This window comes from Vigna angularis, chromosome 6 (genome assembly GCF_016808095.1).
Source record: "Vigna angularis cultivar LongXiaoDou No.4 chromosome 6, ASM1680809v1, whole genome shotgun sequence".
Taxonomy (NCBI): Eukaryota; Viridiplantae; Streptophyta; class Magnoliopsida; order Fabales; family Fabaceae; genus Vigna; species Vigna angularis.
This window is the reverse complement of record NC_068975.1, coordinates 16,294,139-16,366,227: the sequence shown is the minus strand read 5'-3', so window position 1 is coordinate 16,366,227 and position 72,089 is coordinate 16,294,139. Positions and strand designations below refer to the sequence as shown.

Sequence of the window (72,089 nt, the reverse complement as noted above, 5' to 3'; positions counted from 1 at the left end):
AGAGCCTTTGGAAGCTAGCTTGGAATTGAGGTAAGGGGTTTAACTTGGGATATAACATAGTGTATGACGGGTAGAAGGTAACCTTATAATGTTGTTGCATGCTTTCTTTCTTGTGTGTTGGAATTAAATTTAACATGTTGATGCATGCACTTTTCTTTTGGGTTTAAGTTTCATGTGTTGTTACACGGAGAATGGGTATTCACATGTTCATTTTCGTTTTTCTACTATATGGGGTATTTAATGGATTATACATGTTTATATTTTATGAAAAAGTGGTGTTGTTGTAATGGGTATACATGTTGGATGTATTGGGGTGTTGTTTGTGTATGAAAAAGTGTCATGGGTACACTTTAAAATCATGTATGTTTTGTATATCTTGGTTCTTATTACCTTGCAAGAATTATATATTGTTGGGAGCACTTATCTACACTCTTTAACCAAGAGTGTGGGTAGGAGGGTATTGAGAATTCTCTTCCATTGTTGGAAGAGAAAAGAATGAGTTATGAGAATGAAAAGAGTGAAAGTGATATTTTGGTGAGTTGGGTACATGGGATAGATGAAAACAGTGAAGATGAATGGAGTCAGTGTCATGGGGGAAGAAGAACATGAAAAGAGAAGAATGGAAGTGGAAGGTGGAGATGGGCACACGGAAAGTTACGTGACAAAGGAGAAGAATTGGAAGTTGGTTTGGGTTGAAAGGTCAAAGAAAAGAGAGGATGATGAGTGATTGAGTAAAAAAAGAGAGAGAAGAGAGAAGTGGTAAGAGAGGGCTCGGTTTCGTGAAAAGCAAAGAGAAGTGAGAAAAAAAGTACAAAAAAACAAATTCACAAGAAAGGGTGGGATCCCACACTACATAGTCATTCATGGCAATTAGCTTCCTTCAAAAGTTTCAAATTTATATAGAAAAAAAGTATAATGCGATTAATATTAACCTAAGTACAAAAAAAAAGGAAATCTCAATAATCAATAAGACAATTAACAAAATAAAAAGACTTTGTTCATTAAAATATGTAACATGAATCATTTAAGAAAAAATAAAAATAAAAATTAAGAATTTTAGATTTTTGAGTGTCTATGGTGAGCGTATATGCAAAACTTATAAAAGGATCCATAGGGGGTAAGGGCAAACCACGAAACAACAAGTGCTCTAGCATCTAAGAGTGGCCGAGAGAGTAAGGATGCGAGTTGAGCGTGGGAGAGTGAAGCGAGTTTGACAAAGCATAGGGAGAAGACGAATTCAGTAAAGAAGGAACGACCAAGGTACGAAAAGCTATATTGTTCTTGTTTTGATCGGCGATGATTGTTTGCGAAATGGGTGTTCTTGTTTTAGGTTCTTGTTTCTTCATTTTGAGTTGTTGTAAAATCATGCACATGTTTAATTATGATAAAAGGTGTTTTTGGTTTGGATATTGTAATGTTTGGTAATTTGGGTTTTGTAAGAACTTGAAATGATTTTGAAAGGGATGATGGGAAAACATGAGGTGTTCTGTTTTGGAGTTAAGTAGTGGTTTTATTCAAATACTAATTACTTTGTAGGTTTGTTTAAAAGTAGTAGAACATATATTTTAGGTCTAAGAGAATTAGTTGAGAATGGTTAAATCTATTTTAGATTATAAGAAAATGAGTTTTAAAGAGTTATGAGTCACCTAACTTAATTCATTAAGTCTGAACATATATTTCTTTTATAAAACATGTAGAAGTCTAACTTGGTGGGTAATTGGATATTGTAACATTGTTTGCATGCTGCCTTGGTAGTAACATGAATGTAGTGTTGTCAAAATGGGTTGTAACCCGTGAGCTAACCTGGCTCATCACCGGTTTGAGCCAAGTTGGTTTGAAAAAAATGTAATTTTTTTATGCGGGCTAGTTTTCAACTCGGGTTGAACCCGTGGTGAACCAATCTGGCTTACTAACTCACCTAATTTAATTTAATTATTTATTATTTTGTGTTATAATATTATTAATTAGCATTTTTGTATTATATTGTAGATGGTGATAAAGAAAAAGATGTTTCAAAAGAGAAAAATATTATAGATTTATCTATTCAAGACTCTAATATAATAAATGAATAAGTGATTCAAAAATTATCAATATTAAAAACTTAATTGTTCCTCTTTTGTACATGTTTTTGGATTAGGTTTGGATTGCATGATACCTTTTTTTTTCTTTTTGAATTATCTTTGGAGTTTAACATCATTTTAGTGTAACATTTATCTAGATTTGAATTAAAAAAATTTGTATTTTTTTTATTTTAAAAAAACTTATAACTAAATGAGCGAGTGAGCCAACCTGTTTAACCCACCAACCTATGGTGGATCGGGTTGGGTTGACTCACTAAGTGACCAACCTGTAGTGAGCTGAGCCAGATCGAGTCAGGTTATCCGTTTTGACAACTCTACTTGAATGCATCCAGGTGCTCTGTTTAGTTATATCTGATATGTTTTAAGGTGCTTGGCACATTTTGTAATTCCTATACAGTTATATGCACTGGAAACATATGTGTTAGTTGGTCACTCCACCATTAAATCCAAGGCAACTTTTTGTAGTACCAAAGAGTGATTAACGTTTATAATTAATGGATAATTTCTTTTATACAAATATTATAATAATAACAATAGATAATGGAGTGTTAACTAGTTATATAATATTCGTACTTAATAATAATATATTATATTAGGACGCTAAAGATTAGAGTTGTCAAAACGGATAACCCGGCTCGACTCGGTCGGGCTCACCATGGATTGGTCACTTAGTGAGTCAATCCAACCCGACTCACTTATTAACGAGCTGAAAAAATTCGAATCCGACCCGATCCACCACGGGTTGGTGGGTTAAGCAGGTTGGGTCATTGGCTCATTTAATTATAAGTTTTTTAAAAATAAAAAAATTACAATTTTTTTAATTCAAATCTAAATAAATGTCACACTAAAATGATGTTAAACTCCAAAGACAATTCAAAATAATAATAAAAAGTATCATACAATCCAAGAGTAATCCAAAAAATGTACAAAAGACGAACAAATAAGTTTTTAATATTGATAATTTATGTATCACTTGTCCATTTATAATATTAGAGTCTTGAATAGATAAATCTATAATATTTTTCTCTTGAAACATCTTCTTATTTATCACCATCTACAATAAAATAGAAAAAATGCTAACTAATAATATTGAAACACGAAATTATAAATAATTAAATTAAATTAGGTGGGTTGGTGAGCCAACCTAGCTCGCCACGGGTTTAACCCAGTGAGTCGGGTTCTAAATGAGCCGAGTTGAAAACTAGCCCGCATAAAAAAATTACATTTTTTTCAAACTCAATCTGACTCAAACTCGCGATGAACTGGATTGGCTTGCGGATTACAACCCATTTTCACATCATTATTAATAATACATAAATGTAACTACATATTGGTGAATTAATTCGTTGTATTTATAGATGGTTTCAATTCACGTGAACTCTGACTCGTATGTTAAAGTGGCTAGTGTTATAATTGTAATGATTACGCTATGTGAGTATGCAAACAACGTGGTTATGACATTTTATGTTGTGTGGTATTTTACAATGGGTGTTTTATGTGAGTATGTTTTGTGTGATGAGGAAACCGTATTTGTGTATGTTCATTGTTGTTTTGAATAACTCTAGTTCATCTATAGTTTTGTTTGTGTGTGCTTGTGTAATGATAGTATAACGTTTGTTATACGGAAGCACAAATAGAAATGCAGAGCAATGTTTAATGAGAAGAGGGATTTACAAATGAGAAATTTCACAAGAGTTTTATTTGTTTTATACAAAGAATTAAAGAATTATATTAATTTTTTTTGTATTGAATTGGTCAAGGACATTATAAGTTTTACATATTAATGTATTTGTAAACAGTGTAAAAGAGCTCTCAAAACGGGTAACCCGGCTCGATCCTGCCCGGCCTACCATGGGTTAATCACTTAGTGAGTCAACCCAATCCGACTCACTTATTAGCGAGCTGAAAAAATTCGAACCCGACTCGACCCACCACGGGTTGGTGGGTTAAATAGGTTGGCTCACTGACTCGTTTAATTATAAGTTTTTTTAAAATAAAAAAATTAATTTTTTTAATTCAAATATAAATAAATATCACTATAAAACAATGTTAAACTCCAAAGACAATTCAAAATAAAAAAAATCATACAATCCAAGTGTAATTCAAAAACATGTACAAAATGCGAACAAATAAGTTTTTAATATCGTTAATTTGTGTCTCATTTTCCATTTATAATATTAGAGTCTTAAATAGATAAATATATAATATTTTTCTCTCTTTTCTTCTTTATCACATCTACAATGTAATAAAAAAAAAATGCTAACTAATAATATAGAAACACAAAATAATAAATAATTAAATTAAATTAGGTGGGTTGGTGAGCCAACTCGGCTCACCACGGATTCAACCCGGTGAGCCGGGTTCTAAGTGAACCGGGTTGAAAACTAGCTTGTATAAAAAAATTACATTTTTTTCAAACTCAACTCGGTTCAATCCGGTGGTGAACTGGATTGACTCGCGAGTTATAACCCATTTCGATAGTACTTGTGTAATATAAATAATAAAATTATAATAATTAATTGGATTCAATTTAAGGAATTAATTATGGATGTGAAAATTTTAAATTGTTACACATTTTTCATGCCTTCCAGAATTGGAACGTCATATATATAGAGTTGAGAAGATCTGAGTGGATTAATGTTAATTTCAATTTAATTCTTTAGTGGTACTTTGTTATTATTATTATTGTAAAATTATTATTATTAGAAAATAATTAAAAGAGATAACATATTATTTCTATAATTTTAAATATCTTAAATTGGTCGGTTTTGAGAATTGTGACCTTGAAATTCAACAAACTTGGCGCTTCTTCCAGCGGAAGGTATCAAACACAACAGTGAAGTGACTGAAAACGACACCGTATTGGTAGATGGTGAAGGGCTTGCACGGCCAGAACCTCCCTGCCGACGTGGCGCAGGTGGTTGATCAGCTGGAGCGCCACTGCTTCGCTCCCGATGGATCTCTCATCTCCAAGCCTCTCTTCAACGATCTCCAACTCGTATCTCTCTCACCCCATTCTGATCTCTCTGTGTTTGTGAAATGTCCCACTACAGTTGCCATATGGCTCCTCCATTCTTCTTTTCAAAATTTTTACTTTTTTACCCGTTTTTGTCAAATTTCCCAGAAGTTGAATAAAATTTTGTTGGGTATTAATCTTTTCGTTATTTTGCAGGCCAGAGAGGAAATGTGCAGGGAAAGACTGCGTTACCTGGAAGCCATGGTAAAGCTTTATTTATATAATGAGTGAATAGTATGTGTTTGTTGAAAGGATAAAACTTATATACAATACTTTTTAGGTGCTGCTTGTGTTGTTATTTAATCAGAATTAGGATTGTACTTCGGTAATCAGTGGAATATGGCTTGTTTAAAAGATTACGCGGACTACTAAGATGAAATTTCAATTCTGATTGTATAATATTGTAAACGCCATACTGCATCTAAGTTTAAAATAGAGATTTGCTAAAATGGTATGTATATTTGAACTAAGAATTGTGATATTTTGGGGGTAAGATTGCAGTTTTCGGTATCACTAGATCGTGTTGGTTAAGTGTAGTGTGATTGTTTTCTTGCAACAACAATAACAATTTTATTTTATCACGCTTGGTGAGATTTGCTACTTGTTTGTATGACATGATGTTATTCAGTTTGGTTAAAGACCAAAACTCCAAAAATATTATTTGCCATAAGATACTTCCTATCAACTTCCAATTTTTTCCTTGGTCTTCACACTCTTTGAAGGACTGAAAATCATGCTCTCCTTACTAATACTTTTAAGAAATTTGTGCTTCGTGATTTGTATTTCTCATATGGGGATCTGGTTGCGCAGGCGATATATTCTGAAGCAATTGCAATGGTGGAAGAGTATCAACAAGCCATTTCTGTATCTAACCTTGGCGGAATTAGAGATACCGGCAACCTTTACCCACAGCTGGGGTTGAGGAACACTCCTCAGGTTTTGAATTGTTGTTTCTGAAAAGTTAGTTTGATTTATGAACAAATACATGGCCTCTGTGAGAATGTTGTTGATTTTTGGTCTTGGATACATTGAGTCTTCGGCATTTTTTATTTATATGTTTTTAATTTTTTGGCACATTGGTCTTTATTGATTTAAACAAAGTTTAGATGTATATATGTTGTCAGGTTTATCAGACTCTAGAGCATCAAATGGTTGTTGCTGAAGCAGCTCAACGATTGAGACTACCTCTTATCTCCAAAGATGGGGAAGTTCATGATGAGGACATTGAAAAGCTAAGTGTAGTGTCTCGAAGCTCCCTTGACAGTACTGTTAGTGGGGCCAACTCTTCTAATTATAACACTCCAAACAGCTCTGTTAGTGGGACTAATTCTGCTCTTGTTGCTTCGGATCCAGTGGAGCCTGGTGTTGGTGGTGTTCCAAATCGGTTTTTGGGAATTACGCCTGCTTATTTGTGGCAAACTCAACGCCAGAAAACACCGTTATCTGTGGTATACTAAGTAATTACATGTGAAAGTCAGCTGAGAATGCTCTTTTTTTGGTAGATTTATGTTTTTATTTTATGTGATTAAGTGTTATGCTTTTCATTATTGACATGTTAACAATATCCTTAGGATATGACTGAATATCGCTTGTCTGTTTCACGGGAGGTAGATGCTCGCTTGAAAATGAAATGTGAAAAGTTATCAGACGCATTTTTATTGGATGATAATGGTAACTGTGAACTACTTATTACTTTCGTACAGAGTTGTGGTTGAGAATTGCTGATTTTCCTTGGTTACCGTTTTGATTTTATGTGCTGGCTGATTCCTCATTTCCTCATTTCTTGTTTTAGATTCTTCATCGTCTGCAAGTCAAAGTTCAAGTTCTCGACTTCCAGAAAGGTTTATGTTCATTTGAGTAGTCTAACTCTTTTCTTTTTTTGGCAATGTATTCACTTACATGAGAAGTTATGGCCTATATGGCTAGCCAGTTTTAGTCTTGCCTCAACTCTCAGATGAGACTTGTGAGTTTTATTACATATAGTGTTAGGGGCTGGAAAGTATATGAGAGAAGGAGGTATAGGGGAGAGAGAGAAGGGGACCTAACAGTAGACAAGGGGGAGCGACCACGCCGAACAGGGCGGGAAACTAACTAGAGTAATAAGAGAGATATTCTGAGAGGATATTCTGAGAGGATATTCAGCAAAAGATAATTATAGTAAACAAAGCCATATCTTAGTATAATATTCGGTATAAGTTAAATATAGTAAATAAGGCTAAATATATTCATATAAGATAATTATTGCTAGTAGGATTATTTTCTAATATTCAGTACAAGTTGGGAGGGAAATAATTAGTATAGGGTTAAAGATATACTTTTGATTTGTGAGTTTTGTAAGAGAGGTTATACTCTCAAGTGACTGAAGGAGATTGTGCTCCTAGTTATTTTTTGTTTTCTTTGATTCAGTTATTCTTATCAATAAAAGAGGTTTATTCATCCATTTTCTTTATCCATTTTCTTTATCTATTTATCTGTGAGAGTGAGTGAAAGGTCGTTCTGGTTACGTTTCCTACTCAGATACGTAACAATTGGTCCAACCTGCCAGATCAAAGGAGAGGAGTGTGTGGCCAGCCGGAGTGACAGAGAGGAGTGAAAGACATCATGGAGGGAAGGATGAGTGCAGTCGAAATCAAACTGGAGCACGTAGGGTTGAGTCAGGAGAGCATGCAATTGTCCATAGGAGGAGTGGAGACGAAGGTGGAGGCGATCTGCAAGGATTTACAAGAGCTGATGAGAATGATGGGAGGATGAACCCATCAACTAGATGGGAAGTCCGACGGAAGTTAGGAATCTGTTAATGGAAAAATGAATGAAGAGGAGGGCGAAAAAGATGGTGGAGCGAACGATGGTGTGCCGAACGGTAGTGGAGAGGGCAGACCGAACGGTTAGAGAGGTAGTGAACCGAACGGTGTTGAACGTCAGGAGGAACATCTGAATTGGAGAAGAAGGGTAGAGTTACCCATTTTCGAAGGGAGTGATCCGCTGAATTGGATCAATAGAGTGAATAAATTCTGAGTTACAGGGGGTGTCTGAGGAAGAAAAGTTGCGTCTGGCCTACATCAACATGGAAGGTAGTGCCAGATTCTGGTTCAGATTCTGGAGGGAGCAAACCGATAATCGAACGTGGACAGGATTGAAGTAGGCAATAGTGGTACGGTTTGGAGGAAGAAATCAGGGACCAATCTTTGAAAGACTGGTGGCTATTAAGCAATAAGGCTCAGTGGAAGAATACATCCAAGATTTTGAAATCTTGGTGGGGCAGACAAAAGGAGTGGCCAAGGAACAACTGGTGGGATACTTCATGGAAGGATTACAGGATGGGATTCGGAATCAAGTACGACTTCTTGATCCACGAGAATTGATGATAGCTATGAGGATGGCGAGGGACGTGGAGGAGATCCAAGGGGGCGTGAAGGCTAGGAGTGGAAGTATGAGCAGGAATCAACCCTGGGGAAGACCGAACGGTTCTGGAACGCGATTGGAGACCAGTCGACCCAACCAAAACCGAATGGGAGTTGCTGTAGGAAACCGAGCGAGGGCCACAGAGAACGGGGGTGCGGGAGGAAGAGAAGGAGCACACAAGGGCGGGATAGGCCGATCGACAGCCAACAACAGGGACATAAACACAAGGAATTTACCTTATGCGGAATTTCTGAAACGAAGGGAAGAAGGGAGATGCTTCAAGTGTGGGGGATCGTTCGGTCCAGGTCACCAATGCCTAGAAAGTAGCCTGCGGATGACGATATTGTCAGAGGATGAGGAAGAAAGCGAAGAGGAAGTGGAGACTGAACTTGACCAGATGTAGATGGAGCTGTCAGCCTTCTCGGCTGGAGGTCTAACCCAGCCCAGAACAATGAAATTGCATGGACAAATAGGAGGAAAACAGGTATTGATTCTGATTGATAGTGGCGCTAGCCACAACTTCATAAGCAACGAATTGGTGAAAGAGCTGGGATTACCCGTGGAGGATACTCCACCTTATTTGGTGAGCCTGGGAGATGGATAGAGGAAGAAGAGAAGGGGATGCTGTGAAGAGGTAGTAATCCACCTGGGAGAAACTGAGGTTACCGAACGGTTCCATCTGTTTGAACTGGGCGGAGTTGATGTGATACTAGGGGTAGAATGGCTCACCAAGTTGGGAGAGGTAACATTGAATTGGAGGGAATTAACCATGGTGTTCGATCAAGGAGGGAAGAAAAGGACCATAAAAGGGGACCCTACTTTAGCTCGAAGGTTGGTTGAACCGGGAGCTTTGTTCAAAATGAAGGAAGTGGAAGCCTGGATGTTAGTGTGGGAGCTCGGGTGGAAAAGGAAGAGCGAGGAAGAAGGACCATTTAGGCATAAACTGACAGAGAGACAGAATCAGGAAATGGATCAGATTCTAGTTCGGTATGCGAGGGTATTTCACGAGCCCCGAGGGCTAAACCCGGATAGAGGCATGGTTCATCAGATCCACTAAAAGAGGGCACAAATCAAGTGAATGTAAGGCCATACCGTTACCCCCATGTGATGAAGGACGAGATAGAGAAGCAGGTGACCGAGATGCTGAAGACAAGGGTCATAAGGCCAAGCACCAGTCCATACTCGAGTCCGGTGATACTAGTGAAGAAGAAGGATGGCAGCTGGAGATTTTGTGTGGATTATAGAGCCCTCAACCGGGCTATGGTACCTGACAAATTTCCTATCCCACTAATAGAAGAGTTGTTAGATGAATTGAGAGGAGCCAAGTATTTTAAGAAGGTGGATTTGAAGTCCGGCTACCACCAAATTCGGATGGGAGAAGGGGATATACAGAAAACGGCTTTTCGGATGCACCAGGGGCATTGCGAATTCATGGTGATGCCGTTTGGTCTCACCAACGCACCAACAACCTTCTAGAGTGCGATGAACAGCCTGATGCAGCCTTACTTGAGGAAATTCGTACTCGTGTTCTTTGATGATATATTGGTGTATAGTCGATCATGAGAGGAGCACTTGGAGCATGTCAGTTTAGTGCTAAGGAAGCTAGAGGAGAGCAGTTGGGTGGCCAATAGAAAAAAATGTGAGTTTGGCAGAATCCAGATAGGATATCTGGGTCATCGGATATCGGAGAAGGGTGTTGAGATGGACTAGGATAAGGTGAGGGCCGTGGTGGATTGGAAACAGCCCAAGACGGTGAAGGCTTTGAGGGGATTTCTGGGTCTGACAGGATACTATAGGCGGTTTGTGAAGGATTATGGGAAAATTGCCAAACCGTTGACCGATCTACTTAAAAAGGGGCAGTTTACATGGATCGAGCAAGCGGAGGAAGCCATGTCTAGATTGAAGAAGGTCGTTACCACTGCACCAGTATTGATTCTGCCTGACTTTGACCAGCCTTTCCATATTGAGTGTGATGCATCAGGAGGAGGAATATGAGCGGTTCTCACACGAGGAAGAAGACCCATTACTTTCTTTAGCAAGGCGTTATCAGAGGGATCGTTGAGTAAGTCGATATACGAGAAGGAACTGATGGCTTTGGTCATGGCCATACAGCACTGGAGACCTTATCTATTGGGTCAAACATTTGTGGTTCACATTGATCAAAGGAGCCTTAGATACCTTTTGGAGCAGCGCATCACCACTCAGAATTAACAGAATTGGATTGCAAAACTCATAGGGTATGATTTTGAAATTGTGTACAAGTCGGGGGTCACCAACAAGGTCGCAAACGCCAGATTGGCAAGATTTTGGAGAGATTCTGGAGGAGGCTGAGGCGGACGAAGCATTGAAGAAGGTGATAGGAGACCTGAAAAAGGACCCCAACTCGTATCCATCTTTTACCATGGAGCATGACCGACTACACTATAAAGGAAGGCTTGCGATTTCAGCTCACTTGGCCTGGGTACCTAAGCTGATAGCAGAGTTCCACACGACTCAGACAGGAGGGCATTCAGGGGTTTATCGGACGTATCGCAAGGTGACACAATCACTTTATTGGATAGAAATGAAGAAAGCAGTAACTAACTTTGTTGCGAGCTGCCTGGTGTGCCAACAACATAAATATTTGTCATCTTCTCCGAGGGGTTGCTGCAGCCTTTGCCCATACCCAACGCCATTTGGGAGGAAATAAGTATGGATTTTATAGTGAAGTTGCGTAAATCCCACGGGTATGATGTTGTCCTAGTAGTAGTAGACTGCCTCAGTAATATGGGCATTTCTTACCACTAAAACACCCTTATTCTGCCCGTACCATAGCTGAAGTGTTTGTTAAGGAGATTGTCCGGTTGCATGAGGTACCAATATCTATAGTGAGTGATAGGGATCCACTGTTTCTAAGTATCTTCTGGAAGGAGCTATTTAAACTGCAGGGGACTCAACTGAAGATGAGCACAACCTATCATCGTGAAACAGATAGGCAGACCGAGGTATTGAACAGGGTGTTGGAGGGTTACCTGAGATGTTTTTGCTCAGAACAACCAAAGGGATGGAGTTTAGTATTACCATGGGCGGAGTATTGGTACAATACTAGCTACCAAGAAGCGGCGGGGTGTACTCCGTTTGAAACAGTGTATGGGAGATCTCCCCCTTCTTTGCACAGGTTCATACCAGGGGAGACCTCAGTGGAAGCAGTCGGCCAAGAATTGCAGACAAAGGACGAAGCACTAAAACAGCTAAAGTTTCATTTAGCAAGGGCTCAGGAACTGATGGTGAAGCAGGCCGACAAAGCAAGGAGACCAACAGATGTGGAGGTAGGAGATTGGGTGTACTTGAAGATCAGACCACACCGGCAGTCCTTGATGCCATCTAGACTGCATCCTAAACTAGCCGCTCGGTATTTTGGACCCTTCCAAGTTACACAGAAGATCAGAGAAGTGGCTTTTAAGCTTCAACTACCAGATACCGCACAGATACATCCAGTTTTCCATGTATCCCAGTTGAAGAAAGCAGTGGGAGAAAGAAGTGTGGAGAAGGAATTGCCAACAGATTTGCAAGTGGAGGGACCGCCCTTTTGGCCGATCGGAATTTTGGATAGAAGACAGGTACAACAAGGGGAGGACGAGGTGCAACAAGTGTTAATAGAATGGCAAGAGGGGGGACCGGATGGAGCAACGTGGGAAGATGACATGACCATCAGAGACCAATATCCAGATTTCAAGCTTGAGGACAAGGTTGATCATCAGGCGGGGGGTAATGCTAGGGGCTGGAAAGTATATGAGAGAAGGAAGTATAGGGGAGAGAGAGAAGGGGACCGAATGGTAGACAAGGGGGAGCGACCAGGCTGAACAGGCGGGGAGCGAGGTGGCCAAACTGTAGACGACAGAAAACGACCAGGCCGAATAGGCGGGGAGTGAATTGGCCGAGCGGTAGACGAGGGGGAACAACCAGACTGAAGCGGAGAGCGAGGTGGCCGAACGGTAGACGAGGGGGAGCAACCAGACCGAGCGGTTGGAAGCAACGAGGAAGCATCCTAACTGCCACAGCTGTTAGGATGGGCGGGAAACTAATTGTTGAGATTTGAGGAAAGAAGAGTTTTTATTAATTGAGGACTTATTCCTCTCTAACCTTAAGCTTACATTTATAGGAAAATAACTCTAACTAACCACACTCCTTTCCAACTCACACACAACTCATACACACTCACACAGAGCTCATACACAACTCACACACACTAACCAATAATTCTAACACTCCCCCTCAAGCTGGATCATACATATTGTATGAGCCAAGCTTGGAATCAACATACTCAAATGGAAATAACATCAATCAACCAAATTGCAAATACAAGCACTAAGAAAAATACAAGCACTAAGAAACTTCAACTTGGAAAGTCTTCAAACACAAGAGATTTCCTTTGCAGTGTTGTCTTGGAACGATACTCCCCCTCACTGTAGGGACTAAATTGTCATCACTTTCTGATGGGGCCTGTAGTGACTAGAAGCGACAAATCTACAGGGACTGCCATCACTAACTGACGAGATGATGGGGACTTACAAGGACGACCATCTAGCACTGACTGATGGGGCCTGCATGCCATCACTAACTAAGGTGATGGGGACTTACAGGGACGGCCATCTAGCACTGACTGATGGGGCCTGTATGCCATCACTTGACTGATGAGGTGATGAGGGCCTACAGTGGTTGGAAGCATACTCCCCCTCACGACTGAACAACATGAACGTGAAGGTGGAGGAATGGGTGAGAACCGATCCGTACGAGGGTTTGGACAAATCTGAAACCCATAACTTCGGAAGATTCAATTCAGCGGGCGGTCTCAAAGAACAACTCCACATGAGCTCACATGAGCTGTTACAATAAGGCATCTGCGGTCCAAAGACATGTTGGAGGTCCAAAATTCTTTGTTGGACAACTCCCAAGTAGTGATACTTAGCAGTGTATCACAAGACGATCAGGTTAAACTCTAGCACCGAACAACGGCAAACAATGCCGAACTGAGGCAAACTACGCCTGGAAAACAGCAAAACGGCGCCGGACAGCAGAAACGGCGCCTAGATAGCGGTCAATAGTGGCTGGACAGCGGAAAACGGTGCGGGACAGCGACAAACGACGCGGACATCAGCAAACGGTGAATAAGCTGGACACAGTCCAGCAGAGGGCTGGAAATTCACGGTCCAGGTGCTGGAAAAAAGAAGGAAATACACAGTATGGAAGGTCACGGTTTTGAGAGGCATGGCAGCAGCTGCACACAACATTGATGGCTGGAAGGAAAGAGATGAATCACGTCCATCAATAACATTTCACGTTCCCAGCTGCTAAGGAAAAGAGAAAACAGCAGCAAGTGGTAAGCATCCAGCAAGCACAAGCCCAGCAAAGAGTGTGGACTTGAGAGAAGGCCGTGAGATAGCTGCTGGTCCAGGTGGAGAAGTGCAGCTCATGTAAGACATATCATCTGGAAATTAGGTTAAATGGAAATTGATATCTTTATTACAAAGAGATCATACAAGATATATACGGGAGACCTAAGCTATTTTAGGAAATATAATAACTATATTCTATTCTAGAATCCCTTGATTTATGGGATTGTCCCTATTTATTCAAATCTGTACCGATTACAATAAAATATATACTTGTTATGAAATACACAAATTTCCTAATTTATTCTTTCCTAAAATACTATTTGATTTCCCACACTCCCCCTCAAGCTGGTGAATAGATGTTTTCCATTCCCAACTTGGATACAATCTTCTCAAAATTGTGGCAGCCCAGCCCCTTGGTAAGAATGTCTGCAATTTGATCTTGAGAGGACACATATGGAGTGCATATCAAGCCACTATCAAGCTTTTCTTTGATGAAGTGTCTGTCTACTTCAATATGCTTTGTTCTATCATGCTGCACTGGGTTGTGGGCTATGCTGATTGCTGACTTATTATCACAATAGAGCTTCATAGGTTCTTCCCATTTTATCCTCAAGTCTTCTAAGATGATTTTAAGCCATAGCAACTCACATATACCTTGTGCCATGGCTCAGAATTCCGCTTCAGCACTGGACCGAGCCACTACACCCTGCTTTTTGCTTCTCCAAGTCACAAGATTTCCTCCAAGAAAGGTGCAATATCCTGTAGTTGACCTCCTATCCACAATTGACCCTGCATAATCAGCATCAGTATAGGCTTCAAGCTTCACATTACCATTCCTTTTGAATAGAATCCCTCTTCCTGGAGTTCCTTTAAGGTACGGTAAAATTCTGTGGGCAGCTTGTAAATGGGTCTCCTTTGGGCTATGCATAAATTGGCTAATTAAACTCACTGCATAGGCAATATCTGGCCTGGTATGAGACAAATATATAAGTCTGCCCACTAATCGCTGGTACATCTCTTTTTCAACGGCAACGTCTTCTGCATTTCCAAGCTTTATGTTTGGTTCTAATGGGGTACTAGCAGGTTTGCACGCTGCCTTGCCAGTTTCCTTGAGCAAATCAGTGATATACTTCTGCTGGGATATAAATATCCCTTTCTTGGAGTGGGCAACTTCAATTCCCAAAAAATATTTTAGTTTTCCCAAGGTCTTGATCTCAAATTCCTTGCCCAAGCATTGGCTCAACAATCGCTGCTCTTCTTTATCATCTCCAGTTAATATTATGTCATCCACATACACCAATAATATTGTTACTCCCCCTGACTTGGAATGTTTAAAGAACAAAGTATGGTCCCCTTGGCTTTGTTTGTAACCTAGACCTGTCATAACTTTAGTAAACCTGCCAAACCATGCACGGGGGGACTGTTTTAGCCCATATAATGCCTTTTTCAGCTTGCAAATAGTGTTGGTAACAACGTCTCTACCGTATCCCGGAGGTATCTCCATATAAATTTCTTCTTCAAGGTCTCCATGTAGGAAAGCATTCTTAACATCAAATTGTTCCAAGTTCCAGCCATAATTGGCAGCAAGAGACAATATCACCCTAACTGTGTTCATTTTGGCAACCGGAGCAAAGGTCTCCAAATAATCAACTCCATAGGTTTGGGTGAACCCTTTGGCAACTAGTCTTGCCTTATATCTCTCAATTGATCCATCAGCCTTGTATTTCACTGTATAAACCCACTTACATCCAACTGGCCTCTTTCCTATTGGTAAAGTGACTAACTCCCAGGTGTTGTTCTTCTCTAATGCCTCCATCTCTACATCCATGGCTTGCCTCCATTTTCTGTCAGACAATGCCTCAGATAGGGTATTAGGTAGGAGTGTAGTCTTTAGGTTTACTAGGAAGGCTTTATGGGTAGGAGAGAAATTTTCAAAGGACAGGTAATTTGAGAGAGGGTAGAGTGGCTGTTTGGTGCATTTTCTTGGGCCTTTTCTAATGGCAATTGGGAGGTCAAGATCATTTTGGGTTTCAATTTCAAGATCATTTTGGGTTTCAATTTCAGCCTGCACAGCTGGAGAAAAAATTGTTACCTCTTTTTGTGGATTTGAGTTGGATTCTTGAACATTGCTTGATCCTGGAATGGCCTTAGTCTTCCTTGAGTATACCAGCTTCTTACCAAATTTTCCAGCTTCAACATCTCCTTGATCAGCTTCACAATTAATTTCACTTTCTTGACCTATTTCACTTGGTACAGCTTCAATTTGATCTAGTTTAGGTTCAAATATCAGGTCTGGAAGAATGGGAAAACCAGAATTACTACTTTCCTTATCTTCCCTGAAACTCTCCCCCGGAAGATAAGGTTGATGGAAATAGCCCTCTTGTTCATTGAAGGTAACATCCCTAGACACAGAATTTTTTGGATGGGGGGTGGTAGCATTTATACCCTTTCTGAGTGAGTGAGTAACCAACAAAGACACACTTTAAGGCTCTAGGATCAAGTTTCTCCCTGTCTGTATTATGAATATGGACATATGAGATGCACCCAAAAACTCTTGGTTTAAGATTATTTGTAGCGGATAGGTTTGGATAGAAAGACGACAAAGCTTCCATAGGGCTTTTTGATCCTAAGACTCTAGAGGGTAGTCTATTGATAAGGTGTGTTGCTGTAAGAACAGCTTCCCCCCAGAGATTTTTTGGAACACTATTTTGGAACAACAATGCCCGAGTCTGATTTAATAGATGCCCATTTTTTCTTTCTGCGACCCCATTCTGCTGTGGTGTTTTGACACAAGAGGACTCATGAATTATACCTTCTTTTTGACAAAAAGAATTAAGGACATGATTGAAGTAATCTTTGGCATTATCTGACCTAAGCCTCTTAATATTAATACCAAACTGACCTTTTATCAGGGAGTGGAAGTTTAGGAAGACAGAACTGACTTCTGATTTTTGTTTAAGTAGGAAAACCCAAGTGACCCTTGTACAATCATCTATAAAGGTGACAAACCATCGAGCACCAGACACATTTGAAACATTAGAAGGTCCCCATACATCAGTATGAACAAGATAAAAGGGGAAATTGCTAATTTTATTACTTATTGGAAAAGATACACGCTTGTGCTTAGCAAGTTCACACACCTCACAATGAAGACTCTCAACATCTAACTTTGTAAACAGAGAGGGAAACATAATTTTGATCACTCCAAAGGAGGGATGTCCCAACCGACAATGATAAAGCATGATTTTTTCTCTGTTGGTCATCAAAGATTCAGATATGAAGGAATGAGAGATTCTGTTTTTGTTGGACAGATTTGGATCTTCAAGATAATAAAGGCCATTCCATTCTCTAGCATGTCCAATCATCCTCCCCAAATCCTTGTCCTGAAATACACAATGATCGTTGTAAAAAACAACCTTACATGACAAATCCTTTATAAGTTTTCGTATAGAGACTAGGTTGGTGGACAACTTTGGGACATGGAGAACATCTTTTAAGGTTATTAAAGAATTGATTTGGATATTTCCTTGACCAGCTGCAGTAATAAGGGTTCCATCTGCTGTGGCAATTTTCTTGTTGCTGGGACATGGGGAATATGTGGAGAAGTGTTTGGCTAATGGTGTCATGTGGTCTGTGGCTCCAGAGTCCAATATCCAGTAATTGTTAAAGGGTGTATCTGAGACATTTAATCCAAAAGAAAGTGGAAACTTACCTGAATATGCTAAAGAACACACACCTGTAGGTTTTTCCAGCTTACTAAGAAAGGTTCTCACCCTTTCTATCTCCTCTTGATTAAGATGGGCAGCAGCTTCTGGATTATTTCCTTCATTTGTTCCAGCAGCAACGTAAACTTGTCCTCCTTTCCTTGAGGGGCCTCCTCTGTGTCCCCCTTCTCGATCTCGATTTAAAGGCTTCCCATGCAACTTCCAGCACTTCTCTCGGGTATGACGAGGCTTATTGCAGTAGGTACACCAGAGACCATCACCTTTCTTCTCCACATTTGCTGATCCTCCTTTCTTCTGTTCGGCTACCATGGCCAACGTCTGTTCTCCTTTATGGTCAGCCACCATTGCTGAGTTCTCTACTACTGCTGGACTCTCCAACATGAGACCCCTTCTGCTTTCTTCACTTCTCACAATAGCCACCACTTCATTGAAGCATGGTACCTTTTGCTTCCCCAATATTTGAATCCTAACTTGATCAAATTCAGGATTCAAACCAACAAGGAAATCATAAACTCTGTCTTGTTCGATATATTCCTTGAGAAGTGCTGAATCTTCAGTACATTTGGCTTTTATGACTCTATAATGGTCTAGCTCCATCCATAATGATTTCAACTGATTGGCATATTCTGTAACAGTCTTGTTCCCTTGTTTTGCTGCCAAAGTTTTCACCTTTACGTCATATACTTGAGCAGCATCTTTGGCTTTAGAGTAGGTTTGCTCTACAGCATCCCAAATCTCTTTTGCCGAATTAAGGAACATGCATGTGTCGCTGATTTCTGGAATCATTGAATTCCACAGCCACGCCATGATCATTGAATCTTCCTCATCCCATGTAGTAAACTTGGGATCCTCCTGTTTGGGTCCAAACTCCATCAGGTGACTCAACTTCCCCTTTCCCTTCAGCACTGTACGAACAAGTTGGGCCCACTTCAAATAATTTCTTCCATTGAGTCGATATGCAGAATGGATATTCTGCAGTTCTCCAGGAAGCTGGGAATGGGAATTCCCTGTTTCTGGAGTTGGGTTCACAACTTCCTCTTCCCTTGACATCATAGCAAGAAGATGGCTGAGCGGAAAAAAGGAAAGGCTGTGCAATTAAGGCACAGAGAAGACAGCAGCAACAGAAGAATGAGCGATAGAGAAGGTTGCAATAGCAAGGGAAAAAAATGTAATGAATATAGGAAAAGATGCAGCAGCAATGCAGGCTGCCGTCTTAGGGTTAAGAGAGATGCAGCAGCAATGCAGGCTGCCGTCTTAGGGTTTACAATGCGCAGACAGAGCTTCCTAGATCGGAAGCTCTGATACCATATGGAAATTAGGTTAAATGGAAATTGATATCTTTATTACAAAGAGATCATACAAGATATATACGGGAGACCTAAGCTATTTTAGGAAATATAATAACTATATTCTATTCTAGAATCCCTTGATTTATGGGATTGTCCCTATTTATTCAAATCTGTACCGATTACAATAAAATATATACTTGTTATGAAATACACAAATTTCCTAATTTATTCTTTCCTAAAATACTATTTGATTTCCCACATATCACGTCCAGCAGAGAAAGCACACAAAGAGAGGATGATAGAGACAAGAAGCCCTTCACATTAGTGAAGGCAGAGAGCCCTTCTCAATGGAGAAGGAGATGATGGAAGCTGGAGATGATGAAGACGGTAGCAATGGCTGCTTTGGAGGGTCATACTGGAGAGAGGAAGCTCAGGCGAGACGACCGGCATCGGCGCAGTGTGATTCCGACAGCGGGACAGCGGCGCATGAACAGTACGCGTTTGTTCGCAGCACACAAAGAGGCGGCGCGTGACGGAGCGTGGAGGAGAATCAGGCGAACCCACCGCCGGGGTTGGCTGTCGCGTGAAGAGGCGAACCAGATCCAGTGGTCCTGGACGAAACAGTGACAGCGAAAATCGATAAGGCGGCGCGTGGAACCACGCGTCCGAGATCCACCGAAAAGAAGAAGAGCGTGGAGGCGCGTGAAGAGGTGTTAGAGACGGCGACCACCGGGGTTAGGTCGTGCTCAAAGAGGCGATCCAGATCCGCTGGTCACCGGTCGAATCTGCGACGGTGGCCGGCGGCGGACGGTGGTCGACGGCGGACTTATTTGGCGCTCGTGGCGGCAGGGTTGTCCGTCGCTCAAGGAGACGGTCCAGATCCGCTGTTCATCGGACGAAACTGAGATGGTCGCCGGCGGCGGACGGTCGCCGGCGACGTACGGAAACAAGCGGCATTAGCGGCGGTGCACGGCGAAGTAAGCAGCGACAGTGGCTTTCTTGGGTTCTTCGAAGAAGAGACTACCGGTCTCTTAGATTCAATGTGAAACCTCAAATGGATGAAGGGAATGCCAAAATTATTTGACTTCTAACACATGTAAAGTACCAGTTTCAGCTACTGGTCCAAAAGGGAAAGGGAATGGGTTCAAACCCCATTCTGAGACAAATTCTAGAAGAGCCTAAATTCTGAAGAAGAGACTTTTAGGAGGGGCTATCGGCGGCCGAGCCGGCGGCCATGGTGGCCGGTGACGGCGACGGCAGCGGCGGCGACGGTGGCCGGCCGCAGACAGAGGCTGGCGGCGGACAGTGGCTGGCGATGATCGACAGCAGAGACGACTGGCTGCACTAGTGCTTACTGTGGCACTAATTTAAGAAGAAGAGAAAGAGTTGTCCTCTAGAATTTTAGGGGCTGCCGGCGGCCATGGCGGCCGGCCGCCGGCAGACGGCAAAGACCACAGAGAAGGATCAGAGAACCTGCTCTGATACCATGTTGAGATTTGAGGAAAGAAGAGTTTTTATTAATTGAGGACTTATTCCTCTCTAACCTTAAGCTTACATTTATAGGAAAATAACTCTAACTAACCACACTCCTTTCCAACTCACACAGAACTCATACACACTCACACACAGCTCATACACAACTCACACACACTAACCAATAATTCTAACACTAATTAGAGTAATAAGAGAGATATTCTGAGAGGATATTCAGCAAAAGATAATTAGAGTAAACAAAGCCATATCTTAGTATAATATTCAGTATAAGTTAAATATAGTAAATAAGGCTGAATATATTCATATAAGATAATTATTGCAAGTAGGATTATTTTCTAATATTCCGTACAAGTTGGGAGAGAAATAATTAGTATAAATAAAGGGGAAGTCTAGGGTTAAAGATATACTTTTGATTTGTGAGTTTTGTAAGAGAGGTTATGCTCTCAGGTGACTGAAGGAGATTATGCTCCCCTCATGCCATGAGGAACTTTCAACCTATGACTTTGGTTTTGAAATTCCTTGTGTTAACAAGCTAATAGCACTGACTCTCCTTGGAGACTTGTAAATAAATGACACAAGCCATCAGAAACATCACAACTGCTACAATATGCAAAGCTAAACACATTATGAAAGAGGCTAAGGAACAATGCTGAAACAAGAGTACATGATAATTAGGGTAACCTTAGACACAATATAATCATGATAAATAAAGTAACCCTATACACAATATAATCATGATAAATAGGGTAACTCTAGATACAATATCATCATGATAAATAGGGTAACCCTAGACACAATATAATCATGATAAATAGGGTAAATATTCTAACACAGTTATTGTTTGTTTTCTTTGATTCAGTTATTCTTATCAATAAAAGAGGTTTATTCATCCATTTTTTTATCTATTTATATGTGAGAGTGAGTGAAAGGTCATTCTGGTTACGTTTCCTACTCGGATACGTAACATATAGTCAACTATAATTTACTAGCCCACAAAATCACGTTCGTATTTATGTTAAAGTTGTTGGATGAGGTTAGATCGGTATTCATCCAGTTTTAGATTATTATAATGATGAAAGAGCCTGATAAGAGTTTGCTTTAATTTTAGTGATTGTAGCAACAAAGTTTTATTTGATTTTGGTTTCTTTTCTCAGCAGGATGGAGATTTTTTCTTTTCTTTCAAAAAATGTCATTTTATTTTGAATTCTAGGTGAAGGATCTATCTCATTTGCTGTTGCATGTATATGCTACGCTAACAGGAAATATTTGAAATGGTGCTTGTGAGTCCCATCCTAGAAAATTGACTGTAAACTAAACTTTCTTGCTTTTATTTCTCCCGTTAATTTACCAGGGTGAAATTGTTGATTGAGGAGATTGAAAGAGAGGAAACAGCACTGCGTGATGACCTATATTCTGCAGATAGAAAGTTTGCCGAATATTACAATGTATGTGCACAAACATTTAGTACAAGAAACATTGTCTGAAACTCCCATATTAAATCTGTGTGCCTGTCAGAGAGATAAAGAATTTACTTGTGTGGTGTATTATGCATTATAAGTTGTATTTCATTTTTTGTAACATGTTTATGGTGGCATGTAGATTCTGAATGTCATTATGCTTAAATAGGTCTTGGAGCAGATACTTGCAGTGCTTATTAAACTTGTCAAAGATTTGAAGTTGGAGCATCAACACAAATACGTCAGTATTCATTTAATGAATTCCACTGTATTGATTGCTAAACACATATCTTGACTAATCCTCTGTACTTGTAGGATGACTTGCAAAAGACTTGGCTCTGTAAAAGATGTGAGACCATGAGTGCTAAATTGAGGTTAGTTTCTTATCTGATACCTATGTATTTTCATTGTTCTTCACCAGAAATATACTGTAATTTGAAGTAACTAGAAATGAGATGATAAATCTAATAATTGATAATAGAAAGTCTCGTATGAGATCATTTGGTAAAAATATTTTTCCTTTTGTGTGTAATAGACCGTGTTTTAAATTCCAAAGAGGGTGTTTCTTGTACACCAGTTAGATGCAAAACTTTGCTTCTATTTATGGGTCAAGGTAATTAAAAAAAAGAAATTAAACTTTTTATATATTAACATCTAGACAATGTAAGATAGATGGGTTCATCTAGAGAATGTCTTCTATTGTATATAATTTTTCTGTTAGCAGGAAGGTTGGTTGCAAAAATACATCACAGTAGATTTGTTGAATGTACAATGGTTATATTTTAGTGAGGACAAAGGGAAAAAAGTGCAAAAAGAATTGGAGGCAGTTGAGCCTAAACGATAGGATGTTGAGTCTGAAACTCAAGGCATAATTCTTGAAATTAATTCGTTTTAAATTGAGATAATAGTATTTCTATTATTAACTCTTAAGTTCCTTTAGTTTTTTTATATTACTATTTTCATACGATATTTGTAACATTTTTCTACCTCCACCCTGAATCAGAGAGAAACATGATTTGTCTAAGTTTGTTCAAAATGGTAGTCTGATTTAAGTCCAGATATTAGCAACGATATGTTAATTTTGTCAGGCTATGTTATAATTATGATATTACCAATTTCTTGTCAGGGTTCTAGAACACGTTCTCCTGCTTGAAACTTACACTAAGGAATCCATACCTGCCCTTCATAAGATAAGGTATGAATAAAATCTTTACAAGTCTATGAGCACTCTTTATTGTTAATACACCATTTTTTGTTTTTCAATGTTAGGAAATATCTTGTTGAGGCAACTGAAGAAGCTTCTATTGCATATAACAAAGCGGTATGTTCCTGTGTCCTTGTGCTTATTTTAGTTAGAACTAACCTAATTTAGCAGGTATTGACTTTAGTTCTATGTAGTTTCTTACCATGAATTGAGTTCACCAGAAAAAAAAATGTTAATGTGATGAAGTGAGGTAAATTTGTCAAATTAGCTCAGAAAATGTCATCCGTGTTGAGAGCATCTTGTGATTTCTTATGCATTGAAAATAATGTATTGATGCCTTTTCAGTCTAGTTATTTTCTTTTCTAGTGTTCACCCACATATGGATGATCAGAGAACTTTTAACGGGAAAATTATAGCACATATGTTCAAATTCAAATCTTAAATACCTTATCATTTTTTATACAATATTCTCAAGTCTCCTCATTGCTGTGACTGTTTTAATTGAACAAGAAATATATGTTACTTATTATAATATGAATGAGATTAAAGTATTTTGATGGATGTTGCAACTCCAGAACAGAATAAGAGAATGGGGAATTGAAACATGCATTTGAAGGAGATTGAAACATGCACTTGAAGGAGCAAATTGTGAAGTAATACCATCATCTACATCATAAAAGTGTGAATTCTTTGTTACAGAAACCTAAGAAAATTATAGTAGAGTGTTGTTAATTTGGAATTTTGAAATGTGGAGTCCGTGCCAAGGGTTGCCTGTCAGTATCTTAACCAGTACCCCGAATCTAATTTTTGTTTCATCTGTGAAATAGTTATATAACAGTTTCGGTTAGTGGTTTGTACTACTCAGTAGTTTTCCTTCTAGTATCAAGACCTTGTTTAGATATTCTTTTTTTCATAAATCAAACTTTTACAACTTGAAATCAACTTATGCACCTTAATCATATTAAATGAGAGAGATTAGAGAGCTTTTGTAAAGTTGAAATGTAAAAATTGATTATAAATTAATAGAGAAATTTAATTTATTTTACATTTTTGTTATCTTTCTTATTGGTACTTATAGATAAGTTTATCACAGCAGATTTTCAATTTATTTTTGGTCTGATTGTGATTGTCCTTTCCTCCTCTACTCCAATACTTCATCCTGTCTGTGCTAGTTATATTCTTACCTTTAAACCAGGTTACCCGGCTGCGCGAGTACCAGGGTGTTGATCCTCACTTTGATAATATTGCAAGGCAGTACCATGACATTGTGCAGGTAATACCAGTTTAGCTCAAATATTTACCTCATTTCTACCAAATATATTTGTTGTTGTAACTAAGAGAGTTATTTGGGGCTTCTGGTTGACATCCAACTAATCCTTTCCACCAAGCCTGTCCATTTCTAAAGTAAAGCAGTACCTTCAGTTGTAACTAAATATTGTAACTGAAAATCGAACCCCAAACTTTGTTTAAAAGACTTGTTGAACTGCTTCTGTCAACGGCTTCTCGTTTTCTACCAAATCTTTATAAACAAATAGATATGTCAACCAACTTCGTCTGTTTATATATTTATTTATTTTCAAGTTTCATATGTGGTGACATTCTGCAGAAATTGGAGAACATGCAATGGACAATCCACCAAGTTGAAATGGATTTGAAACGTTTGCCAGATAAACCTAGCACATAGAGGTTTTATCTCCTTATCTTGCTTTGCATAGCTTCATGTAAATGATATTTAAGACGCCCCTTTCCATAACTCATTATTAATCATGTCCCTAATGATTGATAAAGGTGTGTAATCTTCAATATGTGAGCCTGTTTAAATATTTAGACTACTTTGCATTACCTTACCTGATGATAGAGGAGAAAAAGGAAAGCCAGCTGTTTCTTAGTTTAAGATGCATCGGGGTCTTTACTCCTTGTATTCCATCATTTTAGTTTTTTACTAGCATCATTATAACACTAATATTATTTTAGACTTGATCCTGTGACTTTAAATAATTGAACATTATTTTTTGTTTTTATTTAAAAACAATTAATTAATTCATCAAAACCAATAAAAAAAGATATGGTAGTCGTTTTTAAATAACTGAGTGTTTTAAATAATTTTTTATTATCCCAAAATAGCAAAGTGTTGTTAAAAACAAGTCCAGATTGAAAAGCACTCTTAGAAAGAATTTAAGTCAATACAAAGTTTATATAAAAATTTATTACAAAGAATTTTCTTTTTCAAAGAATTGGACGATGCAAGAGAATGTCAGTATAAGAATATATGCAATTAGTTGGTCTTTTATTTATGTGGTCTTGGTAACTTAAATATTGATTTTGACGTAAGTGTTGTAGCCTTTTGTATGAGGTTAGATAAAGACAATTGTGCTGCTTGTATGAATTGGACAAATACAATATTGAAGAAACATTTCTAGAATGTTTTTACACAGTAAGGATTTGATGATTTTAATGATAAAATTTAATAGTATTGTGCACAATTATGTCATATGCACCTGAATTAGACTAGTTTTATAGTTGAATGCTTGTTCATAATATGTGTAAAGATATTGAAGTTTGTTTGTGGTAGTTGTTGCAAGATTGTCTATTGTGCTAAGGATATTAAAGTTAATTATTTATTAAACTATTTTACTTGTCATCAAAGATGTATCATCATGATCGATGAGTTTTGGAATGTTAGATTACCCAACTTTAGCATAAAGCCAAAAGATACTTTTCTTTTTGTTATATTTATATTAAGAAGATTAATAATTTTGATATAAATAGAGAAAATTATTAATTGATTGTTTCTTTTGAAAATATTCAATTCCGATTTATAGTATAATCATATATTTAAATTATATAGTATTTAGGTTTAGTAGTATCTTTTACCACTAAGTTTGTACACTTATACAAATTTTATCATTTTAATTTCAAAATTATACATCATTTATCTATTAATTGATTACCAAATTAGTAACGTCGACTTTCATTTAAATATGTTTTATATTTTATAAATACGGACTTAACCCTAACGGCTTGTTTGTTTCGGCGGACAGAAATGTAGTGATTTACTGTTTCTGAAGAAAGCATACAAATCAAAATAAAATAAGAAAATTTCTTTTCAGATTGAACAAATTTATGAGGAAAGAGTGTAATTTATTTTTAAATAAAGTTAAATTTTAATATAAATAATTAATAAATAGAAAATAATAAAAATATAAATAATAATAATTTTTACTTTTATTAATAAAAATATTTTTTAATTTATCAATTTTTATAATTAGTTTTTCTCAAATATATTCAAATCATTCTATTTTTCTTTGAATCTAAACAATTTCAAATTCAACCTCCAATTCGACTTAAATTTATTTCGAAAATCATTCTCCTTCCAAACAAAGCATAAGTGTTTTTACACAACTCTCCTCAATCAAACATAATTTAAAATGAAGTAGATACGAATATTAAAAGTCAGTTCTTTAATAGATTGTGACATAACTTTAATAATTCAAAGTCTCTATTTTGTAATTGAAATAAAGTATTTTCTTATCTTTTATTAATATATATTGAAATCATTAAACTCCTATTTTTCATTTTTTTTCCTTTTATGAATGTACTTATTGTTTAAATATATGAAAATAGTTAATGACAAAAATATTAAATTTTCTCAATTTTATGAATATATTAAGAGATGTAATCATAGAAATTTTTTTGAAAATTTTATTTTGTGTTCTATGTATCTAATCAGATAAAATTTTCTATTGTCTTAATTAAGTTAATTAATGAAATTATTTGTATATATTTTTCTTATATCTGTATCATTATACAAACATTTTGTCATTCGGTCTACATTATTTTTTTTTTCAATTTTATCTTTTCACCAGTTTTTTTGTTTCAGTTTTATCTTTTCACTGATTATTTTTTCCAATTTTACTTAGCGATTTTTTAAAATTAAAATAGTTGTCTTCACATTTTTATTCTTTAAATAATTATTAATTATTTTTAAGTAATATTTTTTAAAATTAAAACAATCATTTTATCAATTTTATCATTCATTAATTTAATTTTAGGTATTATTAAATTGAAATAATTATATTATGATTTTATCTTTTTAAATAAATGTTTATTTAAATTTAAATATTTCTATTAAAAGTGAACTAATTATTTATGATAAAAGAAAACACAGATCCGTATAGTACAGTACATGTGAAAATTTAAAATTATATTTAAGAAAATCGTAGTTCTTTACGTAATTTCATAACTTTAAAATAAACAAAAAGAAATTACAAAATTAACTTTATTTTTAAGGAAAGATTTAATTTATAATAGTAGTTAATAATAAGTATGGTTGATGCGACCTAATATAACAAAACAATTTATATAGGCACGCTCTAGTAAAAGAACCAATCAAATACATTTTTAAAATATTAAATACATTTAAAAAATATTTCATACTAATTACTAGTAAATATTCAAGAGTAACTACACATTATTTAACAAAAACTAAAAAAATAAAAGAAATATTTTGTATCCACTCTACATTAAAATTAAAATATGACATTCATATTTAAAGTTTGTTTAAGAATAAATGAAATTTGTTGTTAATTTAAAAAAAAAATCATATTTATAGTTTTTGGTTTTTTTCAAACTTGTTAGATGACAAAATCTTATTCCATGTCTTTACGAAGTTGTAGGTGTTTGTTTTTATAGTCAACTTCTTCGTTGATAGAATATAGTATGTGAGACAAGGATCCAACACGGTCACTTCCAAAGTAATAACACTTTTATTTTCTTTTTTGTTCAACTTTATAATCTCATCTTACTCGACAGTGATAGTGACATCCCAAATATATAATAACCACAATCATATAACATATGCGTCAACATAAAAATAAAGAGAACAGTTAAAGCATGACTTGCGATTAAGTATGGGATTATAGTCATCCATAAAAGAAGACAAAATTTAAACTTAAACAGTTTAGAGTATTCAAAATGTCATGAGTTCAAAGAGAGGAAATCCTAAGTAGACTACACTGTAGCATCAGCATCCTCCAATACTTGCTCCAAAGGTATCTCCTCAACAACATCTGCTCCCATCCAAGATCATCGCAAAAGAAGATATACACAAGCAACACACAACACAAAAACAAGGGTGAGCTAGATAAACAAGCAATATACATATAACACAATCAATGAATATCATCAAGTTTAGTTACATATATAACAGAACAATCCAAAGCATACCTTTCAAACCATGCAATAAGTACTCGACACGACTCATCCGGATTTGTATAATTATCGAACTATTGGTCGTCTTTACACTTGCATAGTTCAGTTGGCCCTCCCCAACACTACGCAAGGTGAATCCTCTTACCAGTCTATGTTTAAACTCTAAGACTATAGACGAAGACCTCCCTCTACTCTTACCACTCACACCGTCCTTCTCTATTTGAGCATGAACAGTGCTTTGAGTGTAGGGATAGACGTACCATTTCAAAGCTCCATACAATTATACAAGACAACAACAAACCCCTACAACCACTTCCAATCATCTCATCCTGAGATGTCCAATTCATACTCAAATACATCATTATAGTTCACAATCATGTTCTTTTCAACCACCCAAGCCTCACACATAAACGTACATGACAATCTGTTAAGCAAACAACATCAATCAATCCAAACTGGAGAAGAAAAGGGTGAAACCCACCTGGTCTGGTCGCATAGCGCACAAAGGTCGCACTGCGAAACCAGAGACTTTCACATAGCGCACACAGACTATTCGCCTTGCGAATTACTTCTGGCAGAGACTCCAGGCCAGCTCTAGTCGCATAGCGCACCTGATTCACCTTACGAATTATCTAACAGGGAGCACCATTGTTTGGCCATTCACACAACGCACTTCTTTCGCATAGCGAATGGTTCAAACAGAGAGCACCCCCTCGGGAGGACTCGCTATGCGAGACAATCCACATAGCGAGTCTGCATAATCTACAGAACACAAGTTTTGCAGAATTATGCACTCCCACTCTCTCCTACCAAATTCAGGTATTTTCTTCAAATTCTAACACCCTAAATCTGTTATTTGGTTGTAGTTAAGCTTATCTAAGTGAATTTAACTCTTCCAAGTACAAATCTAAAGTGATCCTAGACCAAATCTCAACCTAAAACACTTGATTCCTCAACCTAAGGACCCAATTCCACTTCTACCATTTAGGACCTCATTTTACCCAATTTTATTATCCTAACAAGTTACAATAGACTGACTAACACTACCCCAACAGTCTAGTTACACCTCAGACCATAATTGCTCAAAATCATCTCCTCACTTCCTCAAAAAATTTTGTTGTTGGGGAGAATGTAAGAACCTAGAAAATAGAGTAGTATAGTAGATAGGTTTATTAAAATAATGAGACCGAGTATTTTATTATAAAATAATCTTATAATATAAATAGAATTTTCTAAAGCTCGGTTCTCTTCCCTTTTTCTCACATCTCTCTAACTTTTCTCACCCATGGATCATCTGTTCGATGATTAGGAGGTGTCTAGGTGATCCTGGCGTCGAGGGCTACCAAACTGACCGATCAATTTGTTGAATCGAGCAAGTAAGTGGTAAACCCTTTTTTTCTTAGTCTTTAGGGTTTTGATTATGTAAAACAGTTTTGTTTTGCATGAATCAAATGTTCTTCTTTCTAGATTCTTAATTTGTTTGTGATTCTAAGGCTGTTCTTCAATCATCAATCGGTAATTGTAGGTTTTCTAGAATTTCCTTGTACAGCAAGTAATCGGCGGAACGTTTAGAGATCTTGAGTTTTTGAGTTGAGGTAAGAGAAGCTAGATTATTGCTTGAATTAGTGATTTAATGTGTACGTATGATGAGTTTATGTGCAATGTATTGAATGAACTAAATTTAGGTCTTTAGAGGAGATGTATCATGTGAAATTTAATTGTTTGAGTGTAAATTGATGAACTTTGATTTTGAACGGTATGAAATGATATTGGATTTGTTAATGGCTGTATGAAATGTTTGAAATCTGTGATAATGCTGGGTGATTTTGAGTAGAGGCACATTGTTATGTTTTAAGGTTGGTTTTGAGGTAGAAGACTAATGCAAATGGGAATTTGAGGTTGGGTGCTCCTTTGGTCTATTAGGATAGCTTTAGTAAGTCAAATGGGACTTGCTTAAGTCCCTAAGTTGCTCAAAATAGTGATCAAAGTTGTAGAATGCAAATTTGGTTCATAAGTTGATGTTTTGTAGATTTTAGAGTGGAATGCGGTTAGGAAACACTTTAGATTGATGTTAGTAAGGTTTAGAAACATTTGTTCAAGTCTAATTAAGTCCATAACACAAATCTAGGAGTGTTAGAAGTTGGGAAAAATAGTTGGAATTGGTAAAGTTGGTATAGGTTGCGTAATTCTGCAGATTTGGTGCTGCAAATTATGTAGACTCGCTCAGCGAGTGGAGTCGCTCAGCGAGTGGTTTTAGAGGCTAACTCACCGTTTGGTGATTCACACAGCGAGAAGGTGTGTTGAGCGACTGGTTGAGGTCTAGGAGCACTATGAGTTTTATTCAAATAGCGAATGGGTGGGCTCAGCTAATGTTTGGGGGGTCTACACCACTTTCTGGACTTTCACACAGCGAGTTGGGTCACTAAGCGAGATATTTGGGGTCTGTTACCACTAAGAGTTTTATTCGCTTAACGAGTTGGGTCATTGATCGAGTGGGTTGGAGTCTGGAGGCACTATCTGTAGATTCGCACAACGAGCTAGGTTGCATGAGAAGAACTATCTCACTCATGATCTTAAGTTGGCAGTCGTTGTGTTTGCCTTGGAGATTTGGAGGCACTATCTTTATGGTGTGCGGTTCTAGGTGTTCAGTGACCATAAGAGCTTGAAGTATCTCTTTGATCAGAAGGAGTTGAACATGAGGCAGAAGAAGTGGATGAAGTTTCTTAAAGATTATGATTTTGATCTTCTCTTTAGGAAGACGAATGTTGTAGCAGATGCATTGACTAGAAGACAGTGTTTTCTGATGGTTAGAGAGTTGCAGCTTGTGGAAAGTTTTAGAGATTTGAGGTTGCAAGTGGACTTAGAGACAGATTGTATCAAATGTAGCAGTCTTGTAGTGTCGAGTGATCTGTTGAGCTGTATCAGAGAAGCAGTTATTAGATGTCGAGTTACAGAGATTCGTGGGTTTGATTGAATCTAAGCAAGACAGAGAATTTGCTTTGGGGGTTGACAAAATACTGAGATTCAGAGGCAGAATTTGTGTCCCCAATGATGGTGAGTTGAAGAGATTAATCCTTGAGGAAGATCATCAGAGTCGTTTTAGTATGCACCTGAAATGAATAAAATGTATCAAGACCTTAAGGAATCCTTCTGGTGGTCTGGGATGAAGGGAGATGTGGCACACTTTATTTCTTCGTGTTTAACCTATAAGAGAGCTAAGGTGGAGCATCAGAGATCGGGAGGTTTGTTGCAGCAGTTGGAGATCCCTGAGTGGAAATGAGATAGCATAGCCATGGATTTTGTTACCTATTTACCACGGACAATTAGAGGTCATGATGTCATTTGGGTTGTTGTGGACAGGCTAACTAAGAGTGTCAATTTCTTAGCAATGAATTTGAGGATGTCTATGGAAAAGTTTGCTCAGTTCTACATCAGAGAGATTGTTAGGTTGTATGGTGCACCGTCAAGCATAGTATCACATAGAGATCCACGGTTCACATCAAAATTTTGGCAGTCTTTGTAGAGTGAGTTGGGTAGCGTATTTCATATGAGTTCAGGTTATCATCCCCAAACAAATGGACAATCAAAGAGAACGATCCAATCACTTGAGGATTTGTTGAGGACGTGTGTATTGGATCACTTGGGAGTTTGGGATGAAGTGTTGTCGTTGGTGGAGTTCACCGACAACAATAGTTATCAGACCAGCATTGGTATGACATCGTTCGAAGCATTGTATGGAAGACGTTGTCGGACGCCTCTTTGTTGGTTTCAGGAGGGAGAGTCTGTGTTGACTAGGCCATATTTGATTCAATAGACTATTGAGAAGGTGAAGCTGATACAAGAGAGGATGAGAGCATCTCAAACTAGGCAGAAGTCGTATGTTGATCGGAGACGAAGACCGTTGGAGTTTGTAGTAGGGGATCATGTTTTCCTTAGACTGACTCCTACTAGTGTGGGCAGAGCCATTCGTTCTAGGAAACTATCTCTCAGGTTCATTGGTCTTTACCAGATCTTGAGACGAGTAGGGCTAGTGGCGTATGAGATAGCCATCCCTCCCCAGCTGGTGAATCATCATCTTGTATTTCATGTCTCACAACTTAGGAAGTATGTGCTTAATTCGTATCAGGTGTTAGAAGTGAAGGATGTGCATGTCAGAAATTATCTTTCAGTGGAGGTGCAGCTTGTCAAGATTGTGGAGAGCCAGACCAAGCAACTTAGAGGAAAGACCGTTAGTCTAGTCGGAGTTGGCTGGGATAGTAGGACATGTGACTCTACATGGGAGTTAGATCAGTCACTTGTTCTCTTGTAAGTCTAATTTCGAGGTTGAAAATTTTTGTTGTTGGAGAGAATGTAAGAACTTAGAAAATAGATTATTAGAGTTGGTAGGTGTATTAAAATATTAAGACCGAGTATTTTATTATAAAATAACTTTATAATATAAATAGAATTTTATAAACTCAACTTATTACTTTAAGAATACAAAGACATAAAGTGCTGGAATGAAATTGAAAATGCGAGAATGGAAGCAGGAAAACGAAACTGGAATTGAAAATAAAAGGCACTATCGAAAACGAAAATTGCAATTATATTATAGGCTTAAATACTTACTTCGTCCTCATGTTAAGAGGTGGATTTCTGTTTAGTACCCGATTTTAAAAATGAAGACATTAGGTCCCTATGTTATGAAAAATGTATGAATAAGGTCATGTTCGTTAAGTTGACAACAACGGCGTTAAGTCCATGTTGATGTGGCCGTACTTTTTCTCTTCTCTCTTCTACTGTCCAGCTTTTTCTCTCTCTTGTTCAGCTTTTTCTTTGATGATTTGTTGAACTTGTTTTTCTTTGTGGACCTTATTCATATACTTTTCATAACATAGGGTCTCAATATCTTCATTTTTAAAACCGGGTACTAAACAGAAATTCACCTCTTAACATGGGGATGAAGTAAGCATTTAAGCCTAAATTATAAAATGAATTCAATACATAAAACGAGAATGGAAGAAAGAACCTAAAACCCCCAAAGGGGGGGGGGGTGTGAAAACGCATCAATGGAGAGTAAACGTGAGAAGAAAGAGCTTCCCAAATTTAATTTAGGGTTTTTAAAAGGACAAAAGACGAAAATGTCCTCTATATGGGCTTCTTACAAAATATTGACCAAAAATAGGTCCAAAAAAATCTGGTCAAAACTAAAATAGTTAAAATTACAAAATGAAATTAAATGATGTTGCAACCCTCTTGAAGTCCTAATCATAATTCCAAAATTATCCTACAATTAATAATGAGAATAATTAGATTCAGATAATCCAAATTGATTGAAAATATGAATTACTGATCAAATTAAGCACAATTAGTGAAAATGAGAGAATGATGGAGAATTAAACACAATTCACTAATATAATTTTGTGTGGAAAGCTAAGTGAATAGTATAAAATAATGATTCATCAAAGAGCCAAACTAAACAACTTAAAGGAAAGATCATCAGTTTAGTCAGGGTTGGCTGGGATAGTAGGACAGGTGACTCTAACTAGAAGTTAGAGGGAGTCATGAGAGAGTCGTATCCTCACCTGTTCTTTAGTAAGTCTAATTTTCGAGGTAAAAAATTTTTGTTGTTGGGGAGAATGTAAGAACCTAGAAAATAGATTATTAGAGTTGGTAGGTGTATTAAAATATTGAGACCGAGTATTTTATTATAAAATAACTTTATAATATAAATATAATTTTATGAACTCGACTTATTACTTTAAGAATACTCTATCTTTCTAAAACATTTTCTCTTCGTTCTCTCTTACTTCTCTTGGTGAGATTCAAGTATGTTTAGAATGAATGTAGGAACTTAGTCTTGGGGGTTATTCTGAAACTCCAATGGTCTTTCATTCTTAAGTAGAGAGGATTGATCCATGTCGTGAGGAGTAGGAGGAGGTCTTAGTCTTGGGTGCTTCCAATATGATCCAAGGCGTGGAATAAACTAACCTTGTGAGTGTGGAAGGGAGAAACTCATTGGCAATGGCTTTGCAAAGCAGTAGAATTATTATGCGTGTTGAATGTAATGTAGTTTATGGAGTTTTATTGATTGTTCTTTTATTTTACACTAGCTTACCCTTTGTTGTGATTGTATTTTGTATGTTGATGGGTTCTTTCCTTTACGATGATCATCCTATGGGTGTGAGCAGAGGGAGAGGAGGTTTCCCTAGAGCAAGCACTTGATGGAGGAAATGTTGCAGTATAGTTCCTTTAGAGCAGTATTGTACATAGTTTTGTTTAGACCGTTTGTATATAAAGTTTAAAATTTATAGTTGTTTTTTGATAACTGTAAGTTGATACTTTATATTATAATTTATATCCGATCTATCATATTAAACATGTGATGACTATTATATAGTTAAATGCTATATTTTGGGATGTTACTTTTTTGTATCAGAGCAGTTCTTTCCTTAGGAATCCTATAAGTTAGGAGTGTACTATGCTTTTCTTGTGTAGTCATAGTTATGTCTAGTTGGTATCCCTGTTTCTTTGAGTTCGATTGATGGCTTTTCTCTCTGTGTAAGCAGAAGATAGCACCCTGGCCTCCTCCTCCCCACCTACAAATCGTGATGCACTAAACCCGATGCACCAAGGTCTCCCTAAGCTCACACCATTAATGTGATTATTACAAAAGTGAAAACATACCCAAAGACAAACAACACAAAAGCAAGGGTAAGGTAGAGTATCAAAAGATTATACATACCATTTAAAACAATCACAATATACATGCATATTATGAATCAATCAACAAAGAAATTAGTCCCTCCCACTTGAAACCCTTTACTATCTTGATAGATGCATTGAAATCGGACTCATGGGTAACCTGCACCCGTGTATGGTGGAGCAACCTTGCTCCGAAATAATAATAACCACATCCTCAACAACCACCAATAATGTCATACATCAAGGTTAATCTGTCAAACATCTATGGTTCTAACCAGTGTCCATAGATGGGGTTATTGAGAGTGTCAGGATCATTTTCTAATCTAGGAGCCCCTACTTCAATACATAACACAACATAACCAACTTAGGATATTCCTCCTTGGAATTCCTTTCTCACGTGATACTTGAAATCCACACCTCACACATTATTTGAACATCATCATCACATCTCATACATAGTCATATTCATAACTTTATTTCCATACCACATTGCATACTATCACATGAAACCTCTCATTATACATTAAACAACCAGAAACACCCTTACAAGTCACTAGAAGTCACATAATAACACAATTTCTTTATGGCATCTTGATACTTACATTTAGGTAAGGAAAACAACTTTGAAACCCTCACCAAGAGCTCCAGAAGGGTCCAAAACCCCCTAAAACAACCTAAGGAACGTCTAAAAAGGACATCTAGAACCCTGAAAACCCCTAAAATGACCTAAAGAATGTCTAAATAGGACATCCAGAACCCTCAAAACCCCCCAAAAATAGGTGTAGTGGCACACAATAACACTCGAGCGCCTAGGGGTTGGCGCTCAGCGCTGGCGCCTCTAGAAACAGGTGCTTAAATGTGGGCGCTCATGCGCTATTAGTAAGATGAAGACTCAATTTTCTCACTTTGAACACTTTACCCCCAACTTCTAATGGTCTTTAGGACCCTCTAGACCTTGAGAAAACTTTCACAACCCTGTTGTAATTCAATTTGACACTTTAAAACACAAATTCACTTCCACAAGCTATCCAATTTCAATTCTACACTTTCTAACCCACATATCAATTTACCCATTACATAGACCAGTCTAATTACACTTGTTAGCACCCTCCAACACCTTAGTTTCATCGCAACCTTCCTACTTTCAATTCCCAACACCTAAAACCTCTAAAATGGACTAGAAACTCAACTTATGAAGCCAATATCACTTCCATGAAAGATTTTTCTGATTTTAGTACCTAGACAAGTCCTAATAGGTATAATAACATATCTCTAACCTTTCAAAACAATTTATACTCACCACTTCAAAATTTCACTACTCAAAACCCCTTTTTTACACCAAAAACACTTGAAAACTTCAACTATAAACCCTCAATTTGCTACTTAACAGTTTTCAACCATCGAGCCCTCTTAACAAGTCCCAATTTACCTCATGACAACACCTAGACAATAGTTTCCTCACCTCAGCCCCAAATTCTCAAACTCATACATACAAACCCCCATTTTAGGCCTAAAACCAAAGAACTTCACCATTTTTCATCACAATCATTTTGAATTCAACTTCAAACAACAACATAACTTCATCACCCATATTCATAACAATATAGAACATTAGTTTCACATTATTACAATCATAAACTCTTCATAATACCAAATATCGTTATTTACACCTAACCAATACTGTATTACTGTCACAATTTCGTCCATACATCATATTGTTCTTATAGATTCTATTTTAAAATAAATAAACACAATCTAAGATAGATCTAGTTTCCCTTACCTTGAAAAAAAATTGCCAAACTCAAAGAAATGTTTCGCCGATTGCTTGAAACGCAAGGAATCTCTATACGAACCTACGAGACACCAAATTGGAAACGGATGATAACGGTTGAAAATACCGTTATCATCCTCCATGAAGTGTGTAAGACCCATAAAAAATATATATATATATATTTCTAATAGTAATTTTTAGCATTTTATTAGTAATAATAATTTTAATGGATAGAAAAATGTAAATTTTTGGATATAAAATTATAGTAATTCTAGAGGGAGAGCTTCAAATTTTTAATAACTTATTTAGGATTTTTTTTTTAAGAAAAGTGAATAGTAAATAGTAAATAGTAAATAGTAAATAGTAAATAGTGAATAGTGAATAGTGAATGGTTAAAAAAAATATATATTAAAATAAATTGTGGAAGAGAACACTCCACGTAGAATTAATCATTCAGAGATAAGAATGGTGAATAAAAAAATAATTTTTGAATAGTAAAAATGAATAGTAAAAGTGAATAGTAAAAATGAATAGTAAAATTTTTGGCTATAAATAGCCAAGGGGGGAGGCTGAAGATTTACACCAAAATTCTAGAGAAATTGTGAGAGAAGAGAGTTGGAGGAAATTCTAGTTGAAGAGGGGAAATTCTGGAAGTTTCCGGAGAACGGTTTGAGAAGAGGAAACTAAGTCTGGAATAGAGGTAAGGGGAGCTAACTTTGAGTATTTCCTTTTGTATTATCTTGAGTCTGGAATATGCTATATTCTCCTTTTGTCTGATCTTTAATCTTGAATATGGAGTATTTTGTTTCTGTATGATCTTGAAATTTAAATAAGAGTATGCTTCTGTGATGATATCCAAGTGTGATAGCTGTAAAATGTGATATTGATTATGTTATGCCATTTGTATGTTATTAGTTGTTTATTTTTTTTATTTTGGAAGGATTAGAAATTGTCTAACCGGCTCTGCCAGATTCAAATTCTTGTTTCCCCAAACATTTTATTGCTTTCCTTATTTATTTTTATTGTATTTTGGAAGGATTAGAAGTTGTCTAACCGGCTCTGCCAGATTCAACTTCTTGTTTCCCCAAACTATTTATTGCTTTACTTATTTATTTTATTGCATTTTTGGAAGGATTAGAAGTTGTCTAACCGGCTCTGCCAGATTCAACTTCTTGTTTCCCCAGACATGTTATTGTTCGCGTTATTTAATTATATTGTATTTTTGGATGGATTAGAAGTTGTCTAACCGGCTCTGCCAGATTCAACTTCTTGTTTCCCCAGAAATTTTATTGTTTTATAATTTTTTTTATTGCATCTTTCTGGAAGGATGAGAAGTTGTCTAACCGGCACTGCCAGATTCAACTTCTTGATTCCCCTAAATTTTTATATTAATATTATTTTGATGGTAATGGGAGCTAATTATTTCTGTATGAATTTATTTTATAAAATATTTGCATATGAATGTTGAACTGATGTGCTCTTGTGAAACTATTTTATGACTTTTATTATATTGGGTATGGTGACTGAAACTGTGAAATTGTACATGTTGTGATGTGATGAATTTAATCTGTTCTGAATGAGTTTGTTGGCTGAAATTGATCTTGTTGGAAGGTCTGAAGTAAGGGTTCTGAAATAGCTTATATATGGGTATTAAATAGATGTACAGATATTGTTTGAGGTTGCTATGAGAGGAAGTGAACACATTAAAATTTGGCATTTCAAATTTAGAGCATAAGAGAACATGGTAGATAATTTAAATAAATCAATTGTTAATTATTGAGGGCCTTTCTTTGTTGGTAGGATAGAGGAACCTTAAAAACCTGAGTTGGCACATCCCTGATCATAGAGCAGCCCTGACCTGGTCCAGTCAGTTGTGACTAGTCATATGTGCTGGCGTCGAAGGTGAGTCTGATGCGTTCAGACATCTGGGTCCCCTCCGGTGACCAATTGGAGTAAAGAAAAATCTATACTAGAATAAAACTAAAATAAAACAAGTTGATTGTAGATGCATAATATTATCATGGTAAAAATTTCATATATATTTTATTACATTGAGCCCAGACTTTAATATGTAGTTCCTAAGATATGTTGATATATTTTGGTTGATCCATAATCTTTGTTTGGTGAAAATATGTTGAGTTATACTCGTTATGGGCAAAATGAGTTTATAATATGAAGCATGATATTTGGTAATATGTTTAATTTATTGATACCAAAACGGGTTATTATGAATTCATGATTAAAGAATGAACATGATTGAGTTAGGTGGATAAGAGGGTATGAATTGTTGGTTTTATGAAATGTTGGGGTGGATATGAGAAATTCATTACTTATGAAATGATGTTACTACCGGGAGTAGTATGATCGAGTTATACCATGAGAGTTTGGTATGAACAAAGTAACATTGAGGTTTATAGAAGCAGGCAGAGAGGGGTCTGACCATAAGGCTTCAGAAAGTAAGACATAGTATATAAGTGAGGCTTAAGGAAGCAGGCAGAGAGCGGTCTGACCATAAGGCTTCATGAGTAAGCATGGTACACTTGTAAGATTTATGGAAATGAGAAAGATGATTTTGATAATGATGAATTAATGACATCGGAATAATGATATTTTATCAATTGCAAAAATACATGATTATAATATTTTTATTACAAGTTTAATGATTTTATGATATGGTTGGCTTACCCTTATTTGTTTGTACTATGATCATATAACTCATGTTATATGTGATTAGATAATGTTGCAGATGCGGTTGAAAAAGCTTAGAGATGAGAGAGATGCGGGGAAAAACTTTCAGGGATTTTTGTAAAAAGAATAAATTTGTATTGGGAAGATTATGTTGTGTAAAACTTATAAGTTGAAATTTCAATGGTGAAGACTATATTGTTTAAAGTTTGTATGTTTGGTATTGTACTTTGGAGTAATTGAAATAAAGTTTGATTGTTTATATGAGATATCAAATTAATTTAGTCTCTACTATCAGTAATACCCTTTAAAATATTTGGGTGTTACAAAGTGAACATCCTTGTTAATAATAATATTTCTGGTTTGTGGCTGGAAAATTTTATAGGCTTTACTGACAAAACTGTAGCTTATAAAGATGCCTAGTGAAGCTATCCTATCAAGCTTGTCATGCTTACTATGTGGAACATGAGTGAAACACAAACAACCAAATACTTTAAGAAATTTTAGAGATGGTTTATAATCATACCATGCCTCAAATGGTGTCATTTCTCTCACTGCCTTTGTTGGAACCTATTTTGAAGAAACATAGTTGTATTTGTTGCCTTTGCCCAAAACGTTTTTTGGCAAATTCTTCTCATACAACATGCATCTTGGCATCTCCATGATGTATCTATTTCTTTGCTCACTAACTTCATTTTGTTGAGGTGTGTAAAGGGATGTAAGCTGATGCTTTATGCATGTATCTTCACAAAACCTGTCAAATTCTGCTAAAGTATACTCCTTCTATGATCAGATCTTACAATTTGAATTTTACAACTACTTTCATTCTCAACTTTTGTCTTAAACTTCAAAAAACCCTGAGCTACTTCTAATTTAAACTTTAAGAAAAAAATGCAGCACATTCTAGTGAAGTCATCAATAAAGGTAATGAAATAGAGACTACCTTTTAATGAACTACAATTTGTGAGTGGCTCTCCATATTGACTTCGGGAATGGATTTCTTTTTTTCTTTCCAAATTGACATACTTTGCAACTTGAGATTGTATCGCTAAGCTTGGGAACATCAAGTGTCAACCCTTGTTCTCTTAGTTGCAACAACCCCTGATGATGATAATGTTCTACTCTCTTATGCCAAACTTGAGTGAAATCTTCTTTGAGAGAAAAAACAAATTGCTTCTCCTCTAAAGGATTGAGTGAGAAACTTTTTCCTCTAATTTTTACTTTGAAGATATCTTGATTAGTTGCATCCTTAATCAAGCAATATTCATAGTCAAAAATAACTTTAAGGCCTTTTTCAATAAGTTGACCCACACTCAATAAATTTTGCTCAATGTCAGGAACAATGAGAACATCCTGTATAAGTTTTGTTCCTGTACAACTTGTAATTGCAACAGTTCATTTTCCTTTGACAGAAATATAATCCCTATTGCCAATTCTGACTTTGGTGATGTTAGTTGATTTCAAATCTCTAACCAACTCCTTGTCATGAGTCATATGATTTGTGCATCCAATTAACCAACTTTCATTTGATTCACTGCTTGCAAAGCATGTAGCCACAAATAGTTAATCATCCACTTCCTGATCAACAATCTTAGCCTCTTCACCTTGTTCTTGATTCTTGCTCCTTCAAATTACATATTCATACCCCCATTTGGTTACATTTGGTACACTTAGCTTTTGGTCTTCTCTAGCATTTGAAGGAAGGATGACCCTTATTATAGCAATGTTGACATGGAGGGTAGGATCCCTTCTTGACTCTTGTTTTGTTGTTGGCTGAAGATTCTCTAGTAGGATTTTAATTCTTCTTATAAAATTTTTTCTCTTGTTGTTCTGTGCATTCTTATGATGTTTGGCTTGCAAGGCTTCTTCAATGGCACCTTCTTGCCTCATGACTCTTCTTTGCTCTTGTGCCTGCAAAACATTGAGAAGCTCTACAAGAGTGATTTGATTTAGATCCTTAGTATTTTCCAAGATTGAAATAGATGCCTCAAATTTTTCAGGCACTATTACAAGAATTTTTTGAATAATTCTTGAGTCGGTGAATGTAGAACCAAGCAATTTGATTTGGTTTAATGTCCAATAACCTATCAGAATACTCTTTAATTGATTCTGTTTCTTTCATTCTCTGCAGCTCGAATTCTCGAATCGAACACCGGTGACAAATTAAAGAGAGATTATGACTTGCTTCATGACAAAGACTCACATAGCCCTTAAAAAAATAAAGCTTTTAATACCAATTGTTAATATTTAGAAGCAAAACAAGAGAGCCAAAAACGTATGTATTATTAAATGAAAAATAAAGAAAGACGTTGCAGTATTTAAAACTTGAAAAATAACTACCCACTAACATTTTGATCCTAATTTTAATCTACCACTCTAATGCATAATTGAAAAATTAACTCAATCCTAAAAATAAAGAACAAATTTTGACTCAATTAAATTAAAAATAAAACAATCCTAAAGCATTTTCCTTAACGTACCACTAAAATGTTATTTTTGGGGCTTGGGGTTTTACAACAGTAGTAGATGTGAAAATTTAAAATTATATTTAAGAAAATCATAGTTCTTTACGTAATTTCATCATTTTAAAATAAACAAAAGAGAATTACCAAATTAACTTGATTTTTAAGCAAATATGTAATTTATAATAGTAGTTAATAAGTCTGTTTGATGCGACATAATATAACAGTTTAATACTTAAAAATTCATTTTGAAAATTCATTCAAAAAAACATAATTTCGAAATATCTTATAATAAAATTTATGATTATAGAATAAATATTCTGAACAATATAAAATTCATTATAGATTAATATTTTCCAAATAATAATGTATAACGCATTCTGAATCATTATTTCTCTCGAATATTTTGGATAAAATAATATTTGGAATTTTAAAATTATTATTTTAAAATTGTGGATGCCTATTAAATAAAAACTCTCTGAATACTATTTTTTCTTCATACATCCATCACCTCATATTACAAATTATGGATCCAATAATTCGTATTTTTGCCTTTCTTTTTCACTTTCACATCCATAAGCATCATTACCTGCAAATAAAATGTGAACAATGATTTCAACTCCAGAAAAAACAATTCTGCAAACTACAAATTCTATTTTAATGCAATTATTTGAAAATAAAAATCCAAAATAAACAATTAATTAATCATTCTTAGAAATCATTCAAAATGAATTATAAATTACTTCCAGAGAAAATAATTTCATAATAATAGATTTTATTATAACAATTTTTAGGGGGATATTTTATGTATTTTTATTTTATTTTTTTTACAATGTCAACAAATTAAGAATAAATTTTAATGTGATTATTGCATAAAAAAATCATCTTAACAAGCACAATTATCTTCGTTGTTAATATTACAAAAGTCTAATAAATCAACTGTAACACCCTAGAATGTTATGGGAAAATTTTTCATTTTATTTACTAAGAAAAATGTCGATTTCTATTTATACATCAATCTTATAAATTTATGAAAACATCATTATAAATTTTCATTAGATAAAATTTAAATAAAACACTCATCATCAATCCCCTCTCTCGTCAATCATCGACTCTAGAGTCATCTGCATTCCTATCTGAGCTCCCGCATAACAACATGAGTTATACGATCATTGCACAAGTACAAACACTACAAAAAATCACAAACAAGTAAGGTGAGCTAACATGTAACATATAATTCATCCAACATGCATAAATATTTTACTACATATAACAATAATCATATTATATAACAATCATGCTAAACGCGACCATCTCATCATACAATAATCACACTTTCATCATACAATAATCATGCTAGAGACACTCATCCGGATGATACCTTGATGCGAAATCACAGAAGATTGTGCAGTTGTGGTGGCCTCCACTGCTCTTTACATATACACTTCAAATACAATATTACATGTTATCCACAAGGTTAGCCCCTCTCACAACATAACTCATCTTTCTCTACTTGAGAATTATTAGAGTATCAGGATAAGCTCCAACAACAGGACCCTCAACATCAATGTGTACACTAATTAATTACAACCATAAAGTCTCTCTGAGACCCTTGACCAAATCTCACATCATGCTCATATTCATCAATCCATTCATCATATAATACATATTTGATTCAGAATCATGTTCATAGCTTAACATAAAATAATATTCAAGTCAATGATACAATTCAATAAATACAATTATTCAAAATTCTACCCAATATGATCAAATATTATTAACAATTTAACTAGTTATAGTATTACGTGGGATGAATAATTTCATTACAGCTTCTAATTAAAGATCTGACCGACCAAAGTAAATAACAACACGTTTAGAACTTACTTTAAAAGTTTTAATTCGATCCAACGGTTAATGAATTGAAAATCTTAATTTTACATACTCAAAAACATAATTTAAGGTGGAATTGAGTTTTCTAATAAACCCGAAAATAAATTTTACAAATATAGATATCCAATTAAAATTTTGAACGGTCAAGGTGAATAAATATGTCTTAGGAACTACATATTAAAATTTTAGATTAATTTAGCGGTTATCTAGGTTGAAAATAAAGTTTTATCGTAGTAATTTAAAAACATAATTTGAGTAGTTTTTAGATCTATCCAAAATACAAAATTAATTCCTCTAAGCAAAGTAGTCCAATTAAGAATCCGAGCGGTCAAGATTATTTTATATATCTTATGGACCATATATAAAATTATTAGGTCAATCTAATGGTAAACAAAGCGGAGATTAAAGTTTTTACTTAGGTAACTTAAAGACAGAATTACAATGTTAATCATGTTACTCAAAGATGCAAAATTTATTCCGCTAAGTACAAATCTCTAATTAAAAATTCAAACAGTCAAAATGGAGTAAAATCTTTTAGGAATCATATATAAAACTTGAGCTTAATCTGACGGTAAACTAAGTGAGAATTAAAATTTTACCGAAGTAACTTTGAGACAGAAAAAAAGTGAGGATTAATTTTACTTAAGATTGCAAAATTCATTTCTTTAATTATAAACCTTAAATTAAAATTTTGAGGGGTCAAAGTGTATTAATATATCTCAAGAATCATATATCAAAATTTATGTTAAATCTAACGGTAAATAAAGTGAAAATTAACGTTTTATTGTAGTAACTCAAAGATGGAAAACACGAAAAAGAACATAGTCATGGACAACCAAAATCTATGCAGATATATAGGTAGTACAAAATACAACATGCTCATATAAAAAATCATACACCCTAAAATATACATTTATGATGCACCTAAGAAGAGAGTTAGCTCTCTCTACCTCTTTTCCAGAAATTTTCTCTCAGTTGAAAATTGCTTTCAATTTTCGATAACTCTCTTCTTCTTAAAATGAAATTAACAACTAAAATTCTCTTAGAATTTGATTTTGTAAGACCTGTGTAAAATAAAAATATACTTTTATTTTACTATATTTTGTGTTACTAAATAATTAATTATGATATGTTTGTGTAATGAAAATATTAAGAAAGTGAATAAAATAAATTAATTAGAACTAATGTTATCTTAATTTTAGAAAATTGTTTGAAAGAATGGTTGAGTAATGTTTCCTAGTTGTTTTATTTTCATTGGTGGGGAGGTGTGGGTCTTATAGTGATAAAATAAAAAGAAAAATGGTGAGAAGGCATGGTTGGGTGGAGCACTTGAAAGTGTAAGAGGCTTGAAGGGAATTTTCTATGCTTTTGGCTTTTCATGTTTATGATAGGAGAGAGAACATAGATTTATACTTGTGCTTCCTCTTTTTGCATGATTTGAGTTTTTGAAGGTGACATTGTTGGTAGTAGGTGTTGAAATATTTTTCCATAGCTTGGCTTCTTTTGTTTTGTAGGGTTTTGGATAGATTATTGAGTTAAGTAAAAGAAACATATAGTTAAGTTGCATGGTGCGTACAAAACATGAGCAGGACTTAATGAGAACCCTACCATCTTATATAAACCATATTATGTGTGAGAGAGTGGGAAAAATCTACAAAATAGTAGGCTTGGAGGATAGTTTTGGACGGGTGGAGAACATTGTTACTACGCAAGGGAAGGAAGGCATCTTGTTGGTCTTTGCTTTGAAACTCAAAGGATTTTGGAAACTCACTGGAACTAGAGGTAAGGGAGGAAACTAGGATTTATATAATTGTATGCATGTTGGGGTAGTTAAAAACTAGACTATATATGTATGTTTGATGGTGCATGTATATTGTATGAGGGGTAGAAGGTAAGGGAAGCTAGATTTATTTCTTTGATTGCTGAAATAATTTGTATTTGATGCAAATCTGGGAAGAAGGGGATGAAATTGGGGTTTCCGGAAATCTGGTGCGATTCTGCAGAATTCTGCAGAACGCGCATTCGTCCAAATGGCTCGACCAATTAGTGGTCGGCCAAAATACTTGAGCGTTCGGTTTTATTTTCTATGTACCAGCGTTAGCGTTCGTCCTTGGATTAAAGTTAGTAACATATTAGACGTTCGTCCCAACAGTGCTCGATAATAGTGGTCGGCCAAATAACCGTTCGGTCTTGTATCCTCCAGTAACGAGCGCTAACGTTCATTCTGGGCTTGTTTCGGTGAACGTCCAGTTTTGATGTTTTAGTGAATTAAGCGTTCGATCTAGATTTGATATTGTTAGGTATGAATCTTGAACGTTCGTTTTTTTGGGTATAACTGGGCGTTCGGTTTAAGTTACTTATTCTTAAGTTTTGAATCTTGAACGATCGACTTTAGGGTATTAGTGACTAATGAGCGTTCGGTCATTAGTTTCTACTGATCGGTTAAGTTTTGATTTTTGCATCGTCCGGTTAGCTGCTGATTTATGTCGTTCGGTCAAGACTTCTTTTTAATACCGTTCGGTTGATACCTGAATTGATAGTGTCCGGTTAAGTGTGAATTTAATACTGTTCGAATAAGTTGTAATCATTCGGCCAGGATTCTAGACGATCGTCCAATACTTTAGGTGTCCGGCAAAGCGACCTAGGGGTTCGACCAAGAATCAAAACGTTCGTCCTAATGGTGTCCGGATTAATAGTGTTTGATTTTGAGTGTTCGGTATTGAGATATTAGTGAGTATAAGAATTCGTTCTTAACTTAGAATTCTTGGGTAGTAATCTTGAGCGTTCGGCTTTAAGTTGGTATTCTTAGGTTTGGCTTGTGAACGTTCGGTCTTGGTTTAATTGTGATCGTGAGCGTTCGTTCTCGATGATGTTAATCCTCAGGAGGTACTCGTCAAAGGTAGTGTTCGAACTAGGTTTAATCTCTGAACGTTCGTCCGAATAGTGCTCGGTTTTAACGTTCGGCCTGATAGTGTTAAATCCAGTAAAGTGTTCGGTTAAGCGTTCGTCCGAATAGTACTTAATCTGTGATGCTCGTTTTTAGCGTTCGGCCAAATAGTGCTCAATCTATTATGGTGCTCGGTTTGTAGCGTTCGGCCTGATTATGCTTGAGCTTATAGCGTCCGTCCAAGTGGCATTCGGTGAATAGTGTCCGTCCAAATAACGTTCGGCGATAATATATGAATCCGTAATTTTCTTTGGGAGTATTTTAAAACAATTATTGAGAATTGTTGGTTATTTTCTTGATCTAATATCGGTTTATTTATACATGTTATTGAGAATATGTATGAATTCGTGATTGAGCACGTTTATTCTGTTGGAGGTGGTACATACACTATGTTATTTACTTGTAACTTCGTCTGTCTTTTGAGCATTTTTGCTAGTCTCGCGTGAGACTGAGATTCGAGTGTCACCTTCTTCTGCGAGAGGAGGTGAATGTCTCGCCCAATGACTTCGGCTCGTGTTGAGTATAGTGCATCGTTACGTGTAATATCAATCTTTTTACTCGTTAGTCCTTGAGGAGTCAGGAAGATAGGTCTGAAGTCACGATGGAAGACGACTCGGGTCGCCTGTTATTGAGAACAGGTTATGACGACGAATTACAAGTAAACGACATTGTTTATGAAGGACTAGTCTGCAATGTCATGTGTGTCGAATTATATTAAATCATGGAAATTGTTATAGTTTATATGAAATGGGTTTATGATGTGATATTTCTGGTTACTCACCCTGAAATGTTGTGGTTGTGGTTTCCACCTACGATGATCGTACTTGTACGGGAGTAGATGATATTGTAGATAAAGCTGGATTGGAATAACTCTTCGAGAGAGACGAGAAATAAAACTTGTTGGGATTTTTATAATGTTTTCTTATTTATGGTCGTTTGATTTTGTTATTTTAAGAAACAATTAAAATTTGGTTTGTTGTAATGTATGAACTTATGATGTGTGTATGGTTTGTTTATGTGTGGTATATTTAAAAAAAAAATAATAAACACTTTCATAAAATTCATGTTTCAAGATTATTATTATTATTAGTAATATATCCTATGAGGTGTTACAGATTTCTTCCAGCCCCTTCCTCAAAAACAACCCTTCCCTGTTTATAGACTAAAAAAAATCTATATTTTATTATTATTATTATTTTAATCCATCACTATTACTATTATTTTAATCTATCATTATTATTATGATTTCAATCCACAAAGGGTAATTAGCATTTTGGCTACTGTAATTCTATATTTAACTTACCATTTTTCTTTTATATAAACTTATTATCACATTTCTAAAAAAAAACATTACTAATAATAATAATACTGAGAGAAAATCATGAGCTTTACATTAACATCCCTTAAACTTTTTCAGAAATTTTAATTATATATATATATATATATATATTCTATATCAATAATATAATTATATAAAAAAATAAAAGTAGTTATAATTGGATCACTGATTTTTTTTATAACTATTTTGAGAAGTGAATTTTTTGAATTAAATCCCTAAAGTTAGTCTCTGACGGCTTGACACAACTAAAACAATAACAATTGATGTAGCTAATTCCAAAAACTTAAGAGCAAAAATTGATAAAAGATTAAAGATTTGCTTTATATTTTTATGTATATTAATTTAAGAGTCTAACTAAAAGATTTCGAAAAATAAAAATCAGATTCTTATTAAACTTACTATAATTTTTTTATATAAAAGATAATCTAACTAAATTTATTGATTTCTTGTTGATTTTTTCACATACTATTCAAAATCTTTTCTTGTTGTAGGATTTTAGATAGATATCGTCGTACATTTTAAAAGACATGAATATAATTTGTGAAAAAAAATACAAAGAGTACAGCTAATAATAAGTAGTAAAAATGATTTGTTTTACTTATCTTAAAAAGTATATAAAAACATGTTAAAACATTATATAAAGCAGATTTTTACATATTTGAATAATTTATTTAATCGTTTATTATTTGTAGAAAACAATTTTTACTTTATACTGATAAATTTATATAATTATTTTTCCCATATTTGAATAATTTATTTTATCGTTTATTATTTGTAGAAAACAATTTATACTTTATAATGATACATTTATATAATTATTCTTTGTATTATTGAAATAAATGGTTAAATACAATAAATTTGTGATTTTAAATAAATATAAAATTTATTTAAAATCATAAATTCATTATATTTATGAAATTTGGAAATTATATAAATGTGAAATTTAGATTTATATATCTATTTAAAACGGTAATTATACGATGAATTTATGATTTTTAAATTATAAGGTATTATTCTATTATTTTTTTATATCCGAAATATACATATATCAAATTATTTTGTAATACATACCATTTATTAAAAGTAAATATTTGGTGGTTGAAAAGTAGAATAAATTAATTAAGAGAATACAACGCAGAAATTTCAGTTTCCTCCTAACTGAACAACATTTGGTCACAGATCACAGAATCAACACACGAAAGACTTTAGGAAATTAACTTAATAATATTAATTTTTATTGTTTTAATCCTTTATTTTATTTATAGTTGCCTGCCTACATATTTAATTTTAAAAATTTAAAACAAAAGAGCAATTAGGTCTTGTAAAGTTTGTTCGATCCTAACAAAAATAATAAAATTAATATCAAATTTTTTAAATAGAATAAATTTATTCCTTTAATCAACCAAAATATACTTCAAAATTGTACATCGAAATTAATCAAATATTTGAAAAAAAGAAAAAGAAAATAGAAAGGATAATGTAACTTTAGCCGTTTCTTGATGCTTCTGAATCTTTCTCTACATATTTGTGGGTCCCACTTTTTCAACTATTATCTGTTTGGATGCAACTTGGTTTTCCTTCATTCAGTGTACGCACCCGAATAAGAATAGGATTCTCTTATCTTTCTACCCAAACGAACCTCTTCTTTTTCCACCTCGACGAGAATCCCGTAATCACCGCCACGTGTACACCTCTCGAAATCTCAGCCGTCCAAAAACTAGTGGCCCTCACACACTTGCACCGCCTCTCCCACGCTCTGTTATATATATATATATATGCGTAAGCCCGTCACGTTCTTCATTCATAGTATTATTGTGAAGGTTTGTTCCTCAAGTTTCTCGAACCGTCTTCTCTCTTTCATCAAGGTTTGTTTCCGTTTCCTCTTTGATGTTGTTTCTGGGCCTTTACTTTGGTTGTGATCTCTGTTTAATGTTTTTGACTGTGTCAAACGGGGTTTTGTGTGGTTTCTCAGACATGTTGCTTGATGAATAATGTTTTAATAGGTTATTGTGTTTTAGTTTATCGAATCATAGACGTTTTGTTCGCAACTTTCTAGGTTTTTTAAGGTTTGTAAGGTTTGGTGCATGTCGATCGTGATTGCTGTTTGATATATATGTTATGAGATTAACTTTGTTAATCTTATGCTATAACCCAATTAACCTGGCGTTTGATTTTACGAGAAGATTCTCAAAGACCTCAAGAAAGAGTTTTGCTGCAACGGCAATGTGGTGCAGGACAAGGAGCTTGGCAAGATAATTCAGCTCCAAGGTGATCAGCGCAAGAACGTCTCACACTTCTTGATCCAGGCAGGCCTTGTCAGAAAGGACCAGATCAAGATTCATGGTTTTTGATTGTTCTTGTTTTCTGCTGTATTGTACTGTTTTTCTTGGTGGGGTTCTTTGTTTTGAGGTTTGAAGTTTGAAGTTTGGTTTGTTTCTTTTGTTGGATGAGTGGTCTTTGAATAAGTTTGGTTTGGTTGGGTTGGGTTTTCCAATTGTGATGATTGGATCTCATGGATGGTGCTGGTGAACTTGAATGTGTGATAAGTTTCAAATTAAATTCAATAAAACTGATGCTTTGGTTTTCAGAAGATGGTTGATTCTGCAGTTTATACCCTGTTTATGTATGTTTGGGCTGCTTTGGCTACTTTCTTCATTCAATTCAATGACTCAATTTTGGCAAATATGAATCTAAAAATAAGATATTATTCATCTAAAAATAAGATATTATTCGAACATCAAAAGCAGTCTCTAATATAGAGAAATAGTAACGAATGGAAGATGAAAATTGGCACATAAAAGTCCCTTAACACATAATAGATTCTGAGATAAGTGTTGTAAAGAAAGGAATTAATGAAATTAATTTTTTGTTCGAATAATCATTTTCACTTAAAATATTTCCTTAAATGACCCCTTCTCATAGGTCTTTTGACTTTGAATTTTAAGCAGTTATCCGAGGAATTAATTTTTCAAAGCATGTTATTTGGAATTAGTTTTTCAAATGTTATTTTGTGCACACTGGTCGATGTGATCAGAGTTCTAATCAATTTTCTTTTCTATATCTTCTAATAAAAGATGAGGTGTATGTACTTCACACGTGTTTAATGTTGAATTGTTTTTTAATTATTTTATCAGTCAATTTTAGGTTAGAAGTTCCTTTTTCTATAAATAAAATTATATTTGAAGTTTTCCTTTTAATCTAGATCAGAAAATAATATCTTTATCTAATATATAGGAACAATTTCTTATCAAGCAATGTAAATATTAGATATTTTTCTTAAAACTATATCGTTTAGCGGTCGTTCATATTTTCTTCTATTCTAAATAAAGACTATTAGTAAAATTATTACTATTATTTTTATTATTAGTCTAATTATATTATTAGCTTTAATATTAAGCATTGCTATTATTATTGTTGTTAGCATCAACATTAATATTATTAGCATAAACAATATTATTATTATTATTAAAGTAATAAATAAAACAATATTATTATTAGTATTACTTTTAGTGTTATAATAATTAATTATTATAATAATTAAATATACATATCTAATTATTATAATATTTATTATTATAATTATTAAAATATATAATTATAATAATTAAATATATATTAATTTATTTATAAAAAAATAAAAATAATCATATTATTTAAAAAGTAAGTTAAAAATAAAACTCATGTGTACGCATGTGTCTTAGATTTCTTATTTTTTTAAGATCTCTCCATTCTATAGTGATACATGATTTCTAATTTCAAAATTCACTTTTTACTAATAAAATTACATTTTCTCAAAAGTGGTTTCTTTAAATGTTTAGCTAATAGAGAATATTTAATTTCCATATGTTTTATTCATTTTTTTTTATTTTATAAAATATATTTTTTGTTTTATCAATAATCATTATCAATTATCTCCTACAAAATTAAAATAAGTTAACTTGAATTAGATATAAGTGTTAAAATATAAATACAACTTTTTTATAAATAATTGAAAATTTAAATAATTTTTGTATTTATCTTATTGTTAAGTTTGATGAACTTTTATCTTCTAAGTTTTATTATCTTATTTACTTGTTTAAAAAAAGAATTTATTTATATTTTTGATTAAGTTTATCTTTCGTAACTTTTGTGCATAACTTAATTAAATCAAATTTATCAAAATCATTTTTATTGTTTATTTTTTTTATGTATCTTTTTATCATTAGTTTTTATGATTTATCGTTGTTTTATTATTTAAAATCTTTAATACTTTTACATTTTATTTTTTTATTACTTTTTTTTCTTTTAACTCTCAAGTTTTTATCATTTATTTGATTGTCATAATGAGAAACTTGAAAACGTTGAAAGAATTGTTTGTAAGTATTACTGGTAGAGTCTCTTAATATATTGTGTTCTAAGTCATTTTAACCATGTTGAATTGGCTAATATTTTAAGATGTTTCACACTTTTAACTGAAAAAGAATTGTTTCAACTAGAAGATTACTACCAACAACTTTCAAATTGTTATGAATCACATTTAGAAAGGAAAAATACACAAAGAGATGTTCCATTAAGGTATGTTGAAATTCACTTCTTCATTTAGTATTTTAATTTTTAGTATAATGTATAACGATATATAACTTCAATTTTATCCTACTGTTTTCATGTAAGGATCATTATTTTAAATAAGTAAATATAGATCTTTATTTCAAATTGATGTAATGTCATTAAAATAAAAATTAAATATGTTTTAATCTTTTACTTTTCATATGAAATTGAAATTTTTTTAAATTTTGATACATTTTAGTCCTTAAACTTAATAGATTAATATAGTTTTTTTAACCTAATTATATTAAGAGTTAGTTGAAAAATATGTTTGATATGTCACTAAAATTTAAGGTAATTGGATTCAAATTATTATATCCATTCCTTTTATAGTTTTATGACCAAAATATATTCAAATTTCATATAAAAAAAGAATTTGTTTTTAATTTTATATGAAAGTTAAGGGACAAACACATATTTAATCCTTAAACACAGATATAAGAAATAAATCCTTTATTAATCAAAATAATAATATATGACATAAACAATGTATTAATAATTATAATATGACAGTTATTATGAAATTGATTGAAAAACTTACATTCACATGTTTATTTGACGTAATAGTAGAATGAAATAGAAAAAATATATAATAATAGTAATATCCAAAAGACTATTTAATATAGTTTTCTATTTGTAAATGTATTTCAAATTGTAATCATTTAATAATATTTACTATATATTATTTATATAATTTTTTAATTAAATATGACTTAAAATAGATAGGATAAGATGATTAAAGATTTGCTGATTCGATATCAGGAATATTGTTAGATTTTTAACCGTGATTAATTTGTAAATTAATTTGAACAATCATAATAGGAAGATATTGTATTTGACTATAGTTATTTTTCTAAAATTTCATTAATTAGTTTTAATACAGTAATATCTTGCTAGATTTCTATTAGTTTATAAATTTAAATGCATCACATTATCATGAAAACGAAATTTAATTTGTAAAATCTCATTAATTTTGATAGATTTCTTAAAATCTATTCTAATTCTTTTAAAATCTAAATTTTATTTGTCATTTTATTTTATTTTATATATTGAGTTAGAATTTTGTTAAAAGGTGCTTTATTTTTTATAAATAATTTTTATTAACGTGAAAACCAATTATGTAGCAAATTATAACTAGAATGAGTATAATTATTAATTAAAATGTTTTTTATACGTAGAGAAAGAAAAGAAATGTCAAAAAGGAGAAATCGATGTGTCAAATGTAAAAAATCGAAGAAAAATTATGAAAAATTTATCATATTCATCTTCATCTCCACCACCATCATCATCTTTACCTCTATTTCTACTACCACCACCACCATCATCATCTTTAGCTTCACTTGTACCATCACCACCATCTTCACCTCCAATTATAGCACCACAACCATCTTCACCTCCACCTCTAGCATCACCACCATGCTTACCTCTACCACCACCACCACTGTCAAGGATAAAAGTGGTAGGTCCAAAGCATATTATGTTGTGCACACAGGTCGGTGTGATCAGAGTTCTAGTCAATTTTTTTTTTTTTGTATATCTTCTAATCAAAGATGAAGTGTTTATATTTTATTGAGAAGTTCATATATAATTTAGAAAATATTGATGCATAGATAATATGTACTTCACACGTGTTTAATGTTGAATTGTTTTTTAATTATTTTAATAAGTTAATTTTAGGTTAAAAGTTCCTTTTTCTATAAATAAAATTATATTTGAAGTTTTCCTTTAAACTAGATCAGAAAATAAGTAAAACTAAATTACCGATTACCTTTATCTAATTAATATTGTATAGCAACAATTTCTTATCAAGCAATGTTCCAAATCAAGTAAAAAAAAAACAATTTGTAGGTATCATTTTCAATTTTCAGAAACAAAAAGTTCAGATTTGTTTTGTATTTCAATATATAATTTGTTGGGTGATATAATTTGAAAGAGTTAATGAAAAAAAAATTACATTTGATAATTGATGAGTGCATATTTATGCCCACATTTATGCTTTAAAATTTAAATTTTTGATGAGATAATTGTGCTTAAATGGTTGATTTTAAGTGAATTTGTGATGATTGGAATTGTTGGGTTTGAGAATTAAAGAGACGTAAAAAGTGAGTTTTAGCGCATAAATTATTCTTGGATGTTCTAATGTTTATTTGTACAGTTGAGAATATAAGTTATATTGGTTCAAATGACAATTCAAGGCCCATAATCAGATTTTAGTTGCAAAATAATATACAAATGGGCCAAAATGGCAGACTTTATTCTTACACCCCCTAAAATTCCTCCATACACTCCTATTTCTGAAACAGGCCAAAGACCAAGCCCAGAACACTAAGCCATTTCTACTACACCTCCCTAAGTTTCCTATACACACCCCTCCTAAGCTAGACTCCACCAGATCATGCCACGTGTCCAAATCCTCCCCACACAGATCTAGCCAACCACATTTCGCCACCTCAGCCCTAACCCATGAGCATCATCTTCCACCTTCTCCAACAGAACCCTAGCCGCCACCACCTTCCCGCCGCGCCGCTCCGTCACCGGACAGCCACTGCCGTGCCCCCGCCGCGACACCACGCTCCTCGCGACAACCACCATCATCTTCATCTTCTCCATTCTCGAAACCAAATCGCGAAGCCTTCTCCTCCATCCTTGCCGCCGCGACACTACAGGCCACCATCAACCATCGCACAAACCTTCTTCTCCATGGCGCCACCACGTCGCACGGTCTCCGTTAATGTTCACCACCTACACTCAGAAAAATCACAGAACCCAGAGTCGCGATTCCACCTTCCTCCATGGCGGCCAACATCTTCTTTCTCACAAGCCGCCGCGACTGCATCAAACCATCACCACCAAATCGCGTCCGTCACTGCCGCACACCCATCACGCCGCGACCTCCATCCTCACCGCACCATCTCCTCGTTGAGCCGCCGCCGCAAGGACCGTCATCCACCATCTCCTCGTCAAAGCCGCCGCTGCCAGCATCATCAGCAACCTGCAGAAAAATCCCAAGCAAAGCAACCGCCGCAGGAGCAAAGGGGAAGCCCTTTCCCAATCTGAAACCCTAATTGGGTGAGAAAGAGGGCTGCCACGTGGCAAGCTCTCATTGGGCGTGACCTCTGGTCAAAGCTGGTCAACAGGGGTTTCTGGTGCAATTTAGAGAATTCTAAAGGGGCTAAATTGCAGATAGGGGAAATTTCAGGGTATTTGTGCAATTTTGGAAAGTCAGAAAAAGCTAAAAGATAAAATTCAGTTGTTGAATTAATTTAATTTGGGAATATCAACAGAAAATATCTTCCAAATATTATAATTATCTAAATCTTTTAGTTATTTGGAAGATATAAGATAGGCATAATACCCAATTTTGTCCCCACTTTGGTTCGAAAATCTCAAGTTAGTCCCTTTATAGAAAAGTGAGTTGAATGGATCCTTACTTGTAATTAATTGACTCTAATGAGTCCCTTCCGTTAAATAGAAGGAAACGGAGTTAGTGGACTGATGATGTGGCAGTTGTCTTTGGTGAGATGTCAAAAAGAACAAAAATATTACAAGAATGAAACGTTATTGAGACAGAACACCAAATTCTTACAGCATAACAAGAACACCAAATTCTTATAGCATAACAAGAACACCAAATTCTTATAATATTGAATTTGTATAGAAAATTTAAAGACAGAATTATGATTTCAATTAGAATAAAGCTTGTGTCGATTACACGGCAAAGAAGTGGTTCGCAAGGCAAGAAATGTGCTTTTCCGGCGAGGCAGAGAGGGTTTAAGAGAAAAGAGAGAGTAGGGTTTCTTCCGTCGAGGCCGTGAGGGAAGAAGGAGAATTTTATTCAAATTGAAAAAAAAAAATTGAGTTCTGATAAAAGTACTGTAACATTACTCAGACAGCTTATCTTCTCCCAAGTAAATAAGATGACATAAATAAAATAATGTTCGGTGGTGATGCTGGAGATGAAAGAACCCTTCTTAGAAGAGGGAAAGAAAAAAAGGGAGTGGTGGCGTCGGTGGAGAAGCAAGCTCCGGCGAGGGCAGCGGTGAATCTGGGCCGCGAGCGGAGAGAGAAGAAGCGTCGTAGCCATCTGGGTCCTGGTGACGTGCGGCGGCGTGGGATCCGTCCGCGGTGGCTGAATCGAGGCGCGGCAAGGATGGATTCGGAGCAGATCTGGGGCGTACGTGAAAAGCCAGGTCCTCCCTCGCACGCGAGAAGGAGAGGCTGGAGCGGCGTCCGACGATGGTCGTCCGTGGGTGTCGGAGATGGCATCGATGCCGAATTTTTGGTTGGGAGGCCAGCGAACTGCAGGGAGAAGAAAGAGACTCTGGGTCTCATCCCGTTGGAATGGCGCGGAGAGAAGAGGAGAACCTGAAGCTTTCTGAACCACGTAAGCACGCAAATGACATCTCACCAAAGACAACTGCCACATCATCAGTCCACTAACTCCGTTTCCTTCTATTTAACGGAAGGGACTCATTAGAGTCAATTAATTACAAGTAAGGATCCATTCAACTCACTTTTCTATAAAGGGACTAACTTGAGATTTTCGAACCAAAGTGGGGACAAAATTGGGTATTATGCCTATAAGATAAAAGATTTTGTCAACTGAATACTCAGAGTCCAAGCCCAATCAAGCCCTATATAAAGAGACCCAGGGACTTCACTTCATTCATTCTCTCATACTCCTCTCACTTTTCTTTCATCTTGTATTCAACTCCATTCATGGAGAGCTAAACATCTAGGGTTATTCTGCTGTAATTCCATTATGGATTCTGAGGTTAGATTAAGTTAATGCAATTGTTTACTTTGGTTATTGATTTAAGTTGTTCTTTCTCTAGGTCTTTCATCTCTCTATCTTGTTAAAAGCAAAGATTTTTGCATCATAATGTGTTTGAATCTACATGCATATTGATTATATGAGTTCTAGGGTTTGTAGGTTTAATTGAGAATCTACTTTGATTTAATTTAGGAACTTTCATATGATTAAATGGTTTTTACTATCAAGTGAGAATGTACTTTGATTGATTAGTAATAATTTCAACTATAATCAATTGAGAATTTACTTTGATTGATTAGCTTTTAATTTGGTTAGGAGATTTAAGAATAGACTTGATTAAACACAATAGAATTTGATTGAGAATGTACTTTGGTTGAATTTATTGTGAATAATCTAGAAAGGTTTGCATTTGATTGAGAATTTACTTTGGTTAAATGCATGATCGCCCTTAAATTAATTAAGAATGTACTTTAATTAATTTGAAACTTAAACAATAATCAATTGAACAATTATCCGTGAATAACCGATGATGAATCTATCTTGGAAAAGTAGTGGAATTAGCCTATTTCATCGTAACTGTTTTTAAGTTTCTTATTTATTCTTTAAACACTCTTCAACCATTACTTTTATTCATAAGCATTGCATAACATTCGTAAGAGTCACAGATATTCAAAAGCAATTCCGTGTTCGTTGGGAGACGACTCAGGGTTACTTCAACCCTGTCTACTTTCTTGAATACTACTTGGCAATACTGAAGTTGCCTTGAAAAGTAGTATTAATTTGATAACTTCAACGACAGCTTATCAATAATGCATTTTAATTAAATTTATCGTACTGTTTATATATGAGTTCATTCTTCTTACATTTTTCATAAAATCAGGCATAAAATATTTTCAACACATTTATATTAGCTTCTTTCCTTTCAAAATAATTGCTGCTAAAGTTTTTTTTATTATAAATTAAAAATGACAATAAATATATACCTGATGAATTTAACTACTGACTCAAAATGAAAAAAAAATCTGAAATATTTGTTTTTCATTAAAGTTCCGGTTTAAATGAACAACAAAATACATCTGTATAGAATATTGTTTTGGTGCATGTATTTTGTATATTCTATTTTACTTTTGCAACTATATATAAAAAACATATGTTATTTTGGTTATACATTTTGTATATTCTATTTTATTTTATTTCTATAATTAGTACTATTGTTTTTCTCATCAAATATTATATATACATTCTTCAAATAACTAACATTTTCTAATAAACATCACACCATAAATGTTTACTGTTTATTTTAATCACCATTATCACTCTTTATTTCTTATTTATTTCTATAAAAATACAGTGAGCCAACTAGTTGTAATTGTATGATGGCTCGACTTTTCCCACGAATTACAACTTATTTTGGTAATATCCTTATTGAGATAGCTTTCCCAAAATAATCTTTGAATAATTTTGAAAATTAAGTTTAGAACATAGTTTAAAATTTAATTTGATTAGTTTAAGAAAATTATACCTATTTAAGATCATAATATATTAAATTTAAAAAAAAAAATAATTTCAATTTTATGTTCAATTTTATGTTGAAATTTATAGATTAAGATTATATTTAACTCTTAAATAAATACCTTGTTTTTATATATTATAAATGTGAATATATACAAATACTAAAGACAAATTATAAAAAGAAAGTATTTAATTACAAATTAAGAGTGTTGATTACTTATAATATTGTATAATGTTTAAAATTGTGGTTATTTGAGGACGGAAAGAGTAAAACATAATGTCTAAATAATTTCAATATGAAGGCTTCAAACCAAAACTCATAAAAATAAAATTGAAGATTGAGAAGAGATTGATATTGGTGTAAGTTTAAAAACCTGAATTGATAATTAAAATTTATAATTTAAAATAAAAATTCAGTATAAACTTTGGATTATTGTTAAAATAATACTTTGAAATAGTAAAAAGAATATTAGTCAAATTACCTTTTATAATCTGTAATAGCTAAATTTTAATTGGTTCATCACTTTTTTATTACAAGCTAGTTCTCGAACTTCAATTTACATATTTGAAGTGCAGAATAACAAATATTTTTTTCCTACAATAAAATAAATTCTCATTCAAGAAGAATGTCGACAATGAAAATCTCAATTTCTTGTTAGATTGTAAATATTCTTTTGTTTTCAAATCTATCAAATTTTCAATTAAATGAATTAACTAAAGAAAGACTTGATAACTCTTTTTTTTTTCAATGGTATGCTGTTTTTTTTTTAAAAAAAATTTACATATTATTTTGATTGTTTTGAATTTAGTTAATTTTTTTTTAACAATGAGCAACATAGTATTTTTCATTAAATTGGTTATTACAATTTTGCCACAGTGAACCATGTTCTTTTTGCAAGCACAACCTCACTTTCAAATATGAGATGCAGCTGCTACTGTCAGAATCCAATCCTGTTAACTGTCATCAGATAATAATATAAACCACTTTCCTTGTAGCATGTAAACTTTCATGTACAAAAACTCGTATAATCTTATTGAGATATCAACTTTTCTATGTGAGTTTTATACTTTGGTGTCCAAAATAAATTCAGAGAGGACTCAGAATCTCAGTGAAAATAAGAAAAAAGAAACCAAAAATGAAACAGGAAGTAGATTAACGGTCATGTGAAGCATTGTAAATCAAACATTCTAAACGGAAGCTTTACATGCCAATGAGTAATACCAACTTTTGGAAGTACTTCTCAGTGGTATAAATAAACCTATTAACCAAGAGGGATCTTGGAAACCAGACCCTCAGACTGGTTAGATGGTGTGCTTTAGAATAGCCTGCCTTGTTGGTTTCCACTCTTCATCATTGCAGAGAATTCTTCATAGTTGATTCTACCATCCTGTGAAACCATAACATTTTAGTATTATTATCTATGGAACTATAATACAAACTTGTAGCAATTCAATACAAAATGAGCTTACATGATCCGTGTCCACTTCAGAGATAATAGTATCAACTTCAGATATGATTTCCTTGATTGTGGCATCATCACCCATACCATATTCTTTCATGGCTGATTCCAGCTCATCTCTTGTAATATACCTGTAATGAAATCAAACGAAGACCAGAGAATAAGATATGTCATTGCTCCTGCCTCTCTATCCAAGTTATACACAGCAGTTAATGATTTGTAAACGTGGTTGCTTGACACTGTGCCTTGTTTAGTATTAAAAACTCTAACAAGATGAATGGCACTTAGTTGACAAGCATGACATTGACAGTGAAGCATTGAACTCAATAGTTGAGATGTTTGTATGGATGGCATAATGCAAAATCAAAAAAGATATTGGTGGGAAAGACTTGGTTGGACAAGAAATCATGATAATGAAGAACTTACCCACTGTTGTCTTTATCAAAATATTGGAAGGCCTTGAAGAGTTGGTCATCTCTTTCTAACTTGTGTCTATGCATAGTAGCAGTGATGAATTCTATGTAGTCAATTGAGCCATTTCCATCTACGTCAGCCTACAATTTTGAGCCAAGAAATATTAGTTTGAAAATCCTTAAAGAAAATATATAAAGATGACAAAAGAACAGCTTACAGCATCCATAAGCTGTTTCACTTCAGCTTCTGTAAGCTTTGAGCCAAGTCTTTGCAATCCCGCCTTTAGTTCTTCATAGGTGATTGTACCACTCTTGTCAGTGTCCATATTTGTAAACATTGCCTTCAAACCTTGGATCTCTTCTGCAGACATATTCTCAGCAATGACCTAAAAGAATATTTGAAGTCCAGCGAATTTTTTTGAAACGGAAAACCAACAGTCATACATATTGGTCTACTTCATAGTCACAAGTACACTAACATGAAAAATTTCATATCTCAATGTTGTAACTATTATTTAACAGACACTTTAAGAAGCTATGGTTTAAAATTAACCTTTGATAACTTTTAACAATCCATAGACATGGAGCCACCTAGTATGCTATCAAGAAATGAAGTATTAAAGAGAACTTTGTTCTCTCTTGATGTAGATTGTGGATGGCATACCTTGAGGGCAAGTTTCTTTAGTTTATTCATTGCTCTGAATTGCTTCATTCTGGAAAGGACTGCACTGTCTATTGGCTTGTCTGGAGCATTTCCATCTTTAATCCATGGGTGCTCTAACCATTCATACAATATATAAATCAGTTACAAGAGAGAACAAAATCCATTAATAAAGAAAAAAATTCACATGGATGCTAAATCCATGTGATCAATCTGCAACAGTTGTAGTGTGAAGCAGGATTACAATAGATTAGTGTTCTCCATTCCTCAAAAGTATATTTTTTTCTTTATCAAACACAAATATCCAATAAATAAATAAATAATTGAAATGCTGCAAGATAACAGGACTTACACATTTGGGATGCTGAGAATACAGTTTTGATGTAATGTAATATATATCTTATCTGACTAATCTTAAGTCTTAATGACTAGTATGTTCACTTGCAGTGTATGTGTAAACAAAAATAACTTTTGAACTATATTATAAGATTTTAAGTGAGTTTAGTTTTGTCATGCATTACAATTAGCTATAATTATTTGAATATACTACAATAGCTCATACACGCTCTAATAATTTCTCTTTTTAATCTTACACTAGTGTACCAAGTGATCAGGAAGATACTATCAAAAATTCAGGACAAAGTTTAATAAATTATTAACTGCATTATGGAGAAAACACAATAAAAGTACCATACCAAGAACTTGAGCAGAGGTTATACGTTTCTTTGGATCCTGTATGAGCATCTTACGAACCAGATCCTTGGCACTGTTTGAAATGTTTGGCCATGGTTGACTTTCAAAATCAATGTGACCTTCCAGTATGGCATCAAATATTCCCTTCTCAGACTCTACAGAACATATTTCATAAAATAAATTAGACTTGTCTAACAAGTAAATTGGAAAGTCAAACTTAAAAGAAACGCATGTTTTAAACTTTTAATTATTGTAAATAACAAATTATTAGGCTAAAAAATATTCTTAGTATTTTCATAGTAATTAGGAAGAAATATCTTCATAATCTTCCATTCACATTAGCATATTTTTAGTTGTTTTTAAAAAGTTTTGATTATTACCAATAGAAATAATGAGAATGTAACTGGTGCGATTGTTGTCAACAGAACATTTCTTTATTTCCTTGCATAGTTTAAGTTGGCATAAGAGTCATTTTGAGTCTCCTAGTTAAGTCCGTATCGTAGTCAAGTTCATTGATGTTGTTATGCTACCAACTATCGGACGCATATTGGATCACCCATAAATATTATCCAATGCTATGTTTAAGATGTTCCTTCCTTGGCATGAACGAGAGTATAGGATATCTCACATTGACTAGAGATAAAGTCAAATTATAGTATAATTGGATCAAACCTTATCTTATAAGTCCATTTTATGAGATTGAGTTAGACTTCAAATTTTATTTTCTTAAGATGTAACAGAGCTCCCGATCTTTGGGCCCTCTTTATTTCCTTACAGAGTTTAAGTTGGCCTTCTGAGTTTCCTAGTTAAGTTCATATCCTAGTCAAGTTTGTTGATGTTGTTATGCTACCAACTATCACACGCATATTGGATCACCCATAAATATTATCTAATGCTATGTCTAAGATGTTCCTTCCTTGGCATGAGCGAGTGTACATGTTAGGATATAGGGTAAGAGGATACAATGGGTATTGGGTTTAGGATAGAAGGTGGAGAAATTGTATAAATAAGACCCTGTTATGTTGTCAGGGGCATCATTGAGTATTATTTTGTAGATCTGGACTTTGGCCAGAAGAGGGGGATTAGGCCTCCGTTAGGGCAAAGAGGGGGATTAGGCCTCCATTAGCGCTATCAGTGTACATCGTTCTCAATTTCAATACAGAAACCCATTCTTTCATTATTCTTTCTATCTTTTGAGTGTGTTCTTGTTAGGTTCCAAACCCAGGTACCTAACCGTACACGATATCTCATATTGACTAAAGATAAAGACACATTATAGTATAAATGAGTATAAAACATATCATACAAGATGAGATAAACTTTCAATATTGTTGGTCTATGCAGATGACATGATTATTGTAAGAGATGATACAAAAGAGAAATTGGCTTTAAAGAAAAAATTGATGGCTTAATTTGAAATATATTTCCTTGGAATAGAGGTTGCTTATAAAAAAGAAGGGATTTTCACCACCCAAAGAGAATATGTACTTTATCTCCTTAAAGAAACAGGTAAGCTGGGATGTAAAATAATAGAATTGGAAGCAAAGAGTTCTATCATATAGAAAAAATCTAGTATCAGATATTGGTAGGAATACTTATTTATTTATCACACACTAGACTAGACATTATTTGACCCTACACACTACGCTGGTTTTATTACTGACAAAAAATTTACATTTGGATATTATATGTTTCTTAGAGAAAGTCTAATGGATGGAGAATCAAAAAATACATTCTAGTGCAGAAGCTGAATTTCGAAACTCATGCTCAAAGTTTGTAAAGTGAAGATCATACTCGGTCTTAAAATAAAGGTTGACATCTCTATGTAATTGTCTTGTGATATGATAACAAGTCAACCATGAACATTTTCATTATCCAGTCAAACATGATAGAACTAAAACTATTGAAATATACAAGCACTTCATCACCAATAATCTTGATAGGGGTATAGTAGTTACAACTCATGTCCCTACAAGATTTCAGATGGTAGAAATTTTCACTAAAGGGCATTCTCAAGGCAAATTCCAAGATTTTGTAGGCAAATTGAGAATAATTGATATTCATTTACCAACTTGAAGAAGAGTGTTATAAACAGTAGATTATTGGAACAAAAGATAGTCTCAATATCTCCATAATAACTAGGAAAAATATCATCAAAATCTTTCTATTCATTTCAACATATTTTTAATTTATTGTTCGAAGGTTTTGATTATTATAAATAGAAATGATGAAAATGCAATTGGTGTGATAGTATGAAAAAAGTAATTCATAATCAGTTGTACATAGAAAGTTAATATAAGTTGATAATTCTATATGAAAATCAAAGTATCAATTTACCAGCCCAAAATGGAGGGACGCCACTAAGTAAGATATATAATATGACTCCTGCACTCCATATATCTATTTCTTTCCCACATCTGCGCCGCAGAACTTCAGGAGCAACATAGTAAGCACTACCAACTATATCCCGATATACCTTTCCTGGAAAGAATTCGTCAGAGAAATTTAAGTACACATTCCAAAAGGAAGATAATCTTGATTTTATTTAATTTTGATAAATCATCTGTGAATGATAATAAGTAGTTTCCAAAGATATTAGACTGCATATCATGTGAATGATGCCATTACAAATGATTAATGAATGACAGCGTGCATGTATGAAGCGCCTCAAACCTAATGATGGAAGTAAATTTACCAACAATCAATAACTTTCTAAAATTTGCAGCATCATATTGATGAGTAAATGAGGTTTTAATTTAACATTTTATCAGTACTCAGTGTTCAAACATGTGTGATGTGTGGAGTACAAGGAAATGCTAGATTCCTCACTGATGATGGAACAAGTCAGCTCATAGCTTTTTAAGGATGAATAATTAGGATGAACAATGTAAGTGATTTTCTGTCTACTAAACTTTATATTCCTTTACACCATCTTTGAAGGCTAGCAAAGATATTGATGGGATTACAACAAACAAAGAGTCGCAGAGTTTTCAGAAATATAAATACAGTGAAATCTGGAATGAAAAATCTGAGTATCCTTGTGAATTTTGGGTATAGCCAAAGCATAACCAAAGACCAAACAAGATATCAGAGACTCCACAAAAGGCACATGGATGAAATGTTATAAACTATATGCATGTTTGCATACAGATGGAGAAAAAAAACAATGACACTAACCTTTGGTTAAATTAAATAATGGAAGTTAATTACAACCTACATCTTTTAATAAAATTGTGCTATAAAGAAAGTTTATGGTTCTCAAACTTTCTAACCCAGGTTTTGACAAAATAGGGCGACCATTAACAAGGACAATAAAGGTTCCTTGTAGTAAAGATACCCACCTACCCCACCCACCCTTTAAGGATGAGAACTAATTATTAGTTGTATGCAAAACACTAGAATCAATACAGATAAATTTCTAATTTGAAAATTTCATCCAGTTGCAAAATCATTTCCACAAAAGCATAATCAAAAGGTAAACTTTGAGATACAAAGTTTAATTTTTTAACCAAAACTTAGAAGCTTATTCATTAATATTAAAATCCTAAAAAAAACTAACATATTTTCTTATGAAGACTTTCAACAAAATTAAGATATCCGAGGAATTCGAACTAATGACTACTGAATGAATCAAACTTTACCTTCTTCAATGAAAACGGATAAACCAAAATCTGTTGCCTTGAGTAGTGCATTTTCATCCCTACTAGATAACAAGAAATTCTCTGGCTTCAGATCCCTATGCATCACACCCATGAAATGGCAGATATGAACTACATTTACAATTTGTCTGCATATTGAAGCAGCAGCCCTCTCACTGTAATGCCCCTTGGCGATAATCCTATCAAAAAGCTCCCCACCAGCGCACAGCTCCATCACAACATGAACTGATTGCCTATCCTCATAAGCCCCTTTGAACTCAACAATGTTGGGTTGCCCACTCAAATGCTGCATAATCTGAATCTCCCTCTTTATATCCTCCTTATCAGATTTACTCACAAGTTTCCTCTTAGAAATAGACTTGCAGGCATACTGAATCCCAGTTGAATTCTCAGTGCAAAGATATGTCACCCCAAATTGCCCTCTACCCAATTCCTTTCCAAGTGTGTAGAACTGCTTCACATCTTCAAATTGCTTCCCTAGAATTGTGTCTTGCTTAACACTAGCCACAGGTTTAGGACTGGGGGCAGGACCAGAAGGCTTCCATGGTATCTGAGGCACTGTCTGAGCAGTGGATGCAGTATGCTTTTCCTGTATATGATATGGTTGATTTGCAGGAACTCTTGATTGGTTGACCAAAGGTTCGTGAGTCTTCTGGGTGTGCACACCACCTGTCGCAGCATGTCTGTAACCATTGCGTTCTGGTTCTGAATCTTTAGTTAGACAAGAACCCATGTCCCCAGTTTCTCAAATCCAAGTATTGTGACGAAAGCAACAAGAAAAAAAAAAATTGAATTTTTGATTTTTATCAGACAATCACAGCTGATTCAGACTGATTCAGTCAAAACATCAAACAGGTTGAACCCAGATGAGAATTCAAGGAAACTACACCATCTTAAACCTTGGATCAGAAACCTGTTAGTAAATCATTCTGAAAATTAACAAGAAAAAACTACTAAAAACATTGTCAGGAACAAAATTAAAAACCTCTCAGATGAGGATTGTGGAAGAATATATGATATTTGCAGAGTATGTAAAAAGAGAGATAGAGAACAAGTTTGATATCTTTGATGAAGAAATGTACACGGAATTATAAAAGTGGAGCCTTGAAAGAAGGTGAAAGAGAAAGAATGTATACAAAAATTGGGATAAATGCTAGTTGTACCTAAGGTGGAGTTCACATTGTTTATATGCAAGGAAGAACATGGAGCTTTAATTTTGGTAAATAAAACATAAAAATAAAGTGAATGATGACGATTGAGTGATACCTGTTATGGAGAAACTTTATGGGAAAGTAATAAATAATCTAGAAAAGAATTAATGAAGAAAACTTTCTAAAAAATTTAGTAGAAATAAAAAACAAAAAAGGTTTAATTGGTCAACTGTTTCATATGTTTTTAGTGAAAAAGTTGAAAGCTTTGGTTTCATAAGAAACAAGAAACCACCATTGCCAGAGAGATGAAGAAGCTTCCTTGATAGCTGCAAATGACTGAATAAAGGGTGCACCTGATTCAGATCATCTCAACAGCTAGGAGGAATATGATTCTATTTTTCTATAATTAATTTTAATTTTATATTGAAAGTAAAAAAATTAATTGTATTTTTTTAATTTTAAATACGTTTTAAACACTTAATAATATCCAATTTTACATTAAAATCTTTACCATATTTGAACCTGATAAATTAATATCAATTTTCGTAAATATGATTCTATGCTTGTAATTGAAAAACATTTATTACAAACTAAGAAAAATTCGAGATGGTTCACATTATTCTCCTGACTCATCCATTCATTTAATGAATAAAATAATTAAAAAAATGAAGGAAAGATTTTTGAGATCATGAGTGAACTTTCATTAAATTTTCTGCAATATGTATTAAGCACACGGCAATTTGGTATGCGTATAAACCTTTTCTGGGTCAATATAATGTGTATTAATTAGAGTGCAGTCCAACTAGGCATTTAAAATTTGTGGAAAATATTTTTATAAGGTAATAAATTTTAAGGAAAAAATTATCCAATGACACCGTTAAGGAAAAAAATCACTGACAAGACATATATTCATTTCTTATGACTAAAATAGATTGTGCATAATATTTTAAACATCTATTTCAAAAGTGCTACCAATTTTTAAATTGTGTTCTTTTAAGAAGTTATAATTAGTTAATATTTTGATGAATTAATTAAATTTTAAGTTGTTTATAAATTTATATATTTTTAATTTAATTTTATTAATATTTTTATTGAGTATTCCAAATTTTTATATTTTTAAATTTATCACGTTATTTGTAACTACTTTTTATTAGTTGATGATGCAGTTATTATGACAAATATTTACACTATACAAAGAAGATTTTATATTTTATTTTCTATAAATGCTTTTCTAAGTCAATTTTATCACCATTTTTTTATTTTTTTTAAATTTAATTTTTTTTAATAAAAATAACTATCTATGATAAAAAAAATATCTACAAAATAAAAAAAATTATCTATAATAAAATTATAGAATTTAATTATATCTTATTATATAAAAAAATCATATATGTACATAGAGAATGTATTGTCATTAGTAAAGATGACTTATTAACAATAAAATATTTTATATCAGTTAAAAAAATTTCAAAAAAATAAATAATGTAATTGACAAAATAAATAATAAAAATATAATTTAAATAATTAATAAATTAAATAAAAATTGATTAAAAATAAAATAAAATAATAAAAAATTTAATGAAAAGTATTTTAAATTTATAAAAAAAAGTATTTTTTTTAATATTATTATAGGTTTGAAGAGGTCAATGGATTAATTGTTTGAAGAGAGAATCGATGATTTGCTTGATCATCGCCATATCAGTGCACACGGAAAAACATGTGACTGAGTGGTCAAAGCAAAACTCTTGAGTTCATCACGACCGACAGATAAAATCAATGTGAAACTTGATTCATTCTCAGCCACAGATCATCCAAGAGGTGGGACCCAAAGAGAAAACGTGTATTGAATCACCATTCGCATGGACGCGCTTTTTCTTAGAATTTTATTATTTTCTTGTTTTCTCCATTTTTATTCAACCACAAGATGTTTCTTCTTGTTTTTTTCTTCTTCATTTTGTCATCAAATAACCAAACACAACATTTTCTTTTACCTTTTTCCTTACTCACTAAACTCTTTCTTCATCCCAGCTTTTATTCTTTTTATTTAATTCACATTTATTTGTTAATTTTTAAAGTCCCTTGTTGATTAAGATGTGATGAGATAGATAAATTTTGTGGTGTATTCATAAGATATAATATTTTTTTCTCATTATATTTTATTTCTCTAGTCTATTTATTTAAAATTTTTATCATTCTAATCACTTTCACCATTTTTGTTGTAGTTTTCATCACATTCTAATGTTATCTTTCTTACATCAGTTATCATGTTTCTTCTACAAGTGTAGTTAAAATAACTATGACTATTTTTATTTCAATTGTTAAATTAAATTATGTGCTTAGTTTCATAGTTTTTTACTCTCATTTTTATTATAACAAATATTATTTCTTTTTATCATTTATATTATTTTTATCACTATCTATCTATTTATTATTATTATTATCACCATTTTTTTCAGAGACTTTTACCACTTTTTCTATTATTTTCAAAATATTATTATTTATTTATTTATCAGTGTACACTATTAATTGGAGCATATTAATATCATCTCACCCTTGTAGACTTATTATCTATCTTTAATAAAATAATATTTTTAAAAAATTAAAATAATATATGAAGAAAACAATTTTATTCTATTATTTAATTGAAATTTACTGTAGATTATTTTTAAGGTTATTAATAAAAAATCAACAATTTATTATATCAAATTATTGGTGATAAGGTTATTTTCTCTATAAATGATTTGCATATAAATTTTTTTAAAATTTTTTCGTTAGATAAAAAATTACACTTGGTAAAAATATTTTATATGTAATTAATAATAGATGAATTTTGAGAGTATCAACATAACACAATTGAAAAGGTAGACTCATAATAATATTTAATATGACTTCTTTTTAAAGAAAAATGTTTCACATAAAAAGATTATTTATTTTACAAAAATTAATTTAAAAAGTGAAAAATATAATTGGGTAAGTAAATTATATAAATGATCAATAGTTATATATATATATATATATATATATATATATAATTTAAAATAAATTCTCTATATTTTTTCAAGCGTTGCTTCCATATATGTACATGTAAAAAGGAAAGATGATTTCAATGTGTGTCTCATTATGTATCGGAAATAAGTATATATAGATAAAAATATTATCTAAATGGGGAATGTAATTATGCACAATATCATAAAATATTTAATAACCTAATTATAAAAATTTGATTAGCTTAATTATAAGAGATTAATTCTTAATTAGCTTAATTTCAGAAAAATAATTTAGATTCTATCACATCCCGCAATCTAAGCAGGAAGTTCATGGACGCTTAGACCGGTCCAAAAATCATCAAAAAGAACTCGAGATAGGTCTTTGGTGAAGATGTCAACGATCTGGTAGTGTGAAGGGATTGGAAGGAGAGGAAAATGAAGCTCTTGTAGGTATATACGTTGGTATTGTACAAGATTACCAGATAGATAAATGACACTAACATTATCATAGTATACCAAAGTAACTTGAAGGAAAGGAAAATGAAGCTCTTGTAGGAGATTGTAGAGCCAACAAGATTCAACAATGACAATTGCAACACCTCGATATTTAATTTCTATACTAGAATGAGATAGAGTATGTTGGTGCTTTGAAGACTAGGAGATTAGGTTGTCACCAACAATAACCAAATGTGAAGCGTTTGGTGTCATGACATCCACAATAGTCAACATCATTATATGAAATAAATTTCTCAATAGAGGTCAGATTGAAGTGCAAACCATACTGGAAGGTACCCTAAACATTACCAAATAATACGTTTCAATGCTAACATGTGCTCAGTATAGGTGCATTCATGTGAAGACAAACTTGTTGAACAACATATAAAATGTCAAGACAAGTGAAAGTGAGATATTGTAGGGCACTAGTAAGACTCTAGTACATAGTGGGATCCTCATACAGTGGCCGGAGGATATACTAAGCTTTTGCTTAATATCAACCGAAGTAGTAGAAGAATTGCAAGAGCTCATGTCGGTGCATGCAATGATGTCACTAGTATAATTGCTTTCATTGAGGAACAAGTCACTTGCATGTCTTGTCATAGCAATCCCAAGAAAGTAACTCAAAAGACTAAGATCCTACATAGAAAATTCAGAGGCAAGGATTATCATGATAGATTTACGAAGGTCATGGGATGAGGTGTTGATAATGATGTCATCAACATAGAGGAACATGTATGACATGTCAAAACCATACCGATAGATAAAAAAAGAGTAATATGAAGCACTATGGTGGAATCCAATGGTAGAAACGTAGTCAACAAAGCACTAGTACCAAAGATGAGGTGCTTACTTCAAACCATAAAGAGAATTCCTCAAGCAACAAACATGATCAGGGTGAAAGGGATCATGGAAACCAAACGACTGATGCATGCATATAGTCTCATGTTGATCACTATGGAGAAAGACATTTTGAAGATCCAACTTACAAATGAGCTAGGATTTGGAGAGAGTAATGGTGAGAACTGTGCGAATGGTCGCGAGTTTCACCAAAAGACTGAAAGTTTCATGACAATCCATACCTGCAATTTGAGACCCGCAATCACCTATATTGTAATGCTCAAAACAACCATAAGATTTCTTTTTATTATGAAAATCCACAAATAACAAATGATATTAGCATTACAAGGTAATGAAACCAAATCCTTGATATTATTTTTAATTAAAGCATTAAATTCAGACTACGTGACAAATTTTCAATTAGGATCCGATAAAGCAATGGTTGAATTTTTGGGAAGAGGTGAAATAAAAAATGGAAACAAAAAGGTTAAAAAGCTTTATGGGTTTGTAGAAGTTGGTCATGCTACGAGTGGCCACGGTCACAGTAGGAGACGTGGGTCATGATGAAGTAGGAGAGGTGGATAGGCTGGTTGTAGAGATAGAGGAGGAAGACCTGTGGGAAAAAGGAAACTTTATTTCATAAAAAAAGGCATGCGGTGATTTTATTACCTTTCTATGGAACAAATCAAAACATTTATAACCTCTGTGCTTAAGGTGATACTCAAGAAAACACATAAAGTTGATCATTGTTGTAGTTTGTTAATGGTAGGAGAGGGGAACAAAAGATAACAAAGACAACTAAAGACTCACAAATGTGTATAGGAAGAA

The 72,089-nt window shown here is 33.9% G+C and overlaps 4 protein-coding genes across 5 annotated transcripts; 2 read left to right on the top strand and 2 right to left on the bottom strand.

Annotated features, from left to right (window-relative positions):
* Nucleotides 1–4,863: 4,863 nt before the first annotated feature.
* On the top strand, nucleotides 4,864–25,023 carry LOC108331592 (AUGMIN subunit 4). Of its 2 annotated transcripts, none has more exons than XM_017566383.2 (13): nucleotides 4,864–5,079; nucleotides 5,254–5,301; nucleotides 5,908–6,033; nucleotides 6,222–6,545; nucleotides 6,669–6,768; nucleotides 6,890–6,938; nucleotides 21,734–21,827; nucleotides 22,009–22,080; nucleotides 22,155–22,213; nucleotides 22,966–23,034; nucleotides 23,109–23,160; nucleotides 24,239–24,316; nucleotides 24,650–25,023. In XM_017566383.2, exons 1-13 carry the CDS (start codon nucleotides 4,951–4,953, stop codon nucleotides 24,725–24,727), a joined length of 1,278 nt encoding a protein of 425 aa, XP_017421872.1. In that variant the 5' UTR covers nucleotides 4,864–4,950; the 3' UTR covers nucleotides 24,728–25,023. The 2 variants fall into 2 exon arrangements, with proteins under 2 accessions (XP_017421872.1, XP_052735051.1); XM_052879091.1 differs by having other exon boundaries at nucleotides 6,204–6,545.
* A 6,523-nt stretch (nucleotides 25,024–31,546) lies between these two features.
* LOC108330300 (uncharacterized) lies at nucleotides 31,547–50,622 on the top strand. The gene is made up of 3 exons (XM_017564791.1): nucleotides 31,547–31,726; nucleotides 32,069–32,559; nucleotides 50,206–50,622. The coding sequence occupies exons 1-3, from the start codon at nucleotides 31,547–31,549 to the stop codon at nucleotides 50,381–50,383; spliced, it is 849 nt and encodes a 282-aa protein (XP_017420280.1). The 3' UTR covers nucleotides 50,384–50,622.
* Nucleotides 50,623–53,810: 3,188 nt separating this feature from the next.
* LOC108330299 (glycine-rich cell wall structural protein 1.0) lies at nucleotides 53,811–55,260 on the bottom strand. The gene is made up of 3 exons (XM_017564790.2): nucleotides 55,128–55,260; nucleotides 54,847–54,910; nucleotides 53,811–54,057 (listed from the first exon to the last, which is right to left on the bottom strand). The coding sequence occupies exons 1-3, from the start codon at nucleotides 55,258–55,260 to the stop codon at nucleotides 53,811–53,813; spliced, it is 444 nt and encodes a 147-aa protein (XP_017420279.2).
* Nucleotides 55,261–60,029: 4,769 nt separating this feature from the next.
* LOC108331707 (calcium-dependent protein kinase 2) lies at nucleotides 60,030–67,108 on the bottom strand. The gene is made up of 8 exons (XM_017566587.2): nucleotides 65,771–67,108; nucleotides 64,467–64,610; nucleotides 62,132–62,284; nucleotides 61,440–61,552; nucleotides 60,994–61,161; nucleotides 60,789–60,916; nucleotides 60,373–60,493; nucleotides 60,030–60,290 (listed from the first exon to the last, which is right to left on the bottom strand). The coding sequence occupies exons 1-8, from the start codon at nucleotides 66,519–66,521 to the stop codon at nucleotides 60,219–60,221; spliced, it is 1,650 nt and encodes a 549-aa protein (XP_017422076.1). The 5' UTR covers nucleotides 66,522–67,108; the 3' UTR covers nucleotides 60,030–60,218.
* Nucleotides 67,109–72,089: the final 4,981 nt, after the last annotated feature.

Bases quoted from the DNA above. Each gene is read 5' to 3' on its own strand.
- LOC108330299 (XM_017564790.2), bottom strand. From the start codon at position 55,260: ATGGAGGAGAAGGCTTCGCGATTTGGTTTCGAGAATGGAGAAGATGAA. The intron at 54,911-55,127 runs GTGGTGGCGGCT...GGCCTGTTTCAG, and splicing joins CGGAGCGGCGCGGCGGGAAG to AAATAGGAGTGTATGGAGGA. The intron at 54,058-54,846 runs GTATATTATTTT...TATCCTTGACAG, and splicing joins TCTGCCATTTTGGCCCATTT to TGGTGGTGGTGGTAGAGGTA.
- LOC108331707 (XM_017566587.2), bottom strand. From the start codon at position 66,521: ATGGGTTCTTGTCTAACTAAAGATTCAGAACCAGAACGCAATGGTTAC. The intron at 61,162-61,439 runs GTATGCCATCCA...ATATTCTTTTAG, and splicing joins TAAAGAAACTTGCCCTCAAG to GTCATTGCTGAGAATATGTC. The intron at 60,917-60,993 runs GTAAGCTGTTCT...TCAAAATTGTAG, and splicing joins TGAAACAGCTTATGGATGCT to GCTGACGTAGATGGAAATGG.
- LOC108331592 (XM_052879091.1), top strand. From the start codon at position 4,951: ATGGTGAAGGGCTTGCACGGCCAGAACCTCCCTGCCGACGTGGCGCAG. The intron at 5,302-5,907 runs GTAAAGCTTTAT...CTGGTTGCGCAG, and splicing joins TGCGTTACCTGGAAGCCATG to GCGATATATTCTGAAGCAAT. The intron at 23,035-23,108 runs GTATGAATAAAA...TTTCAATGTTAG, and splicing joins CCTGCCCTTCATAAGATAAG to GAAATATCTTGTTGAGGCAA.
- LOC108330300 (XM_017564791.1), top strand. From the start codon at position 31,547: ATGGATTTTGTTACCTATTTACCACGGACAATTAGAGGTCATGATGTC. The intron at 31,727-32,068 runs GTATCACATAGA...TTGATTCAATAG, and splicing joins ATGGTGCACCGTCAAGCATA to ACTATTGAGAAGGTGAAGCT. The intron at 32,560-50,205 runs GTAAGTCTAATT...TGGCGTTTGATT, and splicing joins GATCAGTCACTTGTTCTCTT to TTACGAGAAGATTCTCAAAG.